Raw genomic sequence first — 72,089 nt, forward strand, 5'->3', positions numbered from 1 at the left:
GTGAGCCTATCATAGCAATGTTGATTGTCAGTGACTCTTCACTAATTGTTTTTGGCCTGACTAGTGAATAATTGACATTTACAAAACAGAAATAGATTCACAGACATAGAAAACAAACAATATCAGAGGGAAAGCAGAGGGGAGGGGAAGATAAATTAGAAGTGTGGGACAAACAGATACACAGTACTAGATATGAAACAGATAAACACCAAGAATGTACTGAATAGCACAGGGAACTATACTCAATATCTTGTAATAACCTGTACTGAAGAAGAACCTGAAAAAGAGTATATATATATATATACATATGTATATATATATATATATATACACGCATATATAGTATCTGAATCACTTTCTGTACACCTCAAACTGACATATTACAAATCAACTATACTTCAATTAAAAGAATTGACATTATTAATAACTGTGTTGAAATTTCCTATTAAGACAGACCAATTTCTTAAGAGTTCAAAATTTCACAATTCTCAGCAGCAGTCCCTTGCTCCAGGTATCTCTAAAGCCTTTGTCTCACACCCGCCTGGCTCTCTGTCTTATCAATCCTCGTCCACACAGACCTTCTCACTTGTAAATTTCCTCCTATGTACCATTACATCCTTTCCCTCAATTTCCTCATTCATAATCCCATCTTGGTTTGGTGTGAACAAAAGGATTTTCCTTACAACTCACCTTGGCAAAAAGAGGGGAGGAGTTTACAATATTTGTTCTGTTCACTTTTATTTGGGGGGAAACTTGTTTATGTTGTTACTTAAAGATATACCAACATATACATTATACATACACATGTATACATCTTTATTCAGTAGGACTGGGATCTAAGGGCTTCCCAGGTGGCTAAGTGCTAAAGAATCTGCCTGCCAATACGGAAGCTGCAGGAGATGTGGACTCAGTCCCTGGGTGGGAAAGATCCCCTGGAGGAGGAAATGGCAACCCACTCCAGTCTTCTTGCTGGGCTAATTCCACGGACAGAGGAGCCTGGCGGGCTATAGTCCATGGGGTCACAACTGAACAACAGAGCACACACTCATGCACGCTGGGATGTAAATACCTACAAGGAATGGGCAGGTTAACTCTGTGAAGCAGACAGGGTTTACTGCTCCAGGGTAAAGGGTTTGGCCTGAGTCTGGGGCTGGAGAGGCCATGGCTGTGGATATTCACCAGGAATAGATGATATGTCAATTTTCTGTCTTGTTCCACATCTATCACACTGCTTTGTGGTGGTAAGAACAGTTTTAGTAGCTGAAATGGCAGGAACACAGTGCCTACCTATTGGCACCTATTTAAAAATTCAGATAAAGGTTTTCAGTAAACAGTATGTCTATGTATCAAAATCACAGTTATATTTGTACTCAATGAGCATCCAGTAATAAGCCCTTTTTACTAGCCATCATCTCAGTGTGTGGCATTTATTAGCTGCTAACATGTTAAAAAAAAATGTGTCTACCAATCTTGATGACACCGTATTGAGATCCCTTTGAGCCTATTACTGGTTGCCAACCAAGTACAGTCTCGTGTAGCATTTTGAGTCCTTTTACTAGCTGTCACAGTCAACTTTAATTGATTTTGAAATATAAGGAATATAAATTTGTGCTTGTTTTATCCTGGCTGCCTATAGTTAAATCAAGGTTTTAGAAGGGTTACAGCAGTTGTTCTCAAACTGGGGCAGTTTGGGCCCACAGGAAACATCTGACAATGCATGAAACTAGGTGTGGGCGTCACTAGCATCTGAGACCAGGGAAGATGCTAAATATCCCACGATGCATAGGACAGTTGCCAGAAATAAGAATTATCTGGTCCAACCTATCAAGTGCCGAGGTTTTAGTGTTAAGGTTCAGAAATCTTGGGTTTTGTAAGGAAAGACATAGAAATGTGCTGTTAGGAAGAAAAATATTTCCCTGAGTGTCATGATAAAAGTGATTCAGCTTTTCTACCCTTTTCTGCACATGTCCCTTTGACTTGCTATGCTGATTTCTATTTCATTCTAAAATGAATTTTGCATACTAATTCAGATTCACCAGGTCTGACTGCACATCACTTAAAAATTAGAAAGACAAAGGTGGTCTCTCAATAAAAAGAAGGAAAATCTTCCTTCAAGTGCGGAAGATTAGATTTAACACTTAAACTGTTGCAGAGGAGGGAAGTGGAAAGAGGGTACCAGAAGAACAGTTAGAGATGACCATGCTCTCTTTTTCTCATTAGGAAAGAAAGTATGTCTGCCTAATAAAATGAAACAATCCAAAAAATAAAGCCCATTACAAAGATCAAGAATTGTTATACCATGGTACAATTCAACCTATCACCAAAATCAGATAGATACATTAAATATTTATAAGGTAAGATTAGTCTCTCAGTCGTGTCCGACTCTTTGTGACCCCACTGAGTGTAGCCCACCAGACTCCTCTGTCCATGGAATTCTCCAGGCAAGAATACTGGAGTGGGTAGCCATTCCCGTCTCCAAGGGATCTTCCCAACCCAGGAACTGAACTCTGGTCTCCTGCATTGTAGGCAGATTCTTTGCCGCCTGAGCCACCAGGAAAGCTCTAAATATTTATATCAAGCAGTGTTGTTATACCAAGAATAGCAAATCAACTGACATTTCCCAAATGTGTCCCTGTATCTAGATGCATATGGAAGGCGTTAAAGGAAATCTGCTATGTTACAATGAAAATGGATGAGAATTTGAACTAGACTGTTAAATTCTAGTTTTCTAAGAAGTAGATCAGGCTGAATAACAATATAATACAGAAATAAGCAATTTATGATTATAATATTATCAGCAAAATTACAGACTTATCAAATTGGTATGTAGCCCCATAATAGAAATCAAAATGTCCAGGTGCATCAAAGAAGCAGCAAATTAGTTTTGCTAAACATTTATTATTTCTATGCCTAAAAATGTCTGAATAATTTAAGAGTGGCTGTAGGAATTTAAGAGATATTATACATGTCAAAATTATACTGTGGATTGCCCTTTCCATTTAAACAAAAGTACAAAATAATTGGGAGCAATTATTATGAATGTGGAGTCCCAGTTACACCAACTAATTCTAAAAAACTACACTCTGTAAATATACTTTATATTGTCAAGTACCTCATTTACAGATCTCTTTTCAAAATTCTAATTTTTTAGTAATCAAATATCTATTAGAATGAACCATATGAAACTATCATTTTTATAGGCCAAAAACTATTCAGTTTTATAGGCCAGCAATTTCAGTTGGTTGCATCCATATTTTCATATTGCTAATAATCCTGCTCTACCTCTCCTAATATTTTTATGTACATTTGATGCTTGCAAATGGGTTACTGATTAAAATATGACTATTGGATACTCTCAAATTGTAACCAGATATTTCATTTTGTCTTTATTTGGAGATGGAGATAAATGGTGTCAGAGATTGTGGTGTGTGAGAAACAGTGAGCCAGTTTTCTGTCTTGATATCTGCATGAGAAAATGCCTCTCTGAACTACTGTAATCTACTTTTTAAAATGGTTTGAAGGTGCTAACATTTATTTTTTCTTATTAAAGACTGGTTTAATCAAAATCGTCATTTTTTCCTACTGTGTACTAAGTTATTCATTTGTATATAATGCATATTATAGAGTTTTGAACATATATTCATTTGATTTGTTAAAGATTTATAATAACATTGTATTCCTATTTTTTTATTGTGATGAAATATAAAATTGAACTACCTTAAAACTAGTTTTAAGCGACAGCTAAGTGGTATTGTTTATAATGTTGTGCAACCATTAGCATCATCCAGCTCCAGAACATTTTTTATCTTGTAAAACTGAAACTCTATACTCTTTCAACAACAGTCCCTTATTCCTACTCCTGGAAACCCTTTCTGTTTTCTCTATGATTTTGACTACTCTTAAGTTCTTCATTTAGGTAGAATCATATACTATTTATCTTTTTGTGACTGGCTTAATTCACTCAGTCATGTTCTCAAGGTTCATTTGTGTTGTAGTACATGTCAGAATTTTCTTCACTTTTAAGTATGAATAATATTCTGCTTTATATATGAAACACATTTTGTTTGTTCATTTATCAATTGCTGGACCACTTGGCTTGCTTCCACATTTTGGCTATTGTGAATAATGTTGCTATGATCATGGTTATCAGGATAACCATGGATATTATGGATATCTCTTGAGATTCTGATTTCAATACTTTTTGGGTTTATACCCCAGAAGCAGAATTGCTGGGTAATATGGTAATTCTATTTTTAATTTTTTTGAGGAATCATTGTACTGTTTTCCACAGTTGCAGTACCATTTTACAACCCTATCAATAGTGCACAAGAGTTCCAATATCTCCACATCCTCACTTATACCTGTCATTTTCAGGTTTGTATTATTCTCTGTTTTTTGTTGTTTATTCTTTGATAAATGCCATCCTGGTGGGCATGACGTATAATCTCAGTGCAGCTCTGATTTCCATTCCCTGATGGTTAGTGATGTCAAGCATCTTTTCAGGTGCTTATTGGTTACAGGGGTATCTTCTTTGGAGAAATGTCTATGCAACCCCTTTGCTCATCTTTTGAACTGAGTTGTTTTTGTTGTTGTTTTTCAGTTTTAAGAGTTCTTTATGTATTCTGAGTATTAATCCCTTATCAAATGCGAGATTGCAAATATTTTCTCTCATTCTGTGGGTTGCCTTTTTACTCATCTGATATTATCTTATGATGCATAATTTTTTAAATTTTCATGAAGTCAAATTTATTTTTCTTTTGTTGTCTATAACTCTGGTGTTCTATTCAGAACATTATTGCTATATCTGATGTTGTGAAGCCCTTGCCCTATGTCTTCTTCTAAGCACTTTGTAGTTGTAGGTCTTAACATTTAGATCTTTGATCTATTTTGAGTTACTTTTTGGATATGGAATTAGGGGGTCTTATAGCTTTTTATTATTTTTCTTTTATATTTTTCACTAAGTATAATATGCTTACTCACTCAGAATACTTTTCTCTGATTTTAGATGGTAAATTCTAGTGGGATAGGAGGACACAATTGTTTTACCTTTATATCATCCTCAACCATCATAATAAGAAATTAATAGCTATCAAAATATATTTTTAATTTATAAAGGAATGAATTAAATACTTCCAAGATAGCAGATCTCAGATTTTAAACTTCTATTCTTTTAAAGTTGTTTAGGCTTAGCTCCTTTCTCTGGACCTATTCCTGGACTTATTTGGGGAAGAAAGTAATGGGCAAGTGTGTAAAGCAACACTTTAGTATGTGTGATTTTAAAGAGTGCATCTATTATGGATGATATTGGGATATTTTTAAAACTTGATGGAGAGAAATTTATACCAAGGGGAAGCTTTTCTCACTCTCCTCCCTCTGACCTTAAAATCTAAGAGAAGAGGAATAATGAATTAAGAGAAAAGTTCTAAGATACAGAGCTAAGAACTTGTTTTCTGTGAATAAAAATGTTTAGCTAAGAGACACATAAATAGGTTACAGATTTTGTTAATGTCTAACAAGCCACATTTTGTCATACATGCAGAATCTTTCTTTTTAAGTCATGATTCTCGTTGAATTTAAAATCATTTTCCTGATGTCTGCTCATGACGTGCAATTAAGAAAACACAAATTATAAGAAGAGAAATGACAAACACATATAATCACAACAAAAACACAGCTTACACGTGGCTGCAATTTCTTATCTTTTCTATGTAGACGCATGAACATACTTTGCCAGCAAAGGTCCACACAGTCAAAGCTATGGTTGTTCCAGTAGCTGTGCACAGATGTGAGAGTGGTACTATAAAGAAAACTGATTGTCAAAGAATTGATGCTTTTGAACTGTGGTGTCGAAGACTCTTGAGAGTCCCTTGGACAGCAAAGAGATAGAACCAGTCAATCCTAAAGGAAATCAACCCTCAGTATTCATTGGAAGGACTGATGCTGAAGCTCCATTACTTTGGCCACCTGATGCAAAGAGCCCACTCACTGGAAAAGACCCTGATAATGGGAAAGATTGAAGACAGAAGTAAAAGGGGACAACAGAGGATGAGATGGTTGGATGGCCTCACCAACTCAATGGACGTGAGTTTGAGCAAACTCCAGGAGATAATGAAGGACAGGGAGGGAAGCCTGGCGTGCTGCAGTCCATGAGGTCGCAGAGATCAGTCATGACCTAGCTACTGAACAACAACAATGAGTATCTACAAAAAATATGAAGAGAAATAGATTTAGAGAGATCATGTTTGAGAATGCAATCATGATAGAAGAAAAGCTAAAGCTAAAGCAAGGGCACAAAACTATTCAAGGTAAAAGCAGAATAGATTCCTACCACAGACCTATGTTCTGCTTTTCCCATTTAAGCATTCCCTTGTTAGTGAACAAGTTTCTAAGAGGTTTCATAACATTCCTTTTCAAGAATATATTATACTTAGTTATTTGTCTATTGTTGAATATCTGCTTATTTCTAATTTTTTCATATTGAGGTCATGTTACAGTGGACTCTTTATACACAAAGCTTTGTTTTCATGGTGGTTTTTTTGTAAGAAAATTTACTACAATCAGAATAAATGGATTAAAATATATGAATCCTTCAATATTTTTTATATATAGTACTAAATTTTTATGTTTTAAATGGTGATGATTTACACTTCTACAAGTAACAGGACAATCTTACTATATTCTTACCAACACTGAATATTATTATACTCTTAAAATATATTTGCTAGTTGACTAATTTAAAGCTCTATCGCAAGATTTTGGTAATGGCTATATTTTTGATGACAGCTCATTACATTTAGGGGCAGCACACCATTCCGAGGAAAGAAGACACAAAAAGAACCCTGATCATCACAGGAAGAGTATCCATGCTATAAAAATAGAGTTGTCTGGTTTTATGATTTACCTAGATGCCTGGAATAGGGGCAGGTAGATGAATAAATACAAAATATCTTTTGATCTTGTTCCTGGGAGACAATGCTTCTATTTTTTGAAGACGAAAATGTCTGAGTGAGACATTGCTTTCTTAATGAAACTCTTCGGAAAGGTTTCTTTTAATTTTCTATGCTGTGAATTTCAACATTTCTGATCTTCACACCAATGGGAAACTTGGAGATATTGTATATAGGTTTTGGATAAGCAATAGTTTCAGCTACAAATAAGAAACACCAACTACAATGACTTAACCAAAGCATCTTTATTTTCTTCCCGGAACAAGGAGTCTAAACTTGACAGTTGCTGACACTTGTTCAGCTGCTGAAAGATAAAAAGCAGGAATGGGCAGACTATATCCATTGACCAAATCTGGTTCACCATCTATTTTCATAAGTGAAGTTTTATTGACACATGGCCTTACCCATTTATTCAAATATTGTGTATGAATACTTTTGCAACAGGACAAAGAAGAACCAAGTGTTTGCGACAGACATGGCACAAACCTGGCATTTTACAGAAAATCTTGCCAACCACTGATACAAGGTTTGGAATCTCTGTGATTTCTCGACATTTTCCAAGGTTGCAATATGGAAACTGTGGCCATCCCACCCCATCTGAGAGAAAAACAGAAAGGGAATAATTGATAGAACTAACTATATCTGGCCTCTATCATCAAGAAACTCTAAAGCCTTCTCAGAGGATCCCAGCAGTACTTATATCACATTAGCCAGAACTTAGCTATAAGGGAGGTTGAAACAGTGAGTATCTAAATTTTAACAGGAGGAAGGAGAGGTTGGGAATTCCCATTGTCTCAGTTCATAAACTATGGCTTTCATAAGCTATTTTTAATTTTAAGTTATTGAATATCTTAGTTTGACTTCTGTTCACTTGTTTTCTCCTTCTCTGTGTGATTATATGGGCAACATTATTAGCAAAGAGAAACAAGAAATACTTTAAATGACAGAGACGACCATAACTCTCTGTTATTTTCTGGATTGTTAATAATTCATATACATCATGTTAAGACTTCTGCTTCCCTCTTGGTACAGTTTAAATCCCTGGACATTACCTATAAAATATACAGAAGATTACAAAAAAAAATGAAAACAGCAGATAGGCTAGGGACCTGGGAATTCAAGGAACAACACAGCAGTGAATTCTGTTTTCTTTTTGCCTCGAATGTCTGAGACTAAATGTTGGAGAAACAAGCAACCAGAAATGCCAACAGGCACAGACAAAAGAAGCCCAAAGAAAGCTTGTTTTCTCTGTTCAAAGACCAGTAAAAAGGCAACTTAGCATAACTGAAAACTTTAGACAAAAATACTTTATTTCAACCAAATTTGTTCAGATTTGTTTTGAGGCATAACATGTAATCTATTCTAGGGAGTATTCCATGTAGGCTTAAGATGAAGGTGTACTCTATAGCTTTAGGTTGGAAATATTTTGTATACATATATCTATTAGGCTTATTTGCTCTAAATATAAAGTTCAATATTTCCTTACTGTTACTGTTTTTTTTTTTTTTTTTTGGTCTAGATGACCTAGTCATTATTGAAAGTGAGGTACTGAGGTCCTCTTTATTGTTACATTACTATCTATTTCTCACTGCAGATCTATTAATACTTGCTTAGTATATTTAGGTGCTCCCATGTTGTATGCAAATATATTTACATTTGTTATATTCACTTGATAAACTGACCTCTTTACCATTATATAATGACCTTCTTTGTCTCTTGTTACAGACTTTTTACTTAAAGTCTATTTTTTCTGATATAAGTATGGCTACCCCTGCTAATTTTTTATTTCCATTTGCCTGGGATATCTTTTTCCATTCCTTCACTTTCAGCCTATGTGTGCCCTTAATGCTAAAGTTAGTCTCTTATACGCAGAATATAGCTAGGTCTTGATTTTTTATCCATTCATACATTATATGTCTTTTGATTGGAGAATTTAATCTGCTTACATTAAAAGTAATTATTCATTGATAAGAACTTACTATCACCATCTTCTTAATTTTTTCCTGGCTGGTTTTCAGTTCCTTTCTTCCTCTTTTGTTATCTTCTTTTGTGATTTGATGATTGCCCATAGTGGTATCTTTTGATTTCTTTTCTTTATCTTTTGTGTATTTACTGTAAGTTTTTGCTTTGTAGCTACAATGAGGTTTACATAAAACTGAACTACTGAGTGAAATTAGCAATGTCACATGTTCAATTATAAGATCAACATACAAAATACCAATTGTGTCTATTTACTAGCAATGGAAATCAAAAAGGCACCATTTATAATCACTAAAAAAGACAGAAAAAAAGAAAGAAAAAGTGTACATCTAACAGAACATGTGCAGAGCTTATATGCTGAAAATCACAAATTTTTAATGAAATCAAAGAAGATTTAAATAAATGGAAAGACACAGCATGTTCATAGATTGGAAGACTCAAATAGTAAAGATGTCAATTCTCCCCAAATAGATAAACAGATTTGCTTCAGTTTCTATCAAAATATCAGCAAGATTTCTTTTTAGGTATATGCAAGATTATTCTAAAATGTACAGAAGGGAAGAGGAACTAGATAGAATAACTAAAACAATTTTAAAAAAGAAAAAGTAAATGGTAAAAATTGGTCCACCCAATTTCAAGACTTATTGGCTACACTCATCAAGATGGTGAGATTATTAGCAGAGGAACAGGCATTTAGATCAGTGGAACAGAATAGAGAACTCTGAAATAATAAAAAATAAAGTCAACTAACTTTTAAGAAAAATACACAAAATTCAGTGGAGGAAGGTATTCTTTTCAACAAACAGGAGTAGAGCAGCTGAACGTTCATAGCCAAAAATATAAACTTTAATCTAAAACTTACTCCTTATACAATAATTAATCTGAATGAATCATAGATTTAAAAATTAAACACAAAATTACATATCTTCTAAAAGAAAAACATAGAAAATATTCAGGATCTAGGACTTAGTGAAAAATTCTTAGACTTCACACAAAAAACAATTAGAAAATTGTACACTATCAAAATTGAAATATTTTGCATTGTAAAAGACTCTTTTAAAGAGTTAAAGATGTAGTCTGTAACAACAAACCACAATCTGGGAGAAGATGTTTATGAACCACATTTCTAACAAAGGACTCATACCTAAAAATTTTTAAGTACTCTCAAGACACAAAAATAATAATAACAATAATCCAGTTAGAAAACAGACAAAAGATATAAAGAGACATTTCCCAGAACAAAACTTATGGATAGAAAGATGAGCACATGAAAAATTTTTCAACATCCCCAGCTATCAGAGAAATGCAAAGTGAATATGAGATAGGACTATACTCCTATCAAAACAATCAAAATAAAAAATAGTGACAATACTGAATATTGGCAAGGATACTGAGAAACTGAATTCCACATCACTTGTAGGAATGTAGTATGAAAAAACAGTTAAGAAGTTTCTTTCAAAATAAAAATAAATTTAAACATACGCTTACCATGTAACACAGCAATCTCACTCCTGGGCATTTATCCCAGAGACATGAAAACATATCCATACAAAACCTGTATATGACTGTACATAGCAACTTTATTTGCAGTAGCCACTAAACTGGAAGAGCCAAAATGTCCTTCAATAGATGAATGGTCAAACAAACTATGGTACACCTATACCGTGGGATTAAAAGAGGCGTCCCAAGGAAAATCAAATAAATAAAAAGAACTTTTGACACATGCAACAATTTGGACCACTCCTAAGTGCTGAGTTTTAAAAGCCAATCTCAACAAGCCACATCTTACATGAATCCATTTGAATAATATGCTTAAAATGATACAGTTATGGATACGGAGAGGAGATTGGGGGTGGCAGAGCTTAGGCATGGTTAAGGAGAGACGGTGGGGTGAGGAGGAGGATGAAAACAAAGGGGTAACTCAAGTCAGATCACTGTCACAAGGGAATAGCTCATTCTTGACTGTGGTGGTTATTACACAAATCTGCACACGTGATAAAATGGCACAGAAACAGGACTACACAGTGTACTAATGTCAATTTCCAGGCCTTGTTCTTTTACCATTGTTACGCCAGAAGTAGCCATTGGAGAAGACTGGTTGAAGGATCTAAGGGATTTGTCTGTATTATCTTTACAAGTTCTTTTGACTCTATAGTTATTATTTTTTTTTAATTAAACTATGTAGCCCAAATAGTTCCAGGCCGCTCTCTATCTAATTAAATACCACTCAATACTCAAAGTCATCTATATCTGGATAAAGAAAGTTTTCTGATTTTCTTTTATGGTTTATAAAAACCATTTTCTGAAACCATTTTTATGGTTTATCATTTTATAAACCATAAAAAAATCTGTTCATAGCAACTTTCAAACTCATCTGCGAGTGAGATTTGGGTAAAATCTTTTGCTCTCAAGGCTCTCTATTTTTTTTCTCTAGTTGCAGAGAGTAGGGGCTACTCTCTAGCTGCGGCACATGGACTTGTTGTGGCTTCTCTTGCTACAGAGCATGGCCTCTAGGCATATGGGCTTCAGCAGTTGCAGCACATGGGCTCAGTAATTGGAACTTGCTGGCTCTAAGGCTCGCGGGCTTCAGTAGTTGCGACACAGGGATTCACTAGCTGTGGCTTGTGGGCCCTAGAGCATAGGCTGAGAAGTCGTGGCACATGGGCTCATTTGCTCTGCGGCCTGTGTAATCTTTCCGGATCAGGGATCAAACCCGTGTCCCCTGCGCTAGCAGGCAGATTCTTATCCACTGCACTACCAGGGAAGTCCAAGGCTCTCTAATTTTAAGTGAAATGTTTTGATTACATATTGTGAATATAAAATATTTAAAGATTGAACAGAAATATATGTAAATGTAGACCATATTAACTCATGTAATGATGTGTCTTGAGTATATTTGTTTAATATAGACATATTACATACAGTTAAAACATCAGCCAAATGTATGTGGTGGTTTTGCATGTCTACTTAATTTTTAATAAGTTCTTTACAAAATGTCATTATATTGTATTAAACCACATAATAATTATTACTTATTTTTTAGTTTAATTGGGTATTAGCAGATAGTTAGTAACTGCAAGCTTACTAGCACATGAGTGCTAATTCATGTAATTTTTAAAACAGACCCTCAGTGAGGCATAGACTAATTTTGTCAGAAAGCCATAAGTTGGCTATCCAGGGACTCAATGATCTCTCAGGACCTACTAGCTCTAAAACACTGTAATAAAGACTGTGCAACATCAGGCGACATTTTTGTCTCAGCAGGACAATTGAGAATAGCTTAATTAGTGAATAGAAATAGTCATAGTTTAATACAATTCTACTTGTCAGAGGCTCTCAAATTAGACTTTTTAATGCAGCTGTATGTTGTTAACAAAAGATATAACTAATGCAAAATTTAAAAATTACGAGTTCAAATGGTAGCCTAAATACTTGCATTTATTTCAACTGCTTACTCCAGATCCAACTGCAATACAAGGAAGATATAAAGAAGATAATACACCTGTAACAATACTAAAAATGAGAAGAACCCTTTAGCAAACATGATAGTTTGACAAATATCTGGGTGACAGAACAATTGAAACTGCCTTGACAAAGAGGCACAGAAGAAAAAGGAAGTGGAAGAGACTTCCATTTTGAAGTCTATCTCCATTTTGGTAGTGTTTTAATATACTTTGTTTTCTTTGGTTCTGTTGTTATATTTACCTTTTTAAAACTTTTTGCTGAATTTGTTGATATTCAGAGATATATCTTTAATCTGTTTCCCATTGGAAGGACTGATGGTGAAATTGAAACTCCCAATACTTTGGCCACCTGATGCGAAGAACTGACTCATTGGAAAAGACCCTGATGCTGGGAAAGATTGAAGGCAGGGGGAGAAGGAGATGACAGAGGATGAGATGGTTGGATGGCATCACTGACTCGATGGACATGAGTTTGAGCAAGGTTTAGGAGTTGGTGATGGACAGGGAAGCATGGCATGTTGCAGTCCATGGGGTCACAAAGAGTCGGACATGACTGAGTGACTGAATTGAACTGAACTGAGCTGACTACATGGCCCAAATGACTTAGTCTGGATTCCTCCCAAAAGCAGAGTCTGGGACACAGGTTATCCACTTTTGGGGAGTATCTTCTCAAGGCGCAGGAGTGAGGGATGAGGGTCAACACAGAAAGACTAATAGTCAATTCAAGTATTATCCAGTGTGCCATAGCTTCCGGGGACTAGGTATCAGTGAGGGACACAGAGGTGACTTCAACATGTGACTCAACTGAATCTCAAAATTGAGAAGCATTCATCCATTAGCCTCCCATTTCTCTGTATATGGCATGGATCAAGGACAAGTATACTCAAGTAGGATTATCAGAAAAGCCCCAGCACAGAAAATATCTCTTGAAACTCAGCACATACATGTGATGGGGAGCTGATAGCAAGGAGGTCAAACTTGTGCAGAACAATGACCCAGTGAGGTCTGGAATCAGAGGTCATGCCAAGAGGATGTAGGACAGCATTCTGGTGCTGTCAGACACACCTTCCATTCAGCACTGATTTGAAGCACTCAACCACATATTGGGTTTGATCCCTGGGTCAGGAGGACCCCCTTGAGAAAGAAATGGCAACCCACCCCAGTGCTCTTGCCTGGGAAATCCCATTGACAAAGGAGCCTGGTGGGCTATAGTCCATGGGGTCACAAGAGTCGGACATGACTTAGCGACTTAAACCACCACCAACCACACATTAAATTTCCATAGATATACAAAGTCTTTATTATGTTCCACTGGTCAATTTTATTATGCCTATGCCAATAAAGCTATTTTCTTATTCTAGTCCCTTCACTGTATAAGTTGATATCTGGTAGGAATAAATCTCATGATTATACTATTTCAAATATGCAATGGCTATTTTCCATATTTTATATTCCAAATGTACTTCAGAATCACTGTTGGAAAAGACACCAAAAAAAAATCCTGTTAGGAGTTGGTGTTGTATTGCTCTGAACCTACAGATTAATTTAAAGAGACTTGAGAACTTTATGACATTATGTTTCCCCATCCAAGAATATAGTTTTTTTGCCCCATTCATTCTAGTCTTCTTTTAAGTCCTTTCTGTTAAATTGTATATATCTCTTTGTACATGTTTTGCATATCTCTTGCTAGGCTTATAGGTAGATACTAGGAAGCTGATTTTTTTAATCATATTTTCTAATTGGCATTGTTGCATTAAAAGCTGTAGAATTTTTTTATGTTGATTTTTTTGTGTGACAATCTTATTAAACAAACAAGTCATCTGTTCTGATCATTTTCCACGTTGTTAATTCACTGGAGATTCTAGGTATCCAACTTGACACTACAATTGCTTTACATTTAAACAGGTAACTCAGTTGGTAAAGAATCCATCTGCAATGCAGGAGACCCCGGTTTGATCCCTGGGTTGGGAAGTTCCCCTGGAGGAGGGCATGGCAACCCACTTCAGTATTCTTGCTTGGAGAATCCTATGGACAGAGGAGCCTGGAGGGATACAGTCCATGAGGTCACAGAGAATCAGACACGACTGAGTGACTAAGCACAACAACAAACTCCTTCTAATTCCAATAAGCTTATAAACCTATTCTTCCTAAAGTCATCAATTGCTTCCCTGTTTTAAACTCATGGTTACTTCAACTGTCCTCCTACTCGTTTTTTCACCTGAATCTCATAGAAATGACCACTTCTTCCTTCTTGAAATATTCTTTTCTTGGTTTCAGTGATAACAATCTCTTTTGAGATTTCTTTCATTTTTCCAGTCACTCTTTTCCAATCTCCTTCTCCATCTTGCAACTGAACTTTGAGATCTTCCTGATTTTGTTCCAGGCGTTTGTTCTCACTAAAAGCTTCCCCTTGTAAAATTCCTATCAACCCACAAGTTTAAATACTATGTATTGTATGTTAACCCCTAAGTTTATATTAGCAATTCAGTGACAAAGTAAAATTGCGGTAGCACAGAATTGCCCCCGGTGTGGGTAAGAAAGAGATGTTTTTCCTGAAGATAATTTAAAATAATAACAAAACAGACTAATAGTTTGTTAGGGGAAGCATGATGACTGAAACTGTCCACCATGGGCAGGTACCATAGTAGCCATTTGCGTGGGTTACTTTACAATAGGAGGTCCTGGTAAGAAACACAGAACTAATAAGCCACCATCAACAAGAAGAGTTTGGGGGAGGGCAAAAGGAGATGCCACATGTCCTACCATCTCCCAGAACCCCTCTCACAGGCAATCATCTTGGTTGAGGAGTGGGTGTGCCACCAGGAAGAAGCCTGTGTCAAAACGATTGGCCAAAGACAACCCGGAAATTAATCCCATCACCATAACCCCCAACTGTGAGCCACTCGGCAGAGCAGTCTTACTGGTTTCCCTGACCCTACCGCCGTCTACCTGGGCACCCCTTCCCAATGAATCTCTTGTTCTGTCAGCACGTGTGTCTCCTCAGACAATTCATTTCCTAGTGTTACGTAAGAGCCCACTTTTGAGCCCTGGAAGAGGATCCCCCTTCCTGCACCGTCTATTATTTATCACCATTCACTGAAAATTTTAAACATCAGTGATAAAATACTTCTTTCTGAAAGAGTTTAACAAAAAAACTTGATGGGTTAAGTTCGAAACAATTGCTGTAATTATTGTTGAGTTTCAATAATGTATATGTAAGCATCAAACTACCACATCTTAATTCCATACCCTTTAATAAAGATTATATTCTACTGGAAATTAACTGGGTCAGCCCCTGATTTACCTGGAGTCACCTAGACATAGTGCTTTTGAGATTGATTTCATAAAGGTTAAAAACAGTTTGAACTTGATTCATACATTCTCCAAATCCAACGGTACGGCAAACATATTCTCACTTTTAAATAGCAGATTCCAAGTAGCCAGTGATAGCACAGTAATTATAAAGATGAAGAAACAGAACTTGAGTTATTTCAGTTCTGTCATTCTATGTGACCACTTGATATTTTTAATTCAGGTTTGCAGGTTTTCAACTGCAGAAATATTTCAAAACCTCTATAATCAATCCTGAAGAAACAAAGACATGAACATTATTTTAATGTTTAGAATTTATTATGAAATGGGATTTTTATGAATCTATCCCAAACTTAACATTACATTTAAAGTTCTCTTTGCATATCTTTTGCTTCATGGGAAAGAAGCTTTGTGACAATACAATAAATAAAAAGAACTCTTCAACTATCCAGGGAGGAAGATATATTACCAAATTTTGCTGTTCTACTTACTGAATGAAGCGTGTATGATAAATACACATATTTTCAGAAAACCTTTGACAAATTTACAGAAAGTTCAAAAACAGAAACTGTAATGCCATTATCCATTATATTTGCAAAACAATGAGTAGGTACAACTCATTCCACTTTTCTCATAATACTTTAATTAAAAGTATTGTTATATTACTTTTTCTTTCTGTGAACCAGAAAAACAAATACTCAATAAAAAAGTTTTCCCTGTAATTTTTCTGGCTATTTTTATTATCTGTTTCATACCACAATTAGTACTGAAACTAATTTGGTCATATAGAGAAGAGGATCATTTTAAAATATTATCCCTCCATCTTGGTATATGGTGGTCAGAACCAGACCTCAGTATTCAATCTCCTTTTCTTGACATTTCCATTCTAAGTCATTTCAAGTCTAACATATCTTAAACTGGACATTTGATATTCTTGCCAAAATCCACCCCTCCTGTGTTTTTTCTAATCTCAGTAAATGATATTTCCGTCCCTCCCTCTGTCTATTTTAGAAAGTGAAGAGGCGTATCTGATTCCTCTCCTTCCCTCACGACTCCTCATTTAACATCCATCACTAACTTCTGTGGCTTCTTCCTCCAAAATAGACCCGTGCTCCAGTCCTAACTCTAATAAATCTAGTCTAAAGAATGTTAGTGGTGACCTAAAATAAGGAGAAAAGAGAAAAGTACATGGTAAAAAAAAGAAAAAGTGAAACCAAAGTCATTTTTTTCTTAATATTTTCTGAGATCCATAGTGATGAGAGACCTTAAAGGCATACAAGGTAAGACTGAGTGTGGGTGGGAGGGAAAAAGTGAATGTCCTTCCCAAGATGCCTCAACCCTCCTCCTCTCCAACAGATCCCTCTAATTATACCAAAAGCTTAGAACTCTTTTCAGATATCAACATAAAGCCCACTGGAAAAGTACAACTCAAGTGACATAAAGAACTATAAAGGGAAGAAGAAATAAGTAGAAACAAGGACATGAAGAACAGATGTGACAAAAGAGAATATAGTCCACTATATTGTTGTGGGGAAATAAAAGTTTTTAGAATGAATACTTTGTATAAGTGATTTGCACAGCAAGCCTGGATATTTCATTTAGCTTCAGAGCACTTCAGCTGTATGTGTTTGCTTTACTGTTATAGTCCCATGACTTAAGGAAAAAGATTAATTTTGATCGTCTTTGCCTTTTGGTATATCAAAGAAATAAAACACTGCTAATTGCTCCTACAAAAACCTTATGTATACCCCACTGTAAGCCTCAGTTCTCCTTGTTGAGCTTTTTATTCTCAGGTATTTTGATGCTCAGATATGCAGATGACACCACCCTTACAGGAGCAAGATAAGAGGAATTAAAGAGCCTCTTGATGAAGGTGAAAACAGAGAGTGAAAAAGCTGGCTTAAAATGACTCTATGGGAGAAGGTGAGGGTGGGATGTTCTGAGAGAATAGCATTGAAACAAGTATACTATCAAGGGTGAAACAGATCACCAGCCCAGGTTGGATGCATGAGACAAGTGCTCAGGGCTGGTGCACCGGGAAGACCCAGAGGGACGGGATGGGGAGGGAAGCGGGAGGGAGGCGGGAGGGGGGATCAGGATGGGGAACACATGTAAATCCATGGCTGATTCATGTCAATATATGGCAAAAACCACTACAATACTGTAAAGTAATTAGCCTCCAACTAATAAAAATTAAAAAAAAAAACAAAAAACTCAACATTCAAAGAACGAAGATCATGGCATCTGGTCCCATCACTTCATGGTAAATGGATGAAGAGAAAAATGGAAACAGTGACAGACTTTACTTTCTTGGGCTCCAAAATCACTGAGGACGGTGACTGCAGCCATGAAATTAAAAGACACTTGCTCCTTGGAAGAAAAGCTATGACAAACCTAGAGAGCATATTAAAAAGCAGAGACATCACTTTGCTGAGAAAGGTCTGTAAAGTCAAAGCTATGGTTTTTCCAGTAGTCACGTATGGATGTGAGAGCTCAACCATAAAGAAGACTGAGTGCCAAAGAATTGATATTTTCTTTTTTTTTTTTTTTAATTTTTTAAGAATTGATACTTTCGAACTGTGGTGTTGGAGAAGACTCTTGAGAATCCCTTGGACTGCAAGGAGACCCAACCAGTCAATCCTAAAGGAAATCATTCCTGAATATTCACTGGAAGGACTGATGCTGAAGTTGAAGCTCCAATACTTTGGCCACCTGATGCCAAGAGGCGACTCATTGGAAAAGACCCTGATGCTGGAAAATACTGAAGGCAGGAGGAGACAGAGGTGACTGATGAGGAGATGGTTGGATGGCATCACCAAGGCAATGGACATGAACTTGAACAAGCTCCAGGAGATGGTGAAGGATAGGGAAACCTGGCATGCTGCAGTCCATGGGGTAGCAAAGATTCAGACACGACTGAGCAGCTGAGCAACAATTTTGATATTGCTTAGAATTTAACCTCATAAATTTCCACTGGACCAAACCCAGGTTGAGAATGTTGATCATGAGTCTCTTAAAATTCATGAACAATTATCAAGACTAACTTTGTTACACTTCTGACCCAGACATTAAGCTGGGGGCTGACTTTGAAGGATCTGGGATGGCTTTCAGAAGCTTTATGTGTTTATCCACCTCTCCCCATGGAGCTTCACTCAGAAAGAACAGCTGCATCGAATTCCAAAAAACAAACTTCTAAACCATGAAATCACTAGATGCTAGGTGAGTTGGGCCAACATTCTTATTTGAAAGAGAATTATAAATTCAAGCAGCATCACTTTGGCACTACTCAAATGTGATGTGTATTTTATGGTTCATAATTAAGAGTATGAATGCATTTATATCACCAGAGACCACACATTCAATTTTTACTAAATTGGATTCATAGAACTTGGATATATGAGGGTTATATTAAAGCTGGACAATAAAGCAAAGAAAATCTTACTTTTTTAAAGTGTAAATTGCTTGAAGAGAGAGCCTCAGAGGACATTGGTTCCTTTTCTGTTTTTGCTAAAAATTTACTAGACCTTGGTAATAGTTTGCAAAAAAACAATATAATTCTTCACCCTTCCACGTACCTCCTATGACCTTCACTGTAAACTTTTCTTTTAAATTTTTTTATATGGACCATTTTAAAAGTCTTTATTATTTATTTTGTTACAATACTGCTTCTGTTTTATGCTTTATACTTTTGGATTTTTTTTTTTTTTTTTGCCACAAAGCATGTGGGATCTTAGCTCCCTAACCAGGGATCAAACCCTCACCCTCCACATTGAAAGGTAAAGTCTTATAACCACTGGATCACTGAGGAAGTTTCATCACTGTAAACTTTGTAGGATTCTCCTACTCTGATGCTGAGTCTGGCCACGTGATTTGGTTTGGCCAATGGATCTCAGCAAACATAACACAAACAGAAGCTTGAAAAGTGCTTGCATGACTGGGCTTCTCTACTCCTTGCTGCTGTTAGATTTCCAGGAGAATATTCCCAGGTTAGAATAATGAGAGTCACTGTAGTCATTCCAGACTATCTAGGTCTGCCAGCAGCCAGCCAATCTCCAGACACATGAACTAGCCACGTCAGGATAAGCACAGTTGCCTAAGTGACCCACAGCTGACTGCAGACAAGTAAGCCAACCCAGCCCAGATCAGCTAAGCCCCTCCAACACATAAGCTAAATAAACAGTTGTTGTGTGGGTATAACTGAAGCTTCATAACTAGGTGTTACACAGTATTATTGTGGCATTAGATATATGATACACCCTTCTCATCTTTCAAACAGATTTCAAAGTACCTTCATAGGTTCCCCAAGGTTAATATGATGTAATAAAGACAGAAATATCACAGAAGAATCCAGAGTATCTTAAGTCAGAGGATTCTTACTAGTTTTGTGACACATGGGAAAGTATTTAAATTCTCTGCACCAGCCAACTGGGTAATTGTGAGGATTAAAAGCTATGTTATGCCAAACTTGGTGTATGACCCTGGGCAAATTACTTAATCGCTTTTCTTACTTTTCATTAGTAAAATGAGGTTTAGAATGGTTGTTATCCCTCTAGAGTAATTGTGAAGGCTTTAAAAAAAAAAAGGATACAAAGCACTTAACAGAGCTTAGCAGTTAGAAAGTGCTCAATATATATTAAAATTTATCATTTTATTATTATTGTTTTATTATTTATTTAACCAGTGAAAGTGCTGAATTTGCATTAAAAAAACTAAAATACTTTAAGTTTGCACTTTAAGGTTTGAGTTTTACTCTACCGAAGTTAACGATAAGCTGATCAGCCCTGAAAAATATTTTATTTACACAATCCTGTTAAATAATATAACTTTTATATAAATTCTTTTTCATCTCTGTTGTAACTGTGTAAATCTTTTTAAAATGCAATTTTTAAAAATTTTTCTGACAAAATTCTCCCCCAAAACAGCATTTCCAATGGTGACAAATTGTGTACTCATATTCCCTATATCTGAACACTTTTTGCTACCTCAAAGGAAAATAGATCTTTCATGTTAAAAATAAAGTCTGTTATTCTTGAGGTAAAAAAATTTATTATTTTATCTATTAACTATACTTTTCATTTTCACAACAAAAGCAAGGTATGGTGGCTGAAAGATTTCCGCTAAAATACACTTGTTACTCAAGGAGGTCTTCAGGGCCCCAAATGCAAGAATCTGTCTCCCACGGCCTCCTTTATTAGTGCAAATGAATTGTTTGATGACAAATTAGCTAACTGTCACTTTGGAAGCTGAAAAAGTCTCCATAGCACAAATGAACTTTAAAATCTGGTGGTTTAACCCAAAAAAGCAGAGAGGTACATTATCTCTGTCAGCCAGAGGGCCCATATGAAACAACTTGCAGGAAACCTGAGGTGGTGAGCACCCTGTGGGTGAGACCTCGGACAGAAAAGGTGACCCTGAGTATTAGGATGCTGAAGGGGGAGATGGGAGGTGAAATTAAATAATCCTGGTGAATCATTTTAATGAAGGTTTTTAATATTTATTTATCTATTATTTACCTGGCCGCATTGGGTCCCACTTGCATCATGTGGGATCTTTGTTGCAGGCTCAGTGGTGCCCAGGCTTAGTCGCCCTGAGGTATGTGGGATCCTGGGACTTCCCAGATGGTGTGAGAAGTAAAGAAGCTGCCTGCCAATGCAGGAGACATAGGAGACAGGGGTTCTTTCCCTGGGTCAGGAAGATCCCCTGGAGGAGGACACAGCAACCCACTGCAGTATTCTTGCCTGACAAATCCCACAGAGAGAAGATCCTGGTGGTCTATGGTCCACAGGGTCACAAAGAGTTAGACACGACGGAATCAACTTAACACACACACGTGGGATCTTAGCTTCCCAACCAGGGATGGAACCCACATCCCCTGCATTAGAAGGCAGATTCCAAAACACTGGACTGCCAGGGAAGTCCCTAATGAAAGTTTTAAAGTCAGTATTTCTGAAGTTGTTGTGACTTTCTTTTACCCTGAGTAAAATAAAGCAAGTTGTATGAGGGTTCCTATGAGATGGCTGATTGCTGCTACAAGTGATAGAATCTGGGCCTCTAGATGGCCTATGCTGGTAGTGATATAGGTGGCAAAGACGAGTGTCCCAAATCAAATGTAACAGAGAAGGAAGAATGAAAAAGTCTACAGAGCTCAGTAGAACCAGAAACAGACAGGACTCCTTTTCAGCCTAGAGACAGATAAGATAATATTCAACAGCTCTAGTATCTGAAGCCGGGCAAAATAAAAACAGTTGGCAATCAAATGCCAGGGGCTAACTGAGCCCTGCAAGACCTATAGAAAGGATTTCTCCATTTTTGTATTCTAGGGATAATGATTAGAAATAGTTTAGGATTTTATTTTTTACTAATGTGTGGCAATATGAGGAGTAATGTCATTGGGGAGAAATAAATATCTGAGAGAACATCTTTCCTACCTCTGAAAGTGAGCTGGAGCTAGGGAGAGCCCTCCAGCAAACTGTGCCCCAAGTTCCAAGACCTTCCAAGATGAAAAGCAGGAGAGATAGTTCAAGAGGGCAAGAGGCTGCCTCTGCTTTAATGCACACAAACACAAGTGGTCCAGAAGCGAGGATGAGGACAACAGGGCTAATGAGGAAAATTCTGTAAACAACAGAAGAGCAAATTATAAGGAAAGCATCACAACGAGACACATGATTTAAGAAATAAACAGTCACTCTTATAAGTTCTGTTTGGTTTGTGCAATTAAAAGTCTTCATCTGATACTGCTGATCAGTGACTCCGTAGATCAGAATCACGTTATTCCCACTCCATACCTACATAGGAATGAGCCATCATCACCTACTCACTTTGCTAAGAATTTATTTTTTTGGTCTGCCTTTAGAGTTCCAAGCTGAATGGGTTTAACTTTTCTTAAATTTGATGGGGGAATCAATTACAATCAAAACATCTAGAAAGAAACAGTAAGAGGTTTTGAATGCTAGTCCCAGAGCTGTGACAGCCTGAACATGGGCATTTAATTTCTCCTGGGTGAAAGCAAGGAGGCTCAATTAAAGAGATGTTATTTGTTAGTAAGTTTATGACCAGAAACATAGCTCTATAAAAACGCTGCAAGGCAAGAATCAAAAGCAGCACAGAAATTATCACAGGAGTTTCTTTTCATAAAAGTACAGAAAATCCAGAAGTTTTTTCGCTGCCTTCAACAACAAGGTGGCCCTAAAATTTTAACATGGATTTCCATCCATCCATTTGGTTGCCATAGAGCTAGACTAACACCATCAAACTTATTTTTTTCCAAAAGGGATATAATGGTTAAAGTACAATTTTCCCCACAATCATATACACACTAACATTAGAATTGAACTTATTAATTAATTAATTAGTTCAATAAACATTTTGGAACACCTGTTATATGTATTATTTTAGGTGTTGGGGATAGATCACTGAAACCAGACAAATACACAAAAAAGAAAAATCCTAATTCTCATGGAACTTGCATTCTACTGGGGTGAACTGAACAAATGCAAATAATTAAGTAATTATTACTTAATAAACAGAAGTAAACAAACATATTAGAAGATATAAGTGTTTGGGAGAAAAATTAGAGGGTCACGGTGTCATGAGATATTTGAGGAAGAATCCAAACTGCTCAAGGTGAGTTTCATTGAGCTTCAAAGAACTACCTACAACAGGTTGAGGGAATGAACCTTCCATGCAAAGGGAACAAGAGGCTGTAATGACGCTGAGTCCAAAGAATCGCATAGAGTCAGACACGACTGAGGTGACTTACCACGCACACATGACAAGCCCACAGCTAACACCATACTCAACGGTGAAAAGCCAAAAGCGTTTCTTTTATGATCAGTAACAAGATAAGGAGAATGTGGTGTCTTCGAAGTCAAGTGAAGAGGGCTTCAAGGAGAAGGGATTTAGGTGGATCAACTGAGAAACGGCCATTGGATTCAGCGACACGAAGGAGGTAGAGTGTTGAAGGAGCGCTGTTCTCTCACTGCAGAGAGAAAAGCTATCGGTTGAGAGAGAGGGAAGGGAAGAGGTGTTGGGGGTTTGTGGAGACAGGAAAGCATACAGCTGTTTCCCAGGAAAGAGGAAGAGGGAATGGGCGAGCGGCGTACCGTGTGGCTCCTGGTTTCAGGATTCCACCTGTGCCAGCAACCAAGAATTTCACGTGGGGACTTCCCTGGTGGTCCAGTGGCTGAGAGTCTGCCTGCCAATTCAGAGGACATGGGTTCAATCCCTGGGCCGGGAAGATTCTACATGCCCTGGGGGCAAGTAAGCCTGTGAGCGCCACAACTGCCAAGACTGCGGGCCGTAACTATTGAAGCCCGCACACACCTAGAGCCCATGCTCTGCAAAAAGAGCAGCCACCGCAGTGAGAAGGCCGCACACACCTAGAGACAGACCATGTGCGGCAGCAAAGACCCAGCACAGCCAGAAATAATGAATTAATTAAATTTTTTAAAAGTATTTCAAGTGGGATGAGTCAGCCAAAGTATACCTTTTCCTCCAAACACACTGAGCCATGGAAGGTACGCTGGGAGTAAGCAGACAGTGGGATTTACCCAGAATGGAGAGGAGAGGGAGGAAAGGAGAGGAGAAAGAGAAAATGAGAGAAGGCAAGGACGTCAAACGTCTGCGCGAGGGCGTGATGACAAGTGCCCACAGGATGGAAGGTGGGAAGAGAGGATGAAGATGAGAAGGGAAGGAAGACAAGTGAAAATCCATGTGTTTTTAAGCCCCAGTGAGAAAAAAAGAAAGACTGCTGACATAAGGGCACCAGAGGAAGTGAAAAGGAAAAACAGGTGGTAGTTTGAATGTGGGATACTTAACATTAGAAGTTTGGAGTCATATTTATGGGAAATGCCAAGACCAAGGGTATAAGGATGAGCGTGAGGGGTGGAAGGAAGTTGTTGGACAAAATCGTAGGAGGAGAGGAAGTCAAAGAATTGAGAGTCCAGGGTATTGGAGAAACAATTTACATGGATACTGAAATCATGACAAATTGTGCCAAGAGCAGTGTTTGAGAGCAAGTGCCATGTTAGGGGGAAGAAAAACACACAAAGTTCTTAAAATGTATTTATTTTAATGGGTGTCCAGGAATTTGTAAAATGACTTAAGGGACTGGATTAACAAGGAGCAGACATCATACTTTTCTTTGAATTGATTTAGGGGAGAAGCTTTAACTTGTGTTCATATCCCTCATATTGCTAAGCACTTGACCCTCTCTGTTGCTTTTCTCCATGTGTTCTGGGCAACATGTTTTATTTTATTTACAAAAATCTCATTTACAGTTCAATTAATGCAGTGGAGAAAACATGTTACATGCCAAGCCCTTCCATTCTTTATAGTCTGCACTGTGATTCTGGCAAGCCAAAGCCAATTAATTCATAAGAGAGAGCAAATGAGAGAAGAGATTTAGTTCATTCTTATTAAGAGCCAGTAATTCCTCCTCCTCATAAGAAAATCTATGGAAATATTGACACCAAAGTTCTTGTATCTTAGAGTTCAGGATCCCTTTGAAATTTTAGTATTTTTCTAATTTTAGTATTTTTAGTAATTTTCTAAATTTTAGTATTTTTAGTTTGAGATTTATTCAAAATACCAACCACAACACTTAAACTTGTATACATACATGCCAACACAGATAGGAAGCACAATTTACCAGGGATATGTCATATTTTATTCTCATCATTGAATAAGTTTTCATTCCCTTCTCATGCTGCTGCTGCTGCTAAGTCACTTCAGTCGTGTCCGACTCTATGTGACACCATAGACGGCAGCCCACCAGGCTCCGCCGTCCCTGGGATTCTCCAGGCAAGAACACTGGAGTGGATTGCCATTTCCTTCTCCAAAGCATGAAAGTGAAAAGCGAAAATGAAGTCGCTCGTTTGTGTCCGACTCTTTGCGACCCCATGGACTGCAGCCCACCAGGCTCCTCCATCCATGGGATTTTCCAGGCAAGAGTACTGGAGTGGGGTGCCATTGCCTTCTCCACTTCTCACGCTAGTCACTTGCTAATATTTCTTTTCACAGTGACTAGGACAATTTACTGTGCTATTCTGTTGCTAACAGGTACATATACCTAAATCAGTTGTGCTAAAAGTATAGATGTAAAATAGGGTGCTTGATATCATTCAGCATATAGCATCCTTTGAATATTATTTGATCTTATCTGTACTTCTTTCATTAGAGATTATCATCTACTATACACAGTGCACTATCAATTTTGGTGCAAAATTTCTTGTCAAGAGATTTCTTACAAATAAGATATAGTAATATAACTGATGTGTTTTCTCTCTACTAACAACTGTATAAAATAATTGATTGTTTTGCTTCCCTTCTGTATGAAAGAAAAAGATGAGGTTTGGGATAAACAACAGTTATTTTTATTAATGCATGTCCACTTAAAATAAAACCAACATAAGCTGTGGATAAATAAATATGCTAAGCTATATGTCCTTGAACTGTTAAATATGGTTTGACATCCTATAATAAAATCTTACTTCCAAATATTTCTTTGTGATATAGACAGGATCACATAAATTTTTTAAAGTGACTTAAAAATAAATGGTAGTGTATCATATTCACGGTCAAGTTGTAAGACATTTTCTTAATTTATTTTTATTTGTCAGAAAGAAGGGCTATTTAACATCCAGATAAAGTTGCTGATGTGAAAAGCCTATGAAATTATAAAAAGGATATGAATTGGTCAGTAATACCAAAAGAAAAAATCAGTATTGAATTTTATCATATAAAGCATAACAGTGAAAAATTGAACAAACTTTAGAAGAAAACTAAATTGCATTTAATTGTAAAAGGGATTGATAATATTATGTGAGATTTAAAGATAATGAGTGAATGAAATAGTAACTGAAAAATAAGAATTATTTATTTTTGCTTTACCCCTCTAATTAGAGCAAAGTTAATGGAATCGATGGAATTCCAGATGAGCTATTTCAAATCCTAAAAGATGATGCTGTGAAAGTGCTGCACTCAATATGCCAGCAAACTTGGAAAACTCAGCAGCAGCCACAGGACTGGAAAAGGTGTTTTTATTCCAGTCCCAAATAAGGGCAATGCCAAAGACTGTTTAAATTACTGCACAACTGTGCTCATTTCACATGTTAGCAAGGTAATACTCAAAATCCTTCAAGCTAGACTTCAACAGGATGTAAACCAAGAACTTCCAGATGTACAAGCTGGATTTAGAAAAGGCAGAGGAATCAGAGGTCAAATTGCCAATATCCATTGGATCATGGAGAAAGCAAGAGAATTCCAGAAAAACATCTCCTTCTGCTTCATTGACTACACTAAAGCCTTTGACTGTGTGGATCACAACAAAATGTGGAAAATTCTTACAGATATGGGAATACTAGATATCCTTACCTGCCTCCTGAGAAACCCATCTGCAGGGCAAAAAGCAACAGTTAGAATGGGACATGGAGGAATGGACTGGTTCAAAATTGGGAAAGGAGCATCAAGGCCGTATATTGCCACTCTGCTTATTTAACTTATATGAAGAGTACATCATGTGAAATGTCGGGCTGGATGAAGCACAAGCTGGAATCAAGACTGCAGGGAGAGATAACTTCAAATATGCAGATGATACCACCCTTATAGCAGAAGAGGAACTGAAGAGCCTCTTGATGAAGGTGAAAGAGGAGAATGAAAAAGCTGGCTTAAAACTCAACATTCAAAAAACAAAGATGATGGCATCTGGGCCTATCATTTCATGGCAAACAGATAGAGAAAAACTGGAAACAGTGACAGACTTTATTTTCTTGTGTTACAAAATCACTGCAGGTGATAACTGCAGCTATGAAATTAAAAGTCACTTGCTCCTTGGAGAAAAAGCTATGACCAACCTAGACAGCATATTAAAAAACAGAGACATCACTTTGCCAACAAAGGTCTGTAATGTCAAAGATATGGATTTTCCAGTAGTCATGTACAGATTTGAGAGTCGGACCATAAAGAAGGCTGAGCACCGAAGAATTGATGCTCTTGAATTGTGGTGTTGGAGAAGACTCTTGAGAGTCCCTTGGACGGCAAGGAGATTAAACCAGTCAATCCCAAAGGAAATTAGTCCTGTATATTCATTGGAAGGACTGATGCTGAAGCTGAAGCTCTAGTACTTTGGCCACCTGATGTGAAAAACTGACTCCTTAGAAAAGACCCTGATGCTGGGAAAGACTCAGCATAGGAGGAGAAGCGGGTATACAGGGCGAGATGGTTGGATGGCATCACTGAGTCAATGGACATGAATTTGAGTAAGCTCCAGGAAATGGTGAAAGACAGAAAAGCCTGGTGTACTGCAGTCCATGGGGTCACAAAGAGGTGGACCTACACTTAGCAACAATTTAAATACATCTTTTACTATCTTATGACTTAAATAAGACTATGATTCAATTCCTAATAGATGTAAGTCTTCAGGTTTATTTTTATTTTTGCTGTCCACCATTATTCTATTGTAAAGTACAAAACAACAGATGGGGTACCTATATTCTCAGGAATCTGAGCCATCACAATTTCCTAATTACCCTGTTTTCCTGACTCAGAACTCCATCAAGCCGTGGGCTACTGGATGTTTAATTCATACATATTTGGCAAGGTTTATCTCATCTGCAACTTGAATAATACATTCCCCTATAATTCAAATTTGTGTTACTACTACTAACACAACAATAATGTAAGTGCAACATCTGGTGTATGAAGTGGAAAGGCTCTAAAAAGGAACACTTGAAAAACAAAAGTATAAAGCCAAACATCTCAGCTGTTTCCTGAAATCTGTGCCAGGTCTAACACTGGGTCAAATGCAGCTGCCAACCTCTCCTGCTTTTGAAGTTCCACATGCTTCATCTCTTCTTTCCTTGGGCTACAAAATCCGTTCCATCTTACATCTCCCATAATGGGAGTCAAGCAGAAATGAAGAATCGCTACCACTCTCCAAATCTCACTATCTCTCTGGAGTTTTACAGCAGGGAGTCCACATGGAACCCAGTTCTGTACAGGACATTGTCAGTTAAACTCACAGGCAACAGAAAATACTGGCCAATTTTTTTCAATTCCACTATCACGTCCCACCATGAGTTGTGAATTACGCAAAGCTTGGAAGTGACTATAACATCGCACCAAAGCCTATACTGATGCTCATTCACTCTCAAAGTGCTGTTCCAACTCTGAGTAAGAGGCTAGGGAAGTATTCTAGTTCTAACAATGTATCCCTACTGAGTTGTCCCCTTTCTGATGTGAAATGTGGAGTCTTGAATTCCAGACTATGATAAGAATTGCTAGAAACAGGAGGAAACCTCAAATCAGAAAAGAGGAACCTCCACACCGGCATGGTGAAGTATGTAATATGGACAGTCATGTGCTATCAATTTCCTCTTCTTACTTAGAAGTTGAACCCCCAAAAGGTAATAGAGTGCATGGGCCCCCAGAATCAAGACCACATAGACCAGTCTTTGTTGTGAGTCTCTTAAGTTCTAGTCAATGCAATACATCCAGAAGCGGTGGTGAAATTTACAGGAAGTGCTCTGCTGCCAGAATAAAGATGAAATGGCTGAAGCTGAAAGAGGCATTTTGGACCACAAAATGGAAGTCAAAATGAATGTTGATGAAGAAACTAGGTAGACAAGGGAGTATAGATACATGTATATGTATGGCTATATCCCTTTTGTTGTCCATCTGAAACTATCACAGACAGCATTTTTAATCACCTATACTTCAATACAGGATTCCTAGGTGGCTCAGTGGTGAAGAACCCACCTGCCAATGCAGGAGACATAAGAGATGCAGCTTTGATCCCTGGGTCAGGAAGATTCCCTGGAGGAGGGCATGGCAACCCACTCCAGTATTCTAGCCTAGAGAATCCCATGGACAGAGGAGTCTGGAAGGCTACAGTCCACAGGATCTCAAAGAGTCAGACAGGACTGAAGTGACTTAGCAGAGACACACATACACCAATACAAAATAAAAAAAAAAAAAAGAAACTAGGTAGGTAGAAGAAATCTCGACCTGAATGATCATGGAAGTCCTGGATCTCTTATCCAGACTTTTACATAAAAAGAGAAAAATAATTGTGTCTTACTTCAGCCACTGTTATATATGTTGCTTGTCACAGGCAGATGAAACTAATCATAACTAATACATTAGAGAAGGCTAATTGTCTCATTTTATTAGATGCATTCAGAAACAATTATGAAAAACTCTTTCACAGGTGTTCCTATGAGATGATTTCAACATTATATGCATTTCAAGGAGCGTAATAACACTGGAGAATGTAATTAATTCAACCCATTTTGCTCCCTCATCCATCTTCTCTGAAGCCAACAGTTCCCTTTTAAGCTTTTAATGCAGCGTGGTAACCATTACAAATGTTCACAGCATTTCCGCTTCACCTTCCAGACATCTGTGGGCTTGCCCTTCCCTGACCACTTGAATCAGGCGGCTCTATGGCTAGGTTGACCAATGAAATACGAGCAGAAGTAACATATGTCACTTCCATGAGAATGCTTTAAGAACCAGTGTGTCTTTCACAATGCCCACTTTCTCCCACAGTAGAGATTATAAGAGTATTTACCAAGATTGTGCCTCTGTCACTTTGAATCCCTAAATAAATGTTATGATTGCCTTTGGCAACCCACAGAAAAGAATGACACAAAACAAGAACTAACCTTTATTTCATTGAAACGCTAATATGGGGGGGGGGTGTTCTTGCAGCAAAAATTAGCTTATCCTGACTGATATATGCAATTCTCTGAGCAGATATTATGACGCAAATCATCCTGTGCATGACTGTATATGGAGGAGCAGGCAGAGAACTGAATTTAACACTTTCTTAAAGACTGAACCAACTGAAATGTCAAATCTCTTTCCTAAGGGTTTTCTGTCTCCACTAGATTCTCCAGTACGACCATGCAAGCACTTTCAGGTTTCTCTTCCACCCCAAGCATCTTCCAATATGTACTTTTGCAAGACATTGACTCATGTATCTTCTTTTTTTTTTTTTTTTTCATGTATCTTCTTAGTTTTGTTTCAAAATACCTATGAAGGTAACTCTCTACTACCTCCTGCCACCTACTCATAGCTGTCATCATTTATATCCAGATCATTCCCAAATCCCCTGCAGGTCTTATCCCCACCACTCTGCTAAAAATGCTGTCTGTAAAAATATCAATGACTTCATACTTACCAAAACTATAGGCTTCATCCTCCTCAACTACTTTGCCCTTGGGCCCCTGATGATGTTTCTCCATAGTTTAATGATAAAACTCCTCTAGAGGGACTTTTCCTGGTCCTCTTATCTCTCTAACCACTTTTCTCCATCTCCTTTTCTTTGCTTTTTCTAACCTCAGCTGCCACCAAGATTCTCCCATCAATCTCCATTATATTTACCCCTTTTTTAAAAAATCTCTCCAGATGGGCTCATCAACCCAATCATTTATGAACTGATGTCTCAAAATCTGTTATCTACAGCCCCCAAATCACTCAGCAATTATTCACAAACTTCACAGAGCTCTAGGTTCTCATAACTGAAGCAGAAATCATTATCTTCTGCCTCAACTGAGAGCTTCTTCTATTTTCTGGGCTTCCCTTGTGGCTCAGCTGGTAAAGAATCTGCCTGCAATGAGGGAGACCTGGGTTTCATTCTTGGGTTGGGAAGATCCCCTGGAGAACGGAATGACTGCTCACTCCAGTATTCTGGCCTGGAGAATTCCATGGACCGTATAGTCCATGGGGTCGCAAAGAGTTGGACACGACTGAGCGACTTTCACTTTCTTCTATTTTCTATCATATCTCAACCCAGTGTGCTAAAAATCCCAGTGATTCTGGACTCCTCTGTCTCCCATCGCCAATCAGGTCCTTCAACCTATTTCTTTCTCTGCATTATAACTGGTAATTCTTTTGTTCATATTCGTTTCATCTCTACTGCTCTCTGCATAGCCTCCTTGCTGACCTCTCTGCCTCTTTGTCTACTTATGTGAACTCATTTATGAGATCACCTAAATTATCTCCCTCAATTTTTGATTATATATTCCCTATAAAATGAATGCATATTATCATTGCATTACAAAACTCTTTAAAACTGACTTTATAACATTTTTGTTTTATGTCCTACACTACCCAGCAAAGAGTTGGACATGACTGAGTAACTGAATACCACCACCCATCTAATGCTATAATCCAAAACCTCAGATGACTCTATGCTTCAAATCCCTATATAATTCTTAAGGTTCCTCTTTTTTGTTGCATTTCTTTAGGATCCTTTATGTTTCCATCTCCCTGTCTCATCAACTAGACCATGAACTACTCTCTGTCTCATTAAACTTGGTATTTGCAACATGTGATGGATCTATCTATCCATCTATCTATTCTAAGCAATAAAAAATTCTAAGCTTCTATCATTTTTGTAAAAAAACAAAACAAACAACAACAACAACAACAAAAACCTGCCATAATTTCTTTCAACTTTACCACTGTTTTTTTTCTTTCAGTCATGCTCAATGCTCAAAAAACCAGTTTTCACTTTGTGAAAGTTCATGTAATCAAAAAGTAATTATTTCAAGTAGGCAAAAAGTATTCTATGATCTTTTATAAAAGAGGAGAGTCAGTGCTGAATTACTTAGAAATGGTTTCAGAATGATGTAAAGTAAGAGCTGTAAAGAATAACTTGCCCATACTTTGTATGCTGAGACATTTTTGAGCAAATCTTAAAAGCAATGCATAGGAATTTAGTCATGAGACTTTCAGCAAGATTAATGGGAGCAATGCTCCTTAAATCCCCTGACACAGCTCTGAAAACTTCCCAAGTGCTTCAGGGATATCTTTGTGACTTAAAATTCTGGCTTTAGTTTCAGGTTGCAGATTTCAGGAAGCAATGGATGTGTTTGATATTGACAACCTTATGGCCTCAATTATATAATAACAGGATATCAGGTTTTGATGATAACCTAGAGGCTATTCTGTTTGATACTTGAATTCTTTCTAAAACACTAGTCAAGTAATTATGCTATTTCTATTTGAGCAGGAAAATCATTGCCTCCCAAATGTCCATTTCATTTAGACAAATCAGAGACAAAGATGAAAGTAACTTATGATGGTGAAAGATATAATTTTTAAGACTTTGAAGAAAAAAATTTTTTTTTCTTCCAAATACCCAAGCTTCCCAAATATCCCAGTACAGCTTCTAATGATAGTTGTAGAACACATAAAAATGATAGTTGCATGACACATATTTATTTAGTGTGGGCTCATTAATGTTAGAACAGTCTTGGAAGAGATCTCGCTACAGTTAACTGGCATGGGATAACTCTTGTTCACAGATATCCTTGTAGTTACTGTTGTTTAGTCGCTAAGTTGTGTCTGACTGTCTGTGATCCCATGGACTAAAGTGCATCAAGCTTCCCTGTCCTTCACTATCTCCTGGAGTTTACTCAAACTCATGTCCATTGAGTCGGTGACGCCATCCAACCATCTCATCCTCTGCTGTTCCTTTCTCCTCTTGCTCTCAATCTTTCCCAGCACCAGGGTCTTTTCTGATGAGTTGGCTCTTTGTATCAGGTGGCCAAAGTATTGGAGCTTCAGCTTCAGCATCAGTCCTTCCAATGAATATTCAGGGTTGATTTCCTTAAGGATTGACTAGTTTGATCTCCCTGCTGTCCAAGGGACTGTCAAGAGTCTTCTCTAACACCACAGTTATTTGATATCCTTAAGATAAGACATTTGTAAAAATTTCTCCCCAGATGGCAATTTTCATCTGTTTCTAGTTGGTAGGAATATTCAGGAAGTTTAACATAAAAATTCTTTATTTTGAAGAGCCAACATGCTCTGGAGTTTTTAAAAACTAATATTTTCCTTTCAGAGATCTTCCATATAACCAAAATCATTCTTAAATTCAATGGAAAATTCTGCACACTCTATGTGAGTCCCGTCTTGATTTATATCTGCAGAGAGGTCCAGCGATTGTGTAAAACTTAACAACCAGCATTCCAGAATTCCCCATTCTTTTACCTTAGTAGTCAAGACCTGAAATACATTAATGTTTGAAAAAATGTTTCTTTCTAATCATATTTATGGCACCATTTTTCTCTTGTCAAAATCATCTTAAGAAACTTCTGTAACACTAAACTTCCACTAAATGTGCCACCAATTTAAGCCAAAAGCATGTCAACAGCAAACATATTTTAACATGAACTATAATCTATATCTCCATAGAGATGGCTGTTTCTAATGCAAGATTCTGCCAGAGTGCCAACCTGAGAAAAAGCAAACCAAATCTATTTTAAGTGGAGGAAAAAACTAGAGTTCAAAGAATGGCAGCTACAATCTGAGCATTTTATAGTTTGATTCATAAAGTAACTACAGAGTGTGCTTTTGAAGTATTATTGCTTCTCTTAGCAATAAGCAGAATCTTTGTATCTTAAAGGCAATCATAATCCCTAGTCTAAATTATCTTAACCTGAAGTTGTCCTTTACACAAAGATCTTTATCACTTAAATATCTAAAATTTCACTAAAATCTTCTTGGGAATGAAACAGGAACTCTCAGATTGAAAGTCTGGGCCTTTGTAGGGAAAACTCACCATGATAATAATGTAGATTAAGAATGTGTATTGAAAAATACACATTCTTTTGTTTTAAGAGAAACAAGTTCCGAGTTCTGTTGACCCAATAGGTCAGGCAGAATAACAAATAATGCCACCAGGAACACACAGGAGAGAAGATGATAGAGGAAGTTTTCTGGATTTCTGGAATATTTAGGGCATGAGAGACAAGGAAGACAGATGAAGGAGAAGATAGAATAACTTCTCTAAGACATTTCTCCTGAAGGGTGAATGAAGAAAGGGAAAAACATGTGACTATAAGGTATTAAAATAGACCCACAATTGGACTTCAAATGCTTGTGAGGAAAAGTCTGCATCTAACATTGAAAGAGTAAACAGTATGAGACACAGAAGATGTCCCACCTTTAGGAACCAAAGTAACAGACCTGGCATGCTTTTAGTCACATTCTCAGAAAACAGATTTGACCCAGAGTCAGAGCAGCCAAAATACATTACAAAACCTTTAACCAGAATAGCTTGTGATTGGATAATTAAAGCATAGACAGGCATTGTGGGAGAAACTGACATACAGGTAGGAGGATGAAAAAGGAGGCAATGAAATTAAAAGTCATTGTGATTAGTTTTGTTAATTGACACCTACCCTGCTGCTGCTAAGCTGCTTCAGTCGTGCCCGACTCTGTGCGACCCCAGAGACAGCAGCCCACCAGGCTCCGCCGTCCCCGGGATTCTCCAGGCGAACACTGGAGTGGGCTGCCATTTCCTTTTCCAATGCATGAAAGTGAAAAGTGAAAGTGAAGTTGCTCAGTCATGTCTGACTCTTAGCGACCCCATGGACTGCAGCCTACCAGGCTCCTTTGCCCATGGGATTTTCCAGGCAAGAGTACTGGAGTGGGGTGCCATTGCCTTCTCCGGACACCTACCCTAGTTGAATACAAAAGAAACAAAATTTTATTTATTCTTCCTTGACCTATATATGCCTATTTTTGTTGTTTTTGTTGCTGTTATATAAGTGCTATCATGTTTTAGTGTTCAGTTGGATGACACATGTGTTTGTCTTGGTGACAAGCTAAGTGAACACGGGGAAAGTATTTTAGGCAAACCCTCCAAAGACGGAAGGTGGAGCAACATTATTTGAATATTGGTGACCTAAATGGAAGCTGAACATTGGTACCCCAGATTTATGTGGGAAATTGGTTGTTTTTTTTAAACATAACTTATACCCTTTAGGCAAATGATTAATTAACCTTCAATGTTGGAATGCTGTGTCTATGTCATTATGTGCACTTAGACTTGTATATCTGTTTCACCAAGTGACCACTCTAAAGAAATATATAGAACAAAACATGAGCAAGTTATTATTTGTCCATAACCTCAACACACTGGAGTAGCCTTTACACGCTACCTAGTTTTAGCAAAACCAAAGTACAGAGGTTCAAAGAAACTTCTAACATGTATAATTATCTTTGTCCGAGATTATACTTGTAATTATATAATTGAGATCACAGGGCCATGGTGGAGGAGAATTCCATCTAAAACTTATCCCAAATCACTCTTCTGTGTGCAAGCTTTCTCTAGCCACTCTTCACAATCCAGCAGGAAGGTTGTCTAATTTAGTCTAGATGGTAGCGTTCTCAAGTAAAAATAAAGGTCTTTAAACCATAGCTATGGAGGAAAAATTCTTCCTAATTTATACAAGCAGCAGAATTTTAAACTTTATAGTTGATCAGGTTAGGTATCAATAATAAACAGTACATAGAGTGGATCTTTAAATTGTGTTCTGAGTATTACAAAGCAAAGTTTCACTCTCAAACTCTTTTGAGAACCATATACATTTTTATGCCTACTTACACAAAGTGAACTATAATGCTTTTATAACAACTTCTAGCTCCTCTTGCTAAAAATAGAAAGTAAAATGTTCCATCACATGGTTACATTCTAAACCACCTGGATGTTCTTCTGTCTTCATTGGTACTGGTCTTCTTCCTTAGGGTTGTCTTCTCTGAAATACAGACTTCACTTGTCACTAACTGTAGGCTTCATGGGAGTTGATTGTAAATGCAGGAATTAATGCATACGGCTTGCATCTCCTTGTTGCTTTCCTGTGTGTTTCTTTGCTTTGTTGGCTACAATTATTTTCCATTGTCAGTCACTGTATTCAATGAGAAGGGAAGTATTTCTCTCCAGAGAAAGAGTCACTTTAAAATTGATGGGGAAAATGAAAATGAACTCCTTTGTAAGACTATTATACTCTTTATATAACATATCCCTGGCAGGGGTAGGTATACCTTTTCTTAAAGAGAATACAATGAGGTGACTCATCTTTATCTAAAGAATATTGTGAGGTGCAAGGTACAGCAGATGCCAATTCTTTTCCTCCAATTCTTTTCCTTCTTCACACGTGCCTATGGGAATTTCATTCACACAGATACACATGCACTCTGATTCTTGTGGGAGCTTGCATGCTTTCTGTGACTTCATGCTATGTGATAGTTCACTGATTCAGAGGTGAGCACTGGACCCCAGGTGGGCCTGTATGAGTCCTTAACTGGAAATTTTCCAATAGGGACTGAAGAACTCAAATTTAGCTCATATGATAAAAGGGAAGGGAATAGGTCATAGGCTGGTGCCATTGACTAAGGAAGTAGAGGAATTTGTGATAAAAGGAAAGGATGAATCAAACAAAACACAGTATGTCAAGGGTATTAGAATAATGTTTGATTGTTTTAAATATCTAGCCCCATTCCTCTCCCCAGGTTTGGCGATACTTGGAATTTCCTATCCCCCCTATTTTGAACTGGTTGAATGTTACTAGCAAACAAAACAGCCTGAAATGAAACACTAGCATATAGCTCATGTGACCTTAAAAGGTAGGATGGATGTCTTACTTTCAGGAAAATGGGACCCACTAGTGTATTAGATTCTAAATATCTGGACCTCCTTCTCCTTACCTCAGGAGATGCAGCTGACTTTAATGAACAGGGTGCCATGAGCCTCTATCACCCCCAGGAGCTTAGCTGCACCGTCCACCAAGAGGCAGATGCTTCATGCTCCTATTACGTTCAGTACTTCCCTCTCAGGATGATAGTGCTTAACATGGACTAATTTATAGTTCTTACCAAGGTAGCCTGAGCCAAGCAGCTAAGCGAATTCTCTAAAAGAGCCTCCAGATAAGCCTGATGTAAGACAGACTGATATAATAAATTTCAGGTAAAGGTATACGTGAAAGACACTGAGTAGCAAAACCAAGTTTTACTAATAAACACAGGATAATGTTTTTAAACTCTTAATACCAAATATTATGTAGATAACACTGGCTTGGCCTTTTCTAAATTTTCTTTCCTTACAGTTGCTTCTGGTTGCCTAGCTACTAGTTATAGGGTTCTCTGTAGTGCTACCCTATAAAATTTTCTACTCTGAGAGGTTTAAGGTGGATCTGTTTGGATCTGTGCTTTATAAGGCAAGGCCCACAGCAAAATCCACTCAAGTCCAAGACTTAAGTTAATGAAAATCAACTTAGAATACATGCCAAGAGGGGTAGGATTGACTTACACATCAAAAAAAGTGCTTACATGATGTGATTCTAGGTGGTCCTCTTCAAACTCCTTCCTCATCCATTGATTCATAAAGAAACGCCATCATTCTCTTAAAAAGTTAATCCATTATGAATGAAAATCCCCAACAAAAGGCAATGTATTACACTGTTTTCTATAATGCACACCTTGATGAAAATGAACAATCTGAACACTTATTGAGGAGTGAAGGAAGGGGGGACCATGTACACTTCCCAGACCTGTGGGTTGATAAAACAGTACCAAATAGGGAAACTGAATTTGCCAAAAGTAAATTCTTTAACTTGATGACTTTTACTTATTTTCCACCTTACTGGAAGGGCTTAAATGACATTTATGAACATTTTAAAGACATAAATGGAGATTATCAACAAAATTATATTTGCTTTAAATATCCTGCCAAAAGTTTCAAGAAACTAATATCTAGGTGATAACAGTGTCTGAACTACTGGTCGTTGTTGACCAAAGGACTATTTTTAATGTAGGTATGATTTAATGAGCACATATTCTAATAAACGTTACAAAATGATGCTTCTCTTGATCATCTTAATCATATAAACATAAAATTATTGCTAAATTATTAAAGTGCAACCTCCTTCAAAGGGGAACCGTGTAACAGTTGATTTCTATTTTTCTGATGTGCCTAGAATGGAAGCTGGGAAACATGAGAAACACTAAACCCTTCAACTCTTGAAAATTATTTAAAACAAGATAGTAAAAAATCTAAAAACTCTAAGTTCAGTGAGGTTATTTTATATTTAGTCTCCTTCTTAATCATAATCTTAGATTTATTTTCCCTAATTCTTTAATAAGATTATGAGACATGGGAAATCATGCCACCCACTGGAAATATAAACTTTTTTGAATGTTATAATATTTTGTGAAAGTCAAATAGTTAATATGTGTGCTTTCATCTTGACCCTAACACACAGAACACTAAAGAAGAGTTTCTTGACCTTAGGTACAGTTATAAACCCTTTGGACACAGAACATGCATTAATCACACATGAAATTCATGTTCTCAGGAACATAGTTTTGAAAATACTGGTTTAAATCTCCCCACATTTTTTCACCAAGAAATGCATCCAGCTATTTCAACACTTTCCTTCCTAATGTTCAAGGCTTCATTTTCTTAACTGGAACAAAATTGATCATGACCGCCCTCCTCCCTTCTCACAATGGCTGTGCCTGCAACATGGAGAAAGATTTTCTTCTGGCTTTCTGTTCAGGAACCATACCTCTCAAAAAAGAGCTTACCAAAAACCTAAGTAAGTGCTTTAACACTTCAATGTTGAGATAGATGACTTTATTAAGGGTTATAATTTAAAAACCCACTTTTAATTTTTGAAACTGATATGTTTCAAAACATATTATGAAAATTCCAAATCTAGGTCACTCAAAATCTCACAAGGACTCCAGCATCAGGGCTGCCTATATTCACGCCCCTTGCTCTCACTCTTTTAGAATAGCCTCACTTCCAAATATTTGTTGGAAGTCTTTCATGAGTACAAAAATATTTTCTGTACTTGAAAACATACAAGGAGGAAGGCATGGTAGAAGATAAGAAGAAGGTAGACAATTCCCTGCCCCCAAGTGTCTTATAATAGGGGTTTCCCTGGTGGCTCAGCCGGTAAAGAATCTGCCTGCCAATGCAGGAGACACAGGTTCGGTTCTTGTTGGGGGAAGATCCCCTGGAAAAGGAAAGGGCAACCCACTCCACTATTCTTGTCTGGAAAAATCCCATGGACAGAGGAGCCTGGTGGGCTACAGTCCATGGGATCGCAAAGAACTGGGCATGACTTAGCGACTGAACAACAGTAAAAGTATCTTATAATACACTAACGGATAGAAAATTAGCAAGGAAATAAACCTTCTACCCTAAATTTTCCATCCCCAAATCTATTACCAGGGAAACCTTGCTCTGATGGCTACACGCTGTCACTGGGCCTCTGCTATTTTGGGATCTGATCACCCTTTGCTATCGGTGAGCCCAGTTCTGTAAGACTGTCCCCTCCTCTCAGTCCTGGCTTGTAGAAGACAGCTGCCCCTTCTTGATGATGCAGGTGGCCCTTGGACTAATGCATTCCTAGCGATTCTGGCAGATAGTGTCCTCTCCCTTTGAACATGACCATCTGGAGAGATTCCCGGCCTCACTCATGTGAGTTTTTTGAGCCTTCTTCTACCATTTTCGGCAGCAGTTCTGGCATTTTTATCGCGCTTAGAAAGGGCCAATACTCTCTTCAAAATCTCAAGAGTCAGAGCAGTATCATGTCAGTTCCACGGTCTTTGCCAGGTAATTAAATCTCCTAGTATGGGAGAATGCTTTGTATCAACAAACTCTTCTTTATCTGGCCTTCAGTAATGGTTCTCTTGTTCCAGTACGCTCATAATCCAGTCTGAGAGATACCATCAGAGCCCTGCCAGGGGGTTTTGGCTAAGACTTTCAGCTGCTTATTTCCTCCCTTCATAGGCTCAGCACTTCATCTCTCTAGCCAGTTCATTCTATGACTTCACTCTAGTGACCTAAAGGAGAGGGGAACGGTTATATTCTAAAGGTCGGAGTGGGAATCTGTCCCATTTTGTGAAGCAGAGGCTTTTCATCATCTTCAATCAAGTAGAAACAGAAGGCATGAACCACTACTACAAGCACAGATGGTTCACAAAAAGCTTGAATTATCATGTTTTCCAGTATATACTTACCTGGCAGGGGAGGTACCATGATCAAGAAGGTGGTCCTCCCAGGGAGAGGCTTAGCCATTGCACCGTGCTTGTGTTGACCTCTGCAATTTCCCCAAATGTGGGAAACTTGACGGCATAATTTCTGGTGGTGGGGGACTGAGTTCATGCTCTTTTTTTTTTTTTTTTTTTAAGGGCTTCCCTGATAGCCCAGTTGGTAAAGAATCCACCTGCAATACAGGAGACCCTGGTTTGATTCCTGGGTTAGGAAGATCCACTAAAGAAGGGATAGGCTGCCCACTCCAGTATTCTTGGGCTTCCCTGGTGGCTGAGCTGGTAAAGAATCCGCCTGAAATGCTGGAGACCTGGGTTCGATCCCTGGGTTGGGAAGATCCCCTGGAGAAGGGAAAGGTTACCCACTCCAGTATTCTGGCCTGGAGAATTCCATGGAACATATAGGCCATGAGGTGCAAAGAGTCGGACACTACTGAGCAACTTTCACTTTCACTTTCCAGTATATCAGTCCAGACTTTGTTGTCGTTGTTCAGTTGCTAAACTGTATCCGACTCTTTGTGACCCCATGGATTGTAGCACACCAGGCTCCTCTATCCTCTGCTATTACCCAGAGTTTGCTCAAACTCATGTTCATCATCTTTTCTCTTTGGTGACTGAGACATCAGTTACTGGCGCCATGTCCCTTGCCAAGTCGATCTGCTGAGGAGAGAATGGACGCCCCAGAGAGAGAAGCAGAGAAGAAAGAGGAAAAGTAGACTTTACACATTTCTGTCTCTGGATTCATTTGTCTTTAACACCGACATGGAACATACTTTTTTATAAGTGGGTCATACATTGTACTTTTTCTATTACTCTGATTCAAGTTGGATGTGTGTCCCTTGCAGCAAACATACTCAACCTGGACATATATTTAAAATAAACCCATTTCAAGCAGTGGGACAGTTCCAGATCATATTCTTGAATGCTTAAGAAGAATGTCCTTGAAAGGTCATCTAAGTCATTCCTTTGCCTTCAAGCAGAATGACACAAACTATCCAAGAATGCATGTGGATTTTTAATAAATGCCATCTGCTGGTGACATATGCCTGTGGGATTTGTATGTGTAAATTATAATTATGAGACACTCAAAAAAAAAAAAAAAACAAGACAACTATACATTTCTATCTCTCTCTGGAAAGTGATGAGTCATGTTAAACAGTGCCGACTTTGTTTCCCTTCCTGAAAGGGCATCACCAGTTACTTTAGGAATGATGTAAAACAAAGCTGAAACTACCTTAATGAGACGATGTCAAAATTTCTGCTTTTTAAAAATATTTTCAAATATCAAAAAATTTTCAGTTTTACAAAGTTTTATCTTTGACAAAGACTTGTTTTCTGCCATTATCAGTGCCTTACAGAAGAAGAAACAAAAGTTCATGAAAAATGCTCTCTTCCCAGAACAGTATGACCTCATTTTTGACATTATCAAAGATGCTTCCAGAAAACACTTCACACACCAGGGCAATGTTGACGTTTCTTCCGTGAGAGCCAGGACCAGTGATCAATGCTCAACAAATAAGAAAGGATTTTCTAAAAGGTAAAGAGAAAGGTTTGTTTAGGATCTTAAAAGAGAACCACCAATAGCAGAGGGAAAAGGATGAAATCACATCAAACTATAACACGTGAAGTAATTCACTATTCCATTATTGGTAATACCACAGGAAATTATAAGTATATTGATGATATTTCAAATTAGACTGAGTCTATCTTAACGATTGCATATCCAGACACAGATAAATGCCTATTTCAGACTTCATTCTTTGAGGAGGATATATATGGTGACTTGTTATTCCACAAGTTGAAACAGACCAAGAAATCAGTGGAATCAGCCCCATTCAAATTCTTTCTATAATGCACAATGTTGCCTGAGAGAGCTCTTTGGGATTTTATACATTAAAAAAAAAAAAAAAAAAAAGAGGGGAGGGGTTAAATGAAATTTAATGTCCTCTTTCTGTATAATACATAATTTATATAGCAAATTTTAAAATATGTCTGTTTCAAATTAAGTGTAGGCTTGTATGTGTATAGTTGTCTATTTGCGTATTGTGTGTATGTTTGTCTCCCTGAGACTGTCTCACTATTTTCATAAAATATCACAGTGGGAAGAGTGTTATAGACTATTTTTCTCAGAATTCTCCAGACCAGAAAGGCGCTGTGGCACTTCAGCACTTCAGCTGTAACAGACACAAGCCACTGAAATGACTTAGCAAAAATAAAATGTGATATCCAAATCAAATAAGAAAACTCATTTCTTTGTGCCATTTACATCTTTCTATATAATAAAAGGAATCATATTTTCTTCACTTGTCTTAATTCAATAAGCAATTGTCTCCTACTTCTGGTTGAAAGTGAAGCCAAGTTATTTCACAGTCAATAGTTCCAAGAAATAGCATTTTACATTTTCTTTTTCTATAAAATATATGTAATTTGTTAAAAAATTAAATAAAAATGATATTTTGTACACTTTGAATTTTCATCTATTACATGTACTACATTATGATGCTAACAATTTATGAAGAATTTTAATTTAAATGTTGTACCTTTACCTATATTTTCCAAAGTGAATTTCACAGAATTCTAGTCACAGGAAATACTTGGCAGGGTTTTCATGAAAAACATATGTTCTTATCTTCCCCCCACCATGCCCAGTTTGAACTGGTTGAATGTTACTAGCAAACAAAACAGTCTGAAATAAAACACTAGAGTATAGCTCATGTGACCTTAAAAGGTAGGATAATGTATGTCTTGCTTTCAGGAAAATGGTACCCACTAGTGTATTAGATTCTAAATATCTGGACCTCCTTCTCCTTAACTCAGAAGACGCAGATGACTTCAATGAACAGGGTGCCATGAGCCTCTGTCACCCCCAGGAGCTTAACTGCACTGTCCACCAAGAGGCAGATGGTTCATGGTCCTATTACATCCAGTGCCCCACTCTCAGCTTGATAGGTATTGAAATCCCTAAGATCTGCACTCTCATGCACACATTTATATAATTTCATATAATCCAAGATTCCCCAAATTTATGTTACCATAGAGTACTCTAAGTAAGTAAGTGTTAATCGCTCAGTTGTGTCCAACTCTTGTGACCCCCATGGACTGAAGCCTGCCAGGCACCTCCGTCCATGGAAATCTCCAGGCAAGAATACTGGAGCGGGTAGCCATTCCCTTCTCTAGGAGATCTTCCTGACCCAGGGATTGAACCCAGGTCTCCCACATGGCAGGCAGATTTTTTACTGTCTGAATCACTAAGAGAAATGCCATAGACTACCTTGAGGGAAACGCCATTTCTATTGACTTAACTTTTATTTATTTTCTTTAATATATCTTTTTTGGCCATGCCACAGGTCATGTGAGATCTTAGTTCCCTGAATGGGGATTGAACCCATGTTCCCTATACTGGAAGCACAGAGGCTTAACCACTGGTTCACCAGGGAAGTCCCTCTATTGACTTAACTTTGAAATGGACAACTCTACTATTCATAGAAATAAACTGCATGAAAAAGTGCTAAAACAAACAAACAAACAAAAGGACCCTTCACTTAGACATAAATGGTTATGAGCACACTCCCTCCTCCCTGGAGAAACCCCTGGCCAAGGATGCCTGGGGACGTGACCCTCCTCATCTTGCAGTTCCCCTTCACGTCCGTGGCCCACACTGCTCCCCATGCCCCATCATGGTTACTTCTGTGTATCATACCTAGGACGCCAATGGCAAAGAAGTCTCAAACTTGCAATTTCTCATCGCCCTGAATTCAGTCTGTCTTGGAGGTACGTGCCTATGCTCAGCCACTCAGTTGTGTCCAACTTTTTGTCGCCCATCAGGCTCCTCTGTCTATGGGAATCTGCCAGGCAAGAACCCTGGAGTGGGTTGTCATTTCCTCCTCCAGGGAATCTTCCCAGCTGGGGATCGAACCCGCCTCTCTGCAGGCTCCTGCACTGGCAGATGGAAACTTCACCACTGCACCACCTGGGAAGTCCCATCTTGGAGGTACATTTTCATTAATTTAACTTAATACCAATAAGAGGAGAACAAAAAGGAATCAGAGAGAACATAGGCTGTGTTTTAGGTAAGATGTTCAGTGTAGGCTCTGCCATGACAAAGGAGGCAGCTTTTAGGCACTCAGAGGCCTTTTTGATTCAGAAGACAAAAATGTAAGTTGAACTTTTTTTCTTGTTCCAAACAAACCTTAAATGCACATTTTATATTTTTCTTAGCATTTTTCTAAAGCACTTCCTGGCTCTGTCTGGACCTTCTGATAGTCTTCTCAGATATCACAGGCATATGCCACACTTGTATCTTCATCCTGTGTTCTTCTAACTAACATTCAAACACAAAGTTTTCAAATACCTGATCATCTGAGAGCAAACTAAACAGCCAAAAGACCTCATCAAACCCTGCACCTTTGCCTTCTCATCAACTCCTTTGTGATGACATCCCTCTCCTGATTACTTCTAAGTGGATCTTTCATCTTCACTAACTTCTGCAATTTTGAATGCTCACCCATCAAACTTTTTTCTTAAACCTTTGGTTTTTCAGCAATGCAAAATCCAAATAAGTGAGAAAATAAATACTACTAAAGAAATAAAATCATCATCATAATCTCAAAAGACATTAATTAAAGGAGAAGTGTCCCATAACAGAACCCAAAAGCTTCAAAGTTAATTTCCAGGTTCTACAATACTTCACTGTTTTATATTTTCATAAGTTCTTCCAACGGATAGAACAATAAAGAGAGATAAAGCCATGGATCAATAAATAATGATTACAAAAAAATTATTTCACTATGCTCTAACAGGTAAATAAATTTGGAAGTGGTTTGATTTGATTGGCTCATATCTTCAGTGCTTTGCTAAAAAAAATACACAATATTTTAGGTTCAAGACTTCTAAGGGATCAAGAGACTATGGACAGTTTCCTAATCAGAAGCAGCACACATAATCTAAGCCAGTTGGCTCATGAGTGTCTGGTCAGCTGCTTGCCTGGATAAGAGAATATGGATGAATCCTTACAAAAGATAAACAAAACTGCTATAATAAACATCTCACTGAGGAAATGTCATTTTCATACATATTTGCAGAGGTTTTATTCATTCAAATTAGACGCTTCCAAAATGTTTGTGTTGATTCAAACCCAATGGAATTTGTACATGCAAATTCCTCCTCCTAGTTAAGTCATTTATGCTTCTTTCTTTGAAAAAGGTCAAATGCAGCTTCCTTCAAGAACGTACGCATGACCTTCTCTCTGCATTCAGTAAGAGTTAAGGGCGTCTTCTTCTTGGGGAGCTCTCACTGACTTGCCCACTTTCCCACCCAACTCTGGAATATGAATGTCTACATACCCAGTGGCTCAGCGGTAAAGAATGCAAGAGATGTGGGTTCGATCCCTGGGTCGGGAAGATCCCCTGGAGGAGGGCATGGAAACTCACTCCAGCATCTTCCCTGGAGAACCCCATGGACAGAGGAGCCTGGTGGGCTACAGTCTACAGATTGCAAAGAGTAGGACACGACTGAGGCAACTGAGCACATGCACTTCACACATCATTTCTGAAATGCCATTTAACAACAGCGGCCTCACGACCCATGGCATAACCATCTGTGTTCTGTCCCCAGAAGACAGGGCTTTCCTGGACGGCAGAATCAGGGATGTTCCCTCTGTGCTTTCATTCCATAAGAAGTTTTCTCCACAGAATTGGGACAAAGATCTTTACATTGAGATTCAAAATCAACAAAAGATGGAAATGAATATACCATTTTAGTTTGTAAAATCATATCAATCAATTCTGAGTCTTCATATACATATCTGGTGGTCTGAAAATTAGCCCTATTAATAGTCTGTTATGGGAGGAGGCTCCAAAATCACTGCAGATGGTGACTGCAGTCATGAAATTAAAACACGCTTACTCCTTGGAAGGAAAGTTATGACCAACCTAGACAGCATATTAAAAAGCAGAGACATTACTTCACCAACAAAGGCCCATCTAGTCAAGGCTATGGTTTTTCCAGTGGTTGTGTATGGATGTGAGAGTTGGACTATAAAGAAAGCTGAGGGCCGAAGAATTGATGCTTTTGAACTGTGGTGTTGGAGAAGACTCTGGAGAGTCCCTTGGACTGCAAGGAGATCTAACCAGTCCATCCTAAAGGAGACCAGTCCTGGGTGTTCATTGGAAGGACTGATGCTGAAGCTGAAACTCCAATACTTTGGCCTCCTGATGCAAAGAGCTGACTCATTGGAAAAGACCCTGATGCTGGGAAAGATCGAGGGCAGGAGGAGAAGGAGATGACAGAGGATGAGATGGTCGGATGGCATCACCAACTCAATGGAGATGAGTTTGAGTAGACTCCAGGAGCTGGTGATAGACAGGGAGGCGGGGTGTGCTGTGGTCCATGGGGTCACAAAGAGTCTGACACGACTGAACGACTGAACTGAACTGATGGGAGAAGGCATCTCTCCAGTTCTCTAAGATCATGCAAGAAGAGTCCCTGGGGTTTTAGACAGACCAAAACAGTCAGGTATGTCCTGCTCTCCAATCTACTCAGGACACAGCTGATACCACCTGAGCTTACAGAGCAGCCCTCTGTCCCCCTGCTAAGCCTGGACACAGAAATCTTTTACCAATAGTCTCGAGGTCTCAATGCTTTAACGTCCAGGCAATCAGCATCCCTGTGTCACACATCAGAGGCTCTTCATACTCTTAGAACGCTGCATGAGAGCCCATTCCAGGTACCCCACACGTGTGCACACGAGCATGCTAAGTCATTTCAGTTGTGTCCAACTCTTTGCGACCCTGTGGACTGTAACTGCCAGGCTCCTCTTTCCATAGGATTCTCCAAGCAAGAACACTGGAGTGGGTTGCCATGTCCTCCTCCAGGGGATCTTCCTGACCCAGGGATCAAACCCTTGTCTCTCACATCTCCTGCACTGGCAGGCAGTTCTTTACCACTAGCGCCACCTGGGAAATCCATAGGTACCCCACATGCACTCCAATTGTCCACCTAGTGTCTAGGGATTTTTTTTGTTTATTTGTTCATTTTTGGTTTTTTTGGCCACAGTGTGCAGCATGCAAGATCTTTATTACCTGACCATGTGTCGGAACTACACTCCCTGCAGTGGTAGCACAGAATCCTAACCATTGGACCGCCACAGGGCTTCCCGTGTGGCACTAGTGGTAAACAACTTGCCTACCAGTGCAGGAGACGAGAGACATGGGTTTGATCCCAGGGTCAGGAAGATTCTCTGGAGAAGGAAATGGCAACACACTCCAGCATTCTTGACTGGAGAATCCGATGGACATTCGGACCTGGTGGGCTACAGTTCATAGTCTGACACGACTGAAGTGACTTTGGTATGCATGCGTGGACCTCCAGGGAAGTCTCTCATCTCAGTTCAGTTCAGTTGCTCAGTTCTGTCCGACCCTTTGTGACCCCATGGACTGCAGTATGCGAGGCTTCCCTGTCCATCATCAACTCCAAGAGCCTGCAAAAACTCATGTCCGCCGAGTCAGTGATGCCATTCAAGCGTCTAGTCCTCGGTTTTCCCTTTCTCCTTCTGCCTTCAGTCTTTCCCAGCATCAGGGTCTTTTCCAGTGAGTCAGTTCTTTGCATCAGGTGGCCAAAGTATTGGAGTTTCAGCTTCAGCATCAGTCCTTCCAATGAATATTCAGACTGATTTCCTTTAGGATGGACTGGTTGGATCTCCTTGCAGACCAAGGGACTCTCAAGAGTCTTCTCCAACACCACAGTTCAAAAGCATCAATTCTTTGGCACTCAGCTTTCTTTATAGTCCAACTCTCACATCCATACACGACTACTGGAAAAACCATAGCTTTGACTAGACAGACCTTTGTCGGCAAAGTAATGTCTGCTTTTTAATATGCTGTCTAGGTGGGTCAGGGCTTCCCTTGTGGCTCAGTTGGCAAAGAACCCACCAGCAATGCAGGAGACCTGAGTTCGATCCCTGGGTTGGGAAGATCCCCTGGAGAACGTAAAGGCTACCCATTCCAGTATTCTGGCCTGGAGAATTCCTGGACTATATAGTCCAAGGGATTGCAAAGAGTCGGACACGACTGAGTGACTTTTACTTTAGGTTGGTCACAGCTTTTCTTTCAAGAAGCAAGCATCTTTCAATTTCATGGCCGCAGTCACCATCTGCAGTGATTTTTGGAGCCCCAAAAAATAAAGTCTCACTGTTTGCATTTTTTCCCCATCTATTTGCCATGAAGTGATTGGACCGGATGCCATGATTTTAATTTTCTGAATGTTGAGTTTTAAGCCAACTTTTTCACTCTCCTCTTTCACTTTCATCAATGGGCTCTTTATTTCTTCTTTGCTTTCTGCCATAAGGGTGGTGTCAACTGCATCTAACATTATTGATATTCCTCCCAGCAATCTTGATTCCAGTTCATGCTTCTTCAAGCCTGGCACTGAGCATAAGGTACTCTGCATATAAGTTAAATAAGCAGGGTGACAATATGCAGCCTTGATGTACTCCTTTCCCAATTTGGAACCAGACTGTTGTTCCATATCCAGTTCTAACTGTTGCTTCTTGACCTGCATACAGATTTCTCAGGAGGCAGGTCAGGTGGTCTGGTATTCATCTCTTGAAGAATTTTCCACAGTTTGCTGTGATCCACACAGTAAGGCTTTGGCATAGTCAATAAAGCAGAAATAGATGTTTTTCTAGAACTCTCTTGCTTTTTTGATGATCCAACGGATGTTGGCAATTTGATCTCTGGTTCCTCTGCCTTTTCTCAATCCAGCTTGAACATCTGGAAGTTCACGGTTCACATACTGTTGAAGCCCGGCTTGGAGAATTTTCAGCATTACTTTACTAGCGTGTGAGATGGGTACAACCGTGTGGTAGTTTGAACATTCTTTGGCATTGCCTTTCTTTGGGATTGGAATGAAAACTGACCTTTTCCAGTCCTGTGGCCACTGCTGAGTTTTCCACATTTGCTGGCATATTGAGTGCAGCACTTTCACAGCATCTTCTTTTAGGATTTGAAATAGCTCAACTGGAATTCCATCACCTCCACTAGCTTTTGTAAGTCTTGTAAGTCTCCACTAGGTTTTGTAAGTCTTCTATTTCCTGTAATTCGAGTCCCAGATTTATCCCAAAACCCTTCTCACTGTAGTTTGCCTTCCTCTGCAGTTCTGCTGACGAGGATAAAATGTGACAGGCATGCCTGAGTGCTGATTCCAGCCTGCATGACAGTTGTGTTTTCTTACGGTGGAGTAATAAGTTGGCATTCCAGTTCTGTAATAAGTTGGCATTTCACTAGGGAAGTCTCTCACCTCCCTTTTTCCCTTTAGCCTAGATCTCCCTTATCTCTCCTGCACATGAACTTTCCCCTGGGGAAAAGGAAGTAGCATGAGGACAATTTACCTGATACAATGCTGGCTGCTCTTTCCTGACGTGTAAGTGGGAGAGGAGATGTTAACCACAAATAGTTTCTTTTTATTTTCTATTAGCTCACTTGTTAAGCATCCTGCAGAGGAAACGACTAGTCAGCCATGTCAGCAGAAACAAGGGCTCACTGAGGCAAGCGCTGTAAGCACTAACTCAAAATCACACTGGAGAAGAGGCAACCTTAGCTGAGCGTCTTCAGGTGTTGTAGCTCCTCGGCAGCACTGACACATTTGTGAAGAGTCACTGTGTTAGGTCAGCATTCAGAGACTTCTATTTCCTGTGAATGAGTTCCAGATTTACCCCCAAAACCCTTCTCACTGTAGCTTGGGTTTTTCTGTAGTTCTGCTGATGAGGATAAAATGTGACAGGCATGCCTGAGTGCTGATCTCAGCCTGCATGACAGTTGTGTTTTCTTACGCTGGAGTAATAAGTTGGCATTCCAGTTTTGTAAATTAGTCTCAGGAGCTTTGATAATGTGCACCTCGGACTAGAGAAGTGGATTCCCTATGTACGGGCTGACAATGCGTGGGAGGTGGAAGACCAGATCGGGGTCCTGCTACCACAGACAGCCTCGGGAGACCCCAGGGAAGCTGTCCCCACAGACTCTCCCAGAGTCCTCAGATGCTCTTGGTTCATCTCTTTTTCAGTCTGAACCTATACAGGAGCTCAGTAGCCTTGAACTGTTGAATGATTAACCCTTTTCCACCCTGGTGGTTCAGCAGTAAAGAATCCGCCTGCAATGCAAGAGAAACAGGAGACATGGGTTCGATCCCTGGGTCATGAAGATTCCCTGGAGAAGGAAATGGCCACCCACGCCAGCGTTCTCACCTGGGAAATCCCATGGAAAGCGGAACCTTGTTGTTGTTATTAAGTCACTTCAGTCGTATTCAACTCTTCGTGACCCCATGGACTGTAGCTCACCAGGCTCCTCCATCCAAGGGATTTCCCAGGCAAGAATACTAGAGTGAGCTGCCAGTCCCTTCTCCATGAGAACTTCTCAACCCAGGGGTCAAACCAGAATCTTCTGCAGTGCGAGGCAGGTCCTCTACGACTGAGTCACCTAGGAAGCCCACAGAGGAATCTGGCAGGCCACAATGTGGGGTCCCAAAAGAGTCGGATACAACAAAACAACAACAACCACCACAGCACTGTTTAGGTTACAGAACAAATCCCCAAGCATTATCTTATTTTTTTAAAAAAGCCTGCATTTGTTCAACTGTAGTTCAATGCGAGATCTCTGCAATGATCTCAGAAATTTTATTTTTTAAAAAATGTTTATTTATTTATTTGGCTGTGCTGGATCTTAATTGTAGCATGTGGTATCTTAGACCTTTGCTGCGGCCTGCAGGTTCTAGTTCCCTGACCAGGGATCAAACCTTGGGCCCCCTGCATTGGAAGCGCAAAGTCTTAGCTGTTGAACCACCAAAGAACTTTCAAGCATTATCCTTTTTGATTCTTGGCAATATTAAGGGGTCATATGAAACTTTATATATCCATTTTATAGATGAAACAACTGTGCCAAAATGTTTTGTTGATTTGGGGTTATGATGCAAGCAATCAACCAAGCCACAACACACTCAAAAATGTGACTGTGGATATTTTTAACCTGGACATATCACTAATGCCTTGTTACCAAAAAGGTGCCACTAAAGATATATGTAAATAAATAATTATACAATAACTAACAGTTATGCAGCTCTTACTAAGTGAAAGGTACCGTGCTAGGCAATTTACATACATTAATCTGTCCAGTCCTTATGAAGTTAGTACAATTATTATTCTCAATGTACAAGTGAGGAAAATAGACCTCAGAGAAATTATGTGGGTTGTTCCAGGTCACATGGTTGGGAAGTAGGAAAGCTGGAAATTAAACCTGAACACCCAAAACCTATGGTTTTACCCTATGTTATACTAGAAATATATGAAAACCCTTGCCTGGCTAGACACCATGAATCTTGAATTCTTCTTCCAGCTTGATTTGTCATGTGCAAAAGGCATCTTTTCCACTTGGTTTAGTAGCCAACTTTGAGATTTGGTTTCTATGCTCACAACTCATCATGCCTGTGCAGGAAATCTGTCGCTTCCTCCACGTCCACCACAGGTGCCAATTTATACTTTCTAAGATAAGGACAATCCCAAGAATTGACACCTCAACTCCCAATTCTAGACTTCCCTATTCTGAATCAAACTGCTTCTGAGAAATCCCAGTTATGACAGACAACACGAGATGAAATTTTATGCTATTGAAAGACAATTCCATCAGAACACCAAGCACTGAATAATGCCCCACCTTCACATTTCTCAGATTTCAGATCTACTTATTAGATGTCAAGCTGTATTTCAATTGAAATAGGTATCTCATGTAATGGAAACTTCTGTGATATATTTTAGAGTATTCTCTCCCTAGGCCACCCACCACAATCATCCATGTTATTCTTTCATTTATTAAACCACTAATATTAATGAACCACTAATTTAATAAATATTTACTGAACCACAAGTTTAGCTGATTCCCTTGAGAAACAAGGGAAAGGCATAGTCATTGTTGTCAAGCTCTTATTACTTAAAATATGTACGAAATGAATATTAAAAGCATTATTAATTGTGGGGCTTCCCTGGTGGCTCAGCAGTAAAGAATTCACCTGCAGTGCAGGAGATATAGGAGACGTGAGTTCGATCTCTGGGTTGGGAAGTTCCCCTGGAGAAGGGCGTGGCAAGCCACTCCAGTATTCTTGCCTGGAAAATTCCATGGACAAAGGAGTCTGGTGGGGTACAGTCTGTGGGGTCGCGAAGAGTTGGACACAACTAAGTGATGGAGCACATTATTAATTGCAGAAGATGAAAGAAATGGCAACCCACTCCAATATTCTTGCCTGGAGACTCCCACGGACAGAGGAGCCTGGCGGGCTACAATCCACGGGATCACAAGAATCGAACACAACTTAGCGACTAAACCACCATGTCTTTAAAACTATAGACGTTTAGAGGAGGGATTGTGCTCTGTAAAGAAAGCTGCATTTAAGTTGGAGTACCAAGGAAAGACGCTATTCCAGGTTAAGCAAAAATCAAGATCAAAAGACAGGCTAAGACAAAGCAGGACATTCATCTAGCTTGGTTGGAGCAGTGGATGGATTGAAAGATGTAGCAAGGAATCATCTGGAAGCCACTGCACCGTGAATGTACAGCCCTGCATTTTACTCTGCATTAACCAGTGGAAGGGAATAGCATTTTTTTTTGTTACATAGAAAGTGATTAAAAAAAAAAATGCTGGAGTCAGACAGATTTCCAGCTTTGCCAGAGTATTTCAGTGATTCTGAGAAAGTCACATAACCATTCTAAATCTGCGTTTCCTCATCTGTGAAATGATAATGGATATAAAAACTACATGTCAAGAGGTTGTGATGATTAAATAAAGCAATGATTACAAAAGGAGACTTGACAGTGAGGTTGGTGATAATAGGTGCTAGAAAATATTATTGTTATTTAGTCACTAAATTGTGTCTGACTCTTTTGCAGTCCCATGGACTGTAGCCCTCCAGTGTCCTCTGTCTGTGGGATTTTCCAGGCAAGAATGCTGGAGTGGATTGTCAGTTCCTTCTCCAGACTAGGAAACAATATTAGTGTTAAATTAGTAAATAGTCAAAGACTTTTACACTTCTTATAACTCACTCTGTGCTCACTGGGAGAATTTCTAACTCATTTTTGACCCTTTGATTGTTACAAAAGGGCTTCCACGTCTGTTCAGTTGAGTGTCTATGAATACTTCTGTCCCTTCAGCTCTTTTCCTATTTCTGTGATTGCACTGGCCTTACTGGCAAACACACCACACTAATATTTTATATTAATCTTCTATTTAGGTAAAACCTAAAGGACTTTTTATAAATACTATACCTGTCATGGCCAGCCTCCTGAATCCTGTCCTCATGCGATTATTTTTTCCCTAAATGTAGAAATTTACACCATCAATGTTCATTTAATTTTATTAATTTCAATCAAACTTTTCCTTACAGAACTCTTCCTAAAAGTACTAATATGATCTAATATTTTAACTGTACATTACCTGAGCATTTGATAAGCATTGAAAAAAAAAGTGAGTGTTAGTCGTCCAGTTGTGTCTGACTCTTTGCCACCCATGGAATGTAGCCTGCCAGGCTCCTCTGTTCATGGGATTCCCCAGGCAAGAATATTGGAGGGGATGACCATTCCCTTCCCCAAGGAATCTTCCCGACCCAGGAATCGAACAGATCAATCCCTGAGTCTCCTGCATTGCAGGTGGATTCTTTACCATCTGAGCTACTAGAGAAGCATTGAACATATCACTAAAAATAGGTTAGAGCAAAAAAATAACTTCTGAAATAGATGGCTTTATGGGTCCCCTCTGTTTTATTAACCCATTAATCAGTACTATTAGGCTACGATCATCCAACTGACTAAACTTTTCTTAATGTTTGCATGTCTTTTTTGTTCAAAAGGCTATCTGGACACTGAGATCATATACGCCACCCAAGCAGGATGTAATTTACCTGCCCCATTATCTATAATAAAAAGGTAAACTAGATGTTGTTTACATGACTTGTTCTTTGTTAACATGAGCTGCATTTCTGTGATCACTGTTTTCTTATCTAAACATTTCTCAAATATTTGTTTCATATCCATGCTTTTCACAAAGTTACCAATGTACACACAGAAGAAGGTTTGCTCACCAGGAAGGATCTGACCAAATGTCCTTACGGGAGCTTTTCCAGGGAAGTCAGTATGGATTCTTGAATTTATAAATTACTGTGTGGGGAGGTAGCATGGAGTTGGCTCAGGAGACAGTGCAAGGCTTTAAGCTATATCTATTTAACACAACATGAAAAATGTTAATCTATAAAACCCTTTATGAGGCAGACTGAGTAATTTAGGTATTACTTGTTTTATTTTTAAGGCATATTTGGAGGTAATCTGCAAGGAAGAGAACACATTCTAAGACCTTAATTTTTACATGCAACCATCCTATATGCAAAGGAAGAATACTACAATCAATTCTGTTTTAGAGGTCATTTCATTCAAAGACAACAGCTGGAAATTCTGCTATTTTAAAAAGGTTTTAACAATTAACAGTATATTAAAAAAAAAAAAAAACACCAGATGCAAAGATTTTATTTTACCCAGCAACCAAAAGGAGTTGTTCTATCAAAAGGAGTCAAAGAGACTTCTTTTGACCCTGACCACGGGTTCCATTTGTACTTCATTGTCCCAAATCTCTTGTCCTAAAAAGTCTTCACAGAGTGAACACCTTGGTAGCTTGTTCTGTCACCTCTATTGCACTTTGTCCCATAAATTGGGTCAATATACTTCCTATTCTCAGCCTTTTCTTCTGACTCCACATGATGCTGGCATCACTCCAAACCTGCTGGGTCCCAATCCTGGTTTTATAGAAATTAAAAAAAAAAAAAATCAATGAGAAAAAAAAAAATGTTTCTAGATAGCTCAGCTGACATAGCCACAGGCAGGACCTGGCTAGTGCAAGTCGGTATTATTCACATGACCAGTCAGACAGAGACTTTGTTATTTCACAGCACACCTTGCCATCCACGTCTCTCAATTGTTGCAATCACTGCTAGTGCTTCAGGGTGAAAATACATAAATAACAAATGTGGGCTAGTGCAGGTTCTGGCTGATGCTGGGAATACATACACAACAGCAGTACAGCCTGCCAGGGTCTAAATCGACTAATCAATTCTTGAATTTTTTTTTTTGCCTTTTCTTTCTTTTTTTGTTTATACTTTGTCAGCTAATAGATTGTGACCCATGAAATTACTTCTTTGAAAAGGAGCTTGCTCTAGGTAATACTTTTCTTTCTGAAAAGAAAATCTACTGACTATGGCATCATTGGGTTAGAGCCCCTAGCATGGGTTACTGCAAGGCAAGAGACAAAAGGGTAGGGTTATCTAGAAAGTAAGAAGGAGAGACTCCTTACTTTGAAGTAGGTGGACTCTTTAAAGGATGTTAGAAGCTACCTTCCCATGCAGTAGCCTAGGGAGGCGATAACACCTCCAAAGAGCCTCATTCAGAATGGGAAAAATAAAAATACAAACCTATCCAACTTGGCATGAAAAACATAAATGGTTTTGAATAATTGAAAGCAAGCAGACTTTACCATATTGCAGCCAAAACTCAAAAACAGCATGCTGGCTCCTGCTACAAAGAAAAGCAATCTAGGGCATTATCTCCTATGTCATTCTTTCTCCTTTCCTTTAAGAAAACTCTAGCAAGAGGATTTGTGTTTTAAAGATCAATGCCAGATATGAGCACCATGAAGAATGAGTAGGCATATCTTAAAGTGTTGAAGAGGCAGGTTTTGACGAGAAAATAAACCTATTCATAATTCGAAATCCTGTCTTTCCTCTGTTTGTGCCAAGTAACAGGCTTTGTTATCCATTACAGAAACACAGGATGTTTAAATGTTAAAGGAGCAAGAGGAAAAGGAGGTTGCTAGAGGCAATTCCATTTTTATAATCTGTTTTAAAAGTAAGAAGAGCACCATTTTAATAACAGAATGAAATACCCATTTTCACCAAAAACAGTAGAATTTTATGGCTTTGTTTCACTATGCTAACCTCTCCCAAATCAGTTATTTCCTACCACTGCACTGCAGCACAACCCAGACTTTGTACAAAATATAACATATATTTTCCTCATGCATGATGTCCAAATTAGAGTCACAATTTGACAGCAGTTTAAGTCATGCAACCAAGTAGGTTTCCTTTCTAAACAGAAATTTTGTCAGCTTCGCAAGGTAAGAGGAAAATTGTAAAAACAATTGGTGAAGAAATAACAAGAGCTGATGGGTTGTCACTAGGACACAGATTGTTTGGAATAAAAGGTTAATTCCATCAACAGAAAAATTACAATCAGAGCAGAAATGGCTGCAATCAAACAGAAGTAGGTAGTAGGGACAACACATTTTGGAAAGCAATAGGAAACTGAATAGAAGTGGAACAACTGGCAGATAAAGACCTGTTATTGAATAAGACCAGAGAAGAGAATGTATAACCAATAAATTCCAATTTGATTAAGAAAGTTATAAGCATCTGGTGAAGAGAAAGAAGATGGCTCTCGACTGATTGTGGAAGGGGCATTTGTTGATTGCGTAGCCTCTGAGCCTGTTAAGCGCTCCAGGCTAAACAAAACACTTCATCACACCTGCTCTCTCTATCTTAGTGTCAAAATGCCATCCACTCCCACTTTCTATAGGTGCTACCTCTACAAAGAGTGACATGGCTCATGTCTGAAAGCTAAGCAGATGAAATCTAGGTGTAGAAAAGTCCATCATGAGTGGTAAAATAAACCAGGTGTTCTCCTTTGATTAAGCACTTGTTTCATCTATTTACTGAAATGGAGTCACCTCTCAACACTTCCCCTAGAGCAGGAGGGTGCCCATAGGCCTGGGCCCAACACTATCTAACAATGCAACTAGGGTCACTCCCTACAGTGGGCAGCAAAGTGTCCCAGTACAAGGTGGGGCCACATCTAAATCACTGAAGATGATATTTCAAACCTTACAGGCCTACCACACAATTGCACCCTAAGGATATGGCTGTTCCATAGGTTGATAAAGTTCAGCTAGCATCTATAATTAGCTCCATCACATCTAATTTTCACCTTCATTCCATGAGGAGAAGCCATCCAAGACTGAAGTCCAGAAAGGAGAAAGATTATAAGGAAATTCATATTCGTTGTGGCTTATTTTTACACTTTCAAAAGTTGAATTTACACAATTAATGGAGCTAAAGGAGTTACCTTATTTGTTTTATAGGATTCTTAAAATTTAATGAGTTGGTTTCCTTTTTACATAAATAATGCCAAGTGAAACAAAAGTCAAAGAAAAGAGTATTTAGTATGAATTTAGAGACATTTTTTTCAACTTGACGGCAGAAAAGTCACAATCTATAAAAAAGAAATTTTACTATAGGTTTTAGTTGTTGTTAATCTCATTATTCTCTTTATCAACAACTAATTTCATTAAGAATTTAGAAGAAGGCCTATTAAATGGGGTCATTATACTTCAGACTAGATCAGTTGGTTTCATAATATGATATTTGAAAAAATATCTTTTAATTAACTAACTAATTAACTGGTCACTCCATGAAGCCTCAGGATTTCTGCCACTTACATAATTTTCTATGAACTCATTTTTCTTATTCTAAAGCTTCAGTTCAGTTTAGTTCAGTCGCTCAACCATGTCAGACTCTTTGTGGCCCCATGAACAGCAGCATGTCAGGCCTCCCTGTCCATCACCAACACCTGGAGTTTACTCAAACTCATGTCCATTGAGTCAGGGATGCCATCTAACCATCTCATCCTCTGTCATCCCCTTTTCCTCCCACCTTCAATCTTTCCCAGCATCAGGGTTTTTTCTAATGAGTCAGTTCTTCACATCAGGTGGCCAAAGTATTGGAGTTTCAGCTTCAACACCAGTCCTTCCAATGAATATTCAAGACTGATATCCTTTAGGATGGACTGGTGGGATCTCCTTGCAGGCCAAGGGACTCTCAAGAGTCTTCTCCAACACCACAGTTCAAAAGCACTAATCCTTCAGCTCTCAGCTTTCTTTATAGTCCAACTCTCACATCCATACATGACCACTGGAAAAACCATAGCTTTGACTAGATGGACCTTTGTTGGCAAAGTAATGTCTCTGCTTTTTAACATGCTGTCTAGGTTGGTCATAACTTTTCTTCCAAGGAGCAAGTGTCTTTTAATTTCATGGCTGCAGTCACCATCATAGTGATTTTGGAGCCCAAAAAAATAAAGTCTGACACTGTTTCCATTGTTTCCCCATCTATTTGCCATGAAGTGATGGGACCAGACGCCATGATCTTACTTTTCTGAATACTGAGTTTTAAGCTAACTTTTTAACTCTCCTCTTTCACTTTCATCAAGAGGCCCTTTAGTTCTTCTAAAGCTTAAGCCCTTCCAATTTCACCTATAAGTACTGAACCACAATTATAATATTTGGCTAGGTAGCTGGATTGACACTTCCATTTTTTACCAACATTTCCATCAAAGGTAGTATACTGGTGTCAGGGATGATTAAAACACAGATATTATATTTTCACACTGTCATTCTTCTGTGATTATTTGATTTGATGTGAGCTGTAAATCGATAACAATGAATCTAAGATCAATATCAGTTTGTGTCTCAAATGTGCATTATGCTGTATATTTGTGTGACCCATCTAGGAACCTGAAGAGAAAAAAAAGTGAGCATTCTGTGTGAATTCATATGTGCAGACAAGATGAATTGAGATGTGCAAAAGATTTATTGGAGGGAGAGACAACATGATGCAGGTCTGACACCTGTGAAAGGAGAAAGATAAGGGAAGGTGATAGGATAGAAGGAGTTTCCAACTGTGACAGCGTTTCAAAAGTTTCAGCAAGGTTGATGGGCACTCCTCAAGTCAAAGTTACTCATAAAAGCAATCCTATATCTCATAGGAAGGGGCTGCCATAGTAACCTCACTCTGCTCAGTCATTGGCTGGGAGCAGCCCACCAGGAAGTACAGTCTCAAGGCAAGCATCATGAGGGAGCCAGTGGGGCAGCTGCTAGTGCCGTCAGCCAATTATTCTCCACCAGTGAGATTTGATGGGTGTATTTTCATGGCCACCATAGTTAGTGTAACTTTGCAGCATTTCATTTTAGCTCAAATAAGAAATTGGCTAAATCACTGACTTCAATCCATTTTAAGTAAGACCAAGGATGTATAATGGAGGTTCATTCCTTTCATAAACTTTTAATACACACATACAATAAACAGTTACTAAGCCAGTTGCCATGGATAGAAAAGTTACTAAAACACAATACCAGCCTCAAGGAACCTGCATATACAGTTTTACATCACAGAAAACAAGCAACAGATGTGCATTGCCTGCTGAAAACAAATAAGATATATTCTATCATAACATGGGAATCTTTTAACATGCTTATGACATTCACCCAGTGAAACATTTAATAAAACACTGAATAAGAAGAAAAGAAAGTTATGTCAGGCATTTTCTAAAACCAGGCAGTATAGCAAATGATACCATATAGAAAAATTAGTAGATTCATTTTTAAACTTAGAGCATTTCTAATAAAATAACTTTAACATTCTGCAAATGATACAAACTTTCTATAGTTAATGAGTTATTTTCTGTTAATTAGATCTGCTTATAACAAATATGTGATCTCAGCTTTCTTTTTCCCTTAATTTCAACCATGTTTCTGAAAAACTAGAAATTCCATGATTTCAAATGATCATACCCCACACTTGTAAGAATGAAGATTATAAAAATTTATTCTTAAGGATGAAAGTAACCCCAAGAATTATTTATTGAATATCAATTCTTTGCCAGATACTTCTTGAGATATTAGAGATATAGCAGTGAAGAAAACAGGTAAAATTCCTACCTTCATGAAGCTTACATTCCTGTTGGGGGTGACAATAGAGAGACACAATAAACAAGATAAATAAACTATAACATGATAGGAATATCCCTGCTCAGGAGAAAAGAAAGCAGAAATAGGGAGGGTAGAAATTTAGAGGTCTGAAGATGTAAGTATTAGAATTTTACATAGATGGACCAAGAATGAAAACTTTACTGAATTACAGAAATAATAATGAATTATAAAATGTTTATTCATTTTTTCCAACAAGCATTTTTGGTACGTACCAGGTGATGTGAAGCCAGAAATTAATAAGTCAGTATCACCACCCTCACATTGACCATTAAGTAGAGAGAGAATGTCAACAATCAGTAATTACATTCCAAAAAAAGCTAATACATGAGCTAAAAATAAAATATCAAAATGTCTTTATTCTTGTATTTCTAAATAAACTGGTGATGAAAATGTTGATAGATTTCACCTTATAAACAAAAGCTGAAGCCTTCTGATATCAAATAAACCAGTAATTGGCAAAGTGATGATCATGCCAGCAGTATAGCTTTTTAAATATTTTCCCCAAACTTTCCTAAATAATAAATCAGGAGTATTAAAGAAAACAAACAAAACCTTGGAGAATATCCTCTAAAACACGAGGTAGAAGGGATCCTCATGAACTTCAGGATAGGCATGACTGAGGCCCTTGCATCAACAGCTGTGTGCTCTGCACGGCATAATAATCGTGTGGCTGGAGAACTGAAGAGTGCAAACGTGAGACCCACGTGTAGAACAAGCCGTGGGAACCAAGTCTTACTCCAAAATAACCACAACCAAAATGAGACAACCCTATAGAAGCAGAGACTAAAGGATCTGGGAACAACCTAAATGTCCTTACAGGATACAAGATTCAGAGGAAACAAATAGAGCTTATGAATGTGAGCAGACCAAACACAGCTTTGTCAAGGGAAGCCCTTGAGAAACACGGAACAAATACTCCTTTTTAGAAGTGAAAAAGCTTCCTCTCAAGGAACACTATTGGAAATACGTGCTAAAATAAGTGGAAGAGGAACCTTGAGGGTAAAAAGGAAAGGGAAGCTTCAGATAGAGGGTAGGGGCAACTCAAAGGAGGAAGCTGGTCCTGAAAAGCAGAATAAAAAGGCAAAATTATGAGACTAAATCTGACAGGCCTACACAGCTCAGGGTTGAAGAATGCAGCTGAAGACAGAAAATACCTCTGATGAACACACACCTATAAAAGACAGAAAAGCAGATACAAAAAGCCCCCCCACACACACTTTTTTTTCTTTTAACTATTTCACATAACAACCAAAAGAAAATTCTCAACCCAAGCAGCTCTTCACAAGAACATCTTCCTAATAGCCTATGAAAATCCAAAACACTGAAATATGGCTGGGGGAGCTTACAGGCTATATAGTCTTTCAATCTGAAAAATAAATAGACATGACAACAAATGTACACACAAAAATGACCCTTCATGGCTGGAGTATTTTAAAAGGCAAATTGTAAGGAACTCAAAATTGAATGACAGAGAAATATTACCTTAATGTTAGGCAGTAATTTTAAATTAAATGTACAAAGACTTGGGAAAATACACCACAGCTTTAGGCTCTTTCAAATTATCATGAGACAGTTGTAAAATGTTTATTCTGCTAAACAATTTTATTAATATATAATATTCCACAGTTCTCTATTTCATAAACAAAATATCCATTGGGGTATCCCTGAGAAGTGTCTCTGTGCCCTTCCTTAAAATATAAATCATCTCTACTCATTCTTTTTCAAGAAATTGTATTTTTACTTAAATAAGTAATAAACTATATTCTCTTTGCTAAAAACACAACAGGACAGGACAATATCTAGCATATGAAGCATAACATAAAGCCTCATTTGCCACCACACCAGCCCTTATTCCTTTTCTCAGAGGAAATTAGACGGTGAATCCTTCTATTCTACTTTCCACAAATTCATATAAATGCAATATACACACATACAGATATATGTTTGCATGTTACATGTGAGAATGGTACATGAGACCTATCTGTATACTCGTATATACATATGTATACATATACACAACACACTCACACACATAAGACAGGCAAATATATTTACACCAATCCAACGATATCTTCATGTAAAACTTCCGTCCATTTTCAAAGACTTCACTAATTTATATCCCATCAAGAGTGTTTGTTCACATTCTGGCCAAACATAGTTCTCATCAATTACCTCAAATTTGTCAACTTTATGGAAGAAAAGTGTCTATAGTATTTTAATTTGCATTTAGAAGGGTATTCAGTTTCATATGTTTATCATCCATTTGTGTACCTTCAACAATAAATTTCCTGTTCATATCCATTATTCATTTTCCTATTTGTTTATCTTTTACTTTAAATCCATAGTAGCCCTTTATATTAATTTATCCATTATCTATTGATGTGTGGCCAACATATTTTCCTTTTTTTTAATTTTTGAGATATTTTTAATATAAGTTTTAAATTTTGTATCAAAAAAACTGCCAGTCATTTTTAAGGCTTTTGTGGTTTGTGGTTTTTAATGAAGAAATTTTACTGTTATGTTAAAAAAAATTGAATTATCTTCTCTTATTATTTTATTATGTACAACATTATCTTTTCAACTTCCTGCATACAGTTTCTAGAGAAATACCTATTTTTTCTGGATTTTTCCACTTGTTGCCACACAGTTAATCCATTATTTTTAGATAGTGCTTTAATTACGTCAATATTGACAAACAAAACCATTCCAATTTCTAACTTTAAAAGGATTTATTCCATGTTTCACCAGATCAGATTTGCCAACGTTAAATGTATCTTGTCGATTTTTTTTAAAGCATCAGCTTTTAGTTTTAAGGGTAAACTGACTCTAAAAATAGTTCAGGGGCTGGCCCTGCGCAGCGGAGGGAAAGCGGGGTCGTAGCGCCTCTTCCCGGAAGCAGAGGGGCGGGAAGCGGCGCCAGGAAGGAGATGGTCCCGGTGGTCCTGAATTTAAGTGTGGACCAGAGCTACCGCATGGCAGGTCTGGGGCCTTTCCGCAATGGCTCACCAGAGCAGGTGCCTCTCTGGCTGAGGACCACCCGAAACCACGAAAGGTCGAGTGGACGGAGGCAGAAAAGGTGGAGAAGATGAGGGATCACGAACGAAAGAAAGAAACGTCCCCCCAGGCCTGGCTCTTACCCCTGGAAACTTACCAAACTCCTGCTGAATTAGCCTTCAAACACCATGCAGATGGCACATGAGATCCGGGACATCACGTAGCAAACTCCGGGCAGCACTAGCCAGGCTGGATAACTTGACCTTGAAGGAGGTCAACCCCCGCGGGCTGTGCGCCCACCAGCGCTCCATCCCAGGGACAAACTCCGCACACACCTGCAGCCTTCTGAAACTGCCTCTTCTCGAGACTTCGAGGGAGAGGCCGGCCTGTCCAGGCCGGTGCCTGGGGCAGGAGGCTCCCAGGTGGTGTGTGAGAGCGCAGGACCGGAACCAGAAACTCACATTTCTGGAGTTCTCCAACTGCTTTGGAACGTCTGAAAAAAGAGCCGGACTCAAGGAGAAGCTTTACAGCATTCTTGGAAAGCAGCCGGTAGCAGCCGGCTTGTGCGTAGTCCTCGACACCTTCTGTAATTCCACATTTGCCCCTAGGAGCCGGCTGACCTTTTATGCGGAGAGAAAAAAGCTTTGGCACACCAAGGGGTTTCCCCAGCAGAGCCTCGGGTCTCCTCGCAACTGTCATGGGCAGGTGAGTGTTCCCACTTCGGAACTGTCTTGCGCAGGTGAATATTGGATGAAGTCACTTGTTGCTTTCACAAGCAGCCAGAGTAGTGATGTTGCCAAGACCGTTTTTTGTTGTTTTTTCTGCTTGATCCTGATTTTGAGCTAAATTTAGAATTGCCTACACAGGACTATCACAAAGAGAAGGAGAGCAGATGAGTGGCTGGTGATGATTGACCCGTGTTTATCATTTAAGCCCTGATACCTAGTGAAGCTATAATTAAAAAAAAAGGTTCAGAAATACTTTAAATCTTGTCATTAATTTTATTAATGATTTCATTCTATTTTCTTTAGTTTTATTTTATTATTTTCCCAGCATCTGAATTCATGTTAATTTCTTCTTTATATTCAGTTTTTCTTATTTTTAAACATATATATATATATATGTTTTTGATTTAAATGGTATATTTAAAACTTTTTCTTCTGAATAGATTTTGAGCTATTTTGATATCAAAATAATCCTGCCAGTGGCATCTGTGTTTTGATATTTGCACACAGTCTGAGACTTGCCTATTAATAGAAAATTTAAAAGTATTTAAATATATTTTCATGATTAATATGTCTGGTCTACTTTAATCTGCTTTTATACTTTAATCTAGTTTTATACTTTAATCTAGTTTTATACTTTAGATTTATTACACTTCCTTTATATTATCCTTTATTTAATTTTTCCTTTTTATTTTAAAGGTAAACATCCTGGTTTTGTTTTATAACTGTTTAGCTTACATTTTAGAAATATTAGACTTCAAATATCTTTATTTATGAATATTAATGATTTGAGGGCCTATCTTAACTTCCATTATGGAGAAGAAGAAAATTACCAAACTATTTTATTCCACTTCTACCCTTCTATTCCTTAAAATTTTTATTATAATCTGTATTTAAACCTTGATTATCACTTTTAAGCTATTGTATTACTAGAACTTTGATATAATTTTGCAGTTTTCCATCATTTTTTCTGAACATCACAAATTCTTCATTAAAATGTTAATTTAATTGTGTGCCACTTGACTTAAACTGGACTTTAAATTCCTTGATAGTTGTTTTCAGAATAGAAGGACTTCTGGCTTTTCAGTCTTTCCTTTTACTTTTCCCAATATAAATGAAAGCTTGATTGGGTTCAGATCTCTTACATCACAACTTGGCCTTTTAAATTTCCTCATAACAAACCTTTGAACCTGGTGTGCCAAGAACGGGTTTAGGAATGGTGACAGGCGGGAATCCACTCCGCCTGAAGGTGGCTGAGCGAACACCGCGGCAGTTAGGACCCCACGCTAGTCAGCTGCCTGCAGACGGCCCTGAGCCCTGAGCTGGTGACATTTCATTCTCCTGGCGCCATGGTGCAAAAATGTTGGAAAATTCTGCTGTAGGTCTTGAACAGTTGCTTTCTTTATAGTTTTGGAGAAGTTTGAAACCCAAGTAGTTTTTCTTTCACTCTGTTTAATTTTTTTTCTTCATCCTAGATGTTTGCAGTTTCTTTTTTATTGTTAAGTGCCCCAACTTTATCAAAGTGTGTTTATATTCAGTTCCTTTTAGTTTGGATTTGACAACTTATGGGCCATTTGAGTTTACATAGTAAGTTTATTCTTCAGTTTGAGTGTTTTCTCTCATAATAGTTTTACATATTTCTCTTAGGTCATCTATTCTGATTCTTCTTTGGAAACAAACAAGTTTCCATAATTTTTTAATCTTTTGTGCTTATCATTTTTCCCTTTGTCATTTGCACCTCTTTTTGCTTTCCCCTGCCTAAAATTCACCACCTTAAGTTAATCTTTTAGATAATTCTTGATCTTCTGCCATGTCCGTCCTATTCTTTATTTTGTCTACAATAGGTAAAACATTTATTTCCACTTTTTAATAAATTTTATGATATATTTATTTATTGTACTTAATATATTGCTTTATATCTCTTGGTCCACACATTTTTTTTATCCCTATCACCTTATGTCATGTCTTTTTTATATTGTCATATATAAATGCAATATTTTATAAAACTTGCTTGGTTTTAAAGTTTTATGTTGACTAAACTATAACAAAATACGTATTTATTTATTATGTATGTGTTATTTATTTTTTTTTTTGGTTACCAAATCTCTTCATGGGCATAAAATGACTTTATTTTGTTTTTCCTTCATATTTGCCAGAATGGTGATATTTCTAGACAGGAATCTATTTTTTTGTGAAACTGAGAACTATATTATTTGGGGAACTTTCATTCTTTGATTGAACACCAACGATTTCCTCTCATTTGATCAAAAGTTGCACAGTTAGTTGATTGGTTGTTTTCTCAGTTATCTGAAAGCCTAAGGAATACAGACCAAGAATTATGGCCAGTGGAAAACTGTCTTTCAGTGTTTCTATAAATAGAAAAGATAAAAATATCTTTCACTGTGCATCAGATCCAGCATCTTAGTGTTATTACCAGCTGCCTCAAGAAAGAATTTCTATGTTTCTAAAAAGGAAAAATAAAAGAGGAAACCTGTCAACATCTGCTTACCCTCTATCTCTACCTGCCACCTAAGCTCAGGCCTTCTGGCATAGATACATTCAATTCCACCTGGTTGCCGTCTATCTCACCACAGAAGAGCCCTGAAGGTTTGGGCAGTTGCCTTTTCCCTTCCAAAGTAAAAACTCTACAGCACATATTTAAGTTTGTATATAACTTAATTCCATGTTTTGTTTTTTTTGTTTTTTTGTTTTTTTCCTACTCAGGTGAACTGCTCCTCAGACTGATATGAGGGATACCTTTAGAATAAAGATCAAACCTTGTTTTCTGTCTCCGTTGTACCCAAACATTGCCCGACAGGTAACTGTTGAGTATTTGTTTGCTTACTTACTCTCATGGCTGATAGTTTGATCAGAGAAGCTCCTATTACTACCAGAAACCTGGTGTATGGGATTCCCATTTCAAATGTAGACGCATACTGCTGATTTTAAGGAGTCCTGAAGCTTAGAACCTGCGTTGATTATATTTCAACACACTAGTAAAAAAAAGACCATGGAACGCGTATCTCAGTACACATCCCAATGCTTTGTTCTGTCTGATCTGCTATATTTCACTTTTTCTCCTTCAAGGCGATAAAAAGATAAGTGACCAGTAAGGAATATGTAGATACAGTTGTAACATTACTTTAAAAAGAAAGCTAAGTATGGGTACTAGGTCAGAGGTGAGATCTGTTCAGAGACAGGACCTTTCCTGGTGGGCTATTTATTTGGTCAATGAAAATCTAGTCCAGTGCTGGCTTATATAACTTTGGGCAATGATGGACATGTTTTATATCTATAAATATGATACAGTAGCCATTGGCCACACATGGCTGTTGAGCCCTTGGAATATGCCAGAATGACTGAGAAACTGTATTTTTAATTTTATTTTAATTAGCTACATGCATTGAACAGCAAACACCTGGGCAAATCCTTGACTTGTCTTTAGTCAACTTACGTCTCATAAAATCCAGTCCTCCAGCAATCCCGTTTATTTCAAGGAGACTTGAAGCAAGTTATTAACTTTCTCACAGTTTTGTGGTTTTTGTTTGTTTTTTGTTTTTTGTTTGTTTGTTCAGATAGATCACTCTAGATTTTAAAAGACCAAGTGCATTAGATCTGGAAGGTTGAAGGAAGGAAGTGTCAACCTGTTTCCTCCAGGAATTCTGGGTCTTGTCTCCCAGCTACACCACAATTCATGGTCAAATATGAGTTAGTAGGCTGATCTGAGGACAGTATAAGTTTGACAAAGACTTTAGGAAGAAACTGGGCTCTTTTATCTTCACATTGTCTTTTATTCCCTCAAGTACCTTCCATTCGTGGAAAAATTCTAAAGAGTCAGCCATCAAGTGATCTCGGTAGTCTTCACCATCCCTTCCCCAAAACTAGCAAGATCTGCTCTCATAAAAACAAACACCCAAACCTCAAGCTGTTTGTTAAATGTGTGAGTTTTGCAGTTGCAGATATTCAATTTCTAATCTCACTGTGTCTCTAAAATACTGCATTTTCACTGCTACTTATCATATTCTACTTTTAAGTTAAAAATTTGTTCTACCTAATGACCTATTTTATGCAGAGCATGTGGTTAAAATTAAAGTAATACTGTTCATTCCACATAAGAAATATTTTTCATCTGAGGAAAAACATTGATTATTCCCAGAGAACGCTGCTGCACGGTAGTTATTACTTTACCATTTTGCAGATGAAGAGGGAGAAGAGGAAATGAATAATGACTGAAAAAGAGAATGACTGTATGTGGAGCCCTAGCTGGAATCAAAGTTGGACTTTTAAGGTCTGTGATTTTTCATTTCAACCTCAGACCTGTCCTCACTCTATTTAAAACTATAACTATAATTCACTCTCAATTAACTGTTGAGTATATTTTATATAACAAACAGGCTTCCAAAAGAAGAAGAAAGGGAGGAGAAGGAAAGAAGGAAGGGAGGGAGGAAGAAGGAAAGAAAGAAACTTATAAGACATTATTGATAGCCACATTGTGCTATTAATTCCATCAAATATTTTGTTGACTTGTTCAATAGGAAGGACTCAGAAATAAATATGTATGGAACAAGGGGTATTGCTACTTCCTCCACCCTGGTTTAGTCACCTGGAAAATACCATGAAACCACACATCACTTGGTTTATAAATCATTCACACACAGAGATTATCCTCTGCTCCCAAATCTATTTCCTGCATTACTTGCCTTATCACTGTAAAGATAACTATACCTAACGGTGTGTGGATGGATGTGTGTGTGTGTGTGTGTGTGTGTGTGCACGTGTGTAACTATTTCAGGAATCTTTTTGTTCATAAAAAAGAGAGGAAGTTGTTTCTCTTTTGAGAACCATCTTTGAAGATGTTATTCCAGAGAAGAGTCACAGATATAAATATCCTGTCCAGTTTCAGCTATCCCAACGCCTTTTCTTATTAAATACATTTTCTTCTTTAATATGTCTCAGAAATCCCTTCTCTCCGTTATCATGCCTAAAATTCTGCCAAATGGAATTACATTTTAGTTAACAGTAATTCTCTTTTAAAACCCAAATATCTTTGAGAATATTATAGATCTGTCCCTCCACTGACACCCCAACGAGCTTTGTTAAGGAAATTAATTTGTGAGGGCTTCAGAAGAACAATTATGTGCACTAGAGCAAGCATGGATAAGCATGCAAAATGTAGACTAGTGGTCTTCATACTTTTTTAAAAACTTTTTATTTTATATTGGAGCATAGCCAATTAACAATGTTGTGATAGTTCAGGTGGACAACAAAGGACTCAGTCATAAATACACATATGTGCCCTCTTCCCCAAACCCCCTCCCATCCAGGCTGCCACAAAACATTGAGCAGAATTCCCCATGCTGTAGAGTAGGTCCTGTTGCTTATGCATTTTAAATATAGCAGTGTGTACATATGGATCCCAAACTCCCTAACTATCCCCCCACCTTTCCCCAGGTGACCATACATTCATTCTCTAAATCTTTGAGTCTGGTTCTGTTTTGTACATCAGTTCATTTGTACCACTTCTTTTTAGATTCCACATAGAAGGGATATCATATTTATCATATTTCTCTTTCTCTGTCTGACTTACTTCCCTCAGTCTGACAGTCTCTAGGTCCATCCATGTTGCCAGAAATGGCATTATTTTTTCATACTTCAGAACGTGTAACATCAAATTCTAGACGGGGAAAATGCAGAATTTTTGGCTCCACCTCAGAGATTCTAAATTAGTTAGTTTGAGGTGTGTACAGGGCTTTGCATTCAAACAAGTGCCTCTAGGTGATGCTAATACGTGTTATTTGGGTCTCGGAAATGGTATGCCCTGCAGGTGTGTGCCCTACATGGGGCTCTGCACCTCTCCCATTTTCATAAGGGTTTAGGTGATTTGAATACACAGACCATAAGGGAACCTGAGGAAAGGGCTGAAATGCAGGGAGAGATGAATATTTGAAAATGACTTGGTGCCGTTTCAAAATTTCATCAAAGGTTGGCTTCGCATCCAGGAGAGCAGCAACCTCCCATTTTCTTCCTCCTCTTCTTTCTTCTCCTGCTCTACTTCTACAAAACTCACCACTGTTGCAGTCTAGAATCTGTCTTGCACAGACCGATAGTCTATAGACAAGCTATTTTTTTCTGTTACCTTGGGAATCTGTTGATCATTTTAACATTACTTCAATAAGAAAATGTGTAAAGTATAAGCAATCCAACACACCCCTTCCTAAACATAGAAACTTAAATGTATAGTAAAAAGGAAATCAGATGGACAAAATGCCAAGAAAAAAATAAAGCAGCTCTACTTTGTTCAGAACCAGCATGTAAATTGATTACATGCATGCTTAGTCACTCAGTCATGTCTGACTCTCTGCAACCCCATGGACTGTAGCCCACCAGGCTCTTCTGTCCATGGGATTCTCCAAGCAAGAATACTGGAGTGAGTTGCCTCCTCCAGAGAATCTTCCCGACCCAGGGATGGAAACCACATCTCCTATGCCTCCTGCATTGGCAAGTGTATTTTTTACCACTGAGCCACCCAGGAAGCCCCCCCCCCAAACTGATTATATTGCCTATCAAAAAAATTGCAGTTATTAGGAGTGTATGAGAGGATTATTGCCACACACTGGGGTTTCCAAAGTCTTTGTAGCTGTTCCTTAGAATATTTCAATTAAAGTGCTCTAAATTTTTTAAATGTAATATAAATTCACAATCAGATAAGTACAAGAGAATATTCTGAGGCCACTTAGCAATGATTTTGGACTATTCATCTGCTTCTTTCCATTAGGACAGTCAAACTGTTACATCTTTATTCTTTTGTTATATAAAATATGGAACCCAGGCTTGCAGTATCACCCAGGAATTTGTTAGGAATGAAGAATTACAGTCCCCACCTCAGATCAACTGAATTCATGCTTACGTTTCAGCAAGATTTTTAGTGACTTACTTGCATATCAGCATATGAGAAGCCCTGTGTTATTTCACAGCACAACTTACCTCTGAAGGAACTCAGAGCCTGTGTGTGTGGATATTCTCCAGTGTTGATCATATTGATTATCTTGAGTCTGGGTCTGAAATATTCAGACATTATGACTTTAGAATTAATTTTTAGAAATAAATCCACTTTTATGAATGCAGACTTCTACCAAAAAATTAAATTATTGACATTTTAATTCCTACTAAGGAGTCTAAACAAGGCGAAGTTCCTCAGTTTGGTAGTTGACCAGCAGGGAGAGATACTGGCAGTCTCTCTTTTCTTTGTAAATATTATTTATTTATTTGGCAGTGTTAGGTCTTAGCTGGGGTACTTGGGCTCTTTTGTTGTGGCGCACAGGCTTCTCTCTAGTTGTGGGACCTGAGTTCAGAGCGTGGACCCAGTAGTAGCGGTGCTCAGGCTTAGTTGCCTCACCCCTATGGGATCTTGGTCCCCAATCCAGGGATTGAACCTGCTTCCCCTGCATTGGAAGGCAGATTCTTCATCACTGGGCTGCCAGGGACGTCCCCCAGAGTTTCTTTCAATACAGAGTAGGACCAAGAATCTTACTAATTAGGATTTTTTTAAGACATGTTTAAAAACACACAATATTGTAAAATAAATGCTTTTTCCACCCTTACCCATCTATCTGATGGCTGGGCACTTTCAATCAAAATGTAGAAGAGAAAACTGTTACCTTGAGACTCCATAAAGTCCTCTGCATGTCTTTGGTTATGAAATCCGGAAAGAAAGAAAGTGTAGTCGTCCAGTCATGTCCAACTCTTTGCGACCCTATGGCAGGCTCCTCTGTCGATGGAATTCTCCAGGCGAGAATACTGGAATGGATAGGCATTCCCTTCCATTCCAGGCATTCTCCAGGGGATCTTCCCAACCCAGGGATCAAACCCGGGTCTCCCACATTGCAGACATATTTTTTTACCGTCTGAGACACCGGGGAA

At 38.3% G+C, this 72,089-nt stretch overlaps 1 non-coding gene across 1 annotated transcript; it reads left to right on the forward strand.

Annotated features, from left to right (window-relative positions):
* The first annotated feature begins 40,517 nt into the window (after positions 1-40,517).
* LOC122685107 lies at positions 40,518-40,683 on the forward strand. Its single transcript, XR_006338277.1, has one exon. It is a non-coding gene; the product is annotated as a U1 spliceosomal RNA (small nuclear RNA).
* The last annotated feature ends 31,406 nt before the right edge of the window (positions 40,684-72,089 follow it).

Source organism: Cervus elaphus, chromosome 27 (genome assembly GCF_910594005.1).
Source record: "Cervus elaphus chromosome 27, mCerEla1.1, whole genome shotgun sequence".
Classification (NCBI taxonomy): domain Eukaryota; kingdom Metazoa; phylum Chordata; class Mammalia; order Artiodactyla; family Cervidae; genus Cervus; species Cervus elaphus.